Source organism: Callospermophilus lateralis, chromosome 12 (assembly GCF_048772815.1).
Source record: "Callospermophilus lateralis isolate mCalLat2 chromosome 12, mCalLat2.hap1, whole genome shotgun sequence".
Lineage (NCBI taxonomy): Eukaryota > Metazoa > Chordata > Mammalia > Rodentia > Sciuridae > Callospermophilus > Callospermophilus lateralis.
Genome location: NC_135316.1, coordinates 7,578,429 through 7,650,517, shown reverse-complemented (window position 1 = coordinate 7,650,517; position 72,089 = coordinate 7,578,429).

The following is a 72,089-nucleotide window of genomic DNA, read 5'->3' as shown; positions in this document are numbered from 1 at the left end:
CATCTAAAGATTCTCCAGTTGTACCTGGTAATGGGAATTTCAAAAATTACTTGGTATTTATGTAGCCATTTTACAAGAATGAAGTTGGAGGCACTGTGGGTTTCCATTCATTCAGGAACTATTAAATGGTGAGGAGGGACATTTCAATGAAAGCTGTGGAGAACTCACAGAGGCAAGTCTTTTCAAAGAGGGGCCAAAAGTCACAGAAAGCCATGCCGATTGAGGTCTACAATGTAAGGTCCATGTGTGTTTTGACTCTCAACTATGGCTGCCAAGTCTTTCAGAATAAAATCATGTGATACCCTGGCTGAGATTCCCAGGGCTCTGTGGAAAGGCACCCTGGGCCTTGGTATCAGTTTCCAAGTGCGACTCTCATGCATGGCCTCTAAAAATCCCAACACAATTCATGGAAATACTTCTCTGAGATCAGTTCCAGAAATCAGTCTCTAAGGGGAATCACACGAGAGTTCAGGCCCAGGTAGACACAGACATCTCTTCCAACCCCCACACAAATGACCACAATTAAATCCAAAACAGTCCCACATGGCCCTCATCTTCTTTGATATAGACAGTCATCATAACCTGTGGCTGGAGGTTTCCATGAGGGCGAAGCCCAAGACAGTGTCCAAAATAAGCACCCTTGTTACTCATTTGCCTAAAATCAGGGTCGGCTGGACATCCTTCCTGTGAACCAGTAGTGATCAAATAGTCCTTCCATTAATACTGCTCTGCTTCTGCATTTTGAGGCCTACTGACTGTCAGGTACAGATTCTTTATTTGATTTGGAGTAACGAGAAAACCCCAGCACATCTGCAGGGTTTTGAAGAACTCATTTGACCCAAAGGATCCCTATTCTCACTTGATGGAGGTCAGCAACCTAAGAGATGAAGGCAAAAAACTTCATTCACAATGCCTGATATTTCTGATATTTGGATTTGGAAGCACACATGAGATCTTTTTTAGATCCATCAGGTACTGAGAATCTAAGCTACAGCCTCACACAGGGCCAAGAGTCTGATTCAGACACATCACTTTCCAAAGAAATTAAGAAAAGAGCCACAGGTGATGCCCATTCATTCCCATTTTAAAACTGTTATCTTTAGGCTTCAAACAGGGGTGGCCAAAGGCAAAGACCTTCCTTACATTCAGGGTATCAGAACCATAGGTAAGCAAATTGCCCAAAGCAGTGTTTCTCCACTGAGACTTTAGTGTTCACACTGATATCTGAGTTTTCTGAGATGCTCGTATTCCCTTCAGCTATCAAGGACATGGCCATGTAACAGAGCTTGGAGGTGGTACATATCTTGGACACATAATGAAGAGCATATTCTGGAGAATGGCCACAATTCAGGAAGAAAATTGGAACTTAGGAAGGTAGTCAGTGTTGCCCATCAATAACTCAAGCCGCAGTCCTTTCATAAATTAGGCAGGATGAATGCTGGGAAGCTTTCTACAAGGCAGCACAATCCATTGATGCATTCTCTTTTCTAATGACTACAATCATGAACACAGTGGGATACACAGACACAGAAACACTCGCCTTGTCAAACGACTTACTAGAAACAGTCCAATCCAAACCAAACAAACCGCCTTTCCTACCTATTTTCAGAACATGAGACAAAACAACAAACCCACAACCCCACCCACAAAGGCACATCCTTCCTCCAAGTAGGTCTGTGACTATCTGGAGTGTCCTCTGACTGGTGGGCCATACTATATTCCCCCAAAATGGCCTGTGCTGTCTCAGATCTGGTCTCCTTTTCCAACTCTGTGAAGTTGTCAGGAGCCAGGGGTGAACCACTACGTACGTTCTCAGGAAAGTACACCCTTCAGAGGTCCCCTGGCATTTGGCCATCATTCCTTCAGTAGGTACCAAGAAATACTGACTCTGTCCTTGGTAAATCCAAAGAAATGTGAACACTGGGACTGAAAGTTGGACGGGCTCTGGGTACCTGGCATCCTGGATCCCAAGTTCAGAGAGTTCCATCACCAAGGTAGTAAGGAGAGGTCACTTCCTTCAGGAACTGAATGAGATCACTGCCTTGACAACAACTTTGTCCTAACAGTGTCTTCCAAGGGTCCTATGAGATGGAGGCTGCCGCTACTTCTTCTGACACTTTCACAAGTTAGAATGGTATATCAACCATAGATACCTGGGAACAGCTCTCAACACAGGTCTGGTTTTGTCCACCTTCTCTGCATTAGAAGAGGGAGCTTGACTCAAACACAAACCTTCCTCCTGACCAGGTTGTTGGCCATGCTAGACAACTTTTGCTCTCTCAGGTCCTTCATAGCTGCCTACATTCTTCTCCAGAGATCATTTCTGCATGGACCTTTGAGGTCTCAACAGGTGGAAGATCCCCTACATTCCTGTATTGTAAGACCAACTATGTCCCTGCTCTTCTGTAAAGTTAGATTGAGGGAACAATGTATGGTTTCACTTAATAACATGTTCGATTTGGCTTAGGAATTATTCTGCTGGCTGATAAATGGTATTGGGAACCTGCGATATTAATAAAAATATAGAGGAGAAATATAAGTATGAAAACAGAAATCTAGGTAAGATTTGAAGCCCAGAAGGGCACTGGGCCCTTCATGGAATACTTAGCATTGAATTCAGTTCTGCACAGATGTCAAAGATAAATCAATATACAATGGCTTAGGACCTTGTACCTTGGATGATTGAATGTGGAAGGAACAGCAAGTCAAATGTGATAGTCGGTAGGATTAGGAAGATAGCCGTTAGGGTTAGGAAGAAGAGTGAGTATAGGATTTGGACAAAAAGTTATTTTACAATAGGGTTTCGGGTAGAGAGTGAATGTATATGTCAGCACATGTGAAGAGTCAGTCACAATGATGAACTGGGGAAAATATGTTGGAATGCACGAATCAACCGAGACATTAGGAAATCAGGTAAAGTATAAAGTGAGTGATAGGATTAGACATTTTCAACAGGGTTGAGGTTGAATATATAATCTTAGGAAGAACCAAATATGTAGTCCCTAATAGGATTGATACTTGAGAGCATTAGGCAACCTGGACATGGATGTTTCTGGTAATCAATGTTCACTTTCCATTCAGTCTTTGGTACAATCATAAGTATGATCTTTGCATTTTGTGTCCAGAATATTACTGTGATTAAATGTATATGTAGATCAAGTCACATAAGTATTTCTTTCTCCATTTCTGGGAGCAATATTTTGAAGACGTATAAATTAGTATTGGGAGTAAAATTAGGTGTATGCTGTGTCTATGAATATTGAGAAAACGCATAAATAGACCATACTGTGAATAAATAATATAACTAGTTCCAACATTAAATAATGGATTGAATTGATAGCTGAAAATATACTGGATATCTTATATTGATATACATACATTCATTCCAACCATTTATACATCTAATGCTAATATTAGGATTATAGTTTATCATGAAGAGTGTGTGAGTTTTGCTTCCAAAATGATTATGGAAATCGAAAATAATATGTTTGGAAAGAAGTCTCATGAAAAGTCCAGTCAAGAAACCTGGAGGAATACATGTGCTCTCAAGAATGAAGTGATTGAAAGTGAAACAAATGCGTAAAAATTTGTGAACTTGTGGATGAAATATATATCCTATGATGTGCAAAAATGAAGAAATAGTATTGTACCAATGTTGAATGAATATGCAGGTCAAAATACACATCATGTCCCATAGGAATCTACGTGCATTGATGTTAAACTGGGTCAGTTACTGTAGAAATATTAGGATTCGTATGCACCATTCACTGAAGTTAGTTTTTAGTATTAGGAAACAAATATGTATTTCAGGTGGATGAATATTTCTGTGAATATTCTTGTGAAAAGTTGATTATATATTCACATACACGAACATGAATGAATTAAGGGAGTGTATATAAGACACATATATTTCATATTTTAAAAAATTTGGAGATTGTATATATATATACAAAAAAACACACACACGGACATTAAAAGTTAGCATTATATATGCAAATCGAAATTTATCTTGAAATATATATCATCCACAGATGCAAAAATATACATTTTACTGATTATGGATTTATGTATAATATTGTTCTACTAGAAAGCTCACACATAGGTTGTATTTTCAGTTCCAACAGTGTTTAGGAGGAGTGATCTTTTCTCACAATTTGTATCTTCCATCAGCCACCTCACAAAATGTAGATGTGATACCAGATAGGATTGTATATGTGCATATAAAAATACATGTGGTGAATAGGCTACAGAGAAAGGGATATAGGAGTTCACATATTTGATTACTTTAAAAACACATGGAGAACTATTTCAATTAAAAATTGACTAGATTTATAACACCAACCATTTATCATGCAAAAGGCAAGTCCAAATATAGAGCATGCCTCCACTGAACTTCTTATATTTCTATTTTGTTTGGGTTATTTTTCTCCATCATATTAGAATTAGTAGTCAGAGGCTAGTAGGTTATGTGTTCATGTCAGGGATTCAGTATTTCAAATGAAAAATAGGAAAATGAATCCAATGTGTATGCAAATATGTGCTACACAAAAATCTTCTCATTCGCATTCAGAACAATGCCTTAACATTTCCTACACCCCTAGTAACACACAATTAGAGGAGAAGAGTTAGAAATCTGTGAATACATATCTGGAATGGAAAATGTTGAGGAATTCACAAGCTTTGAGGTAGTAGATGAGTTTCCAAATGTAAGGGACAGGGTAAACACTCCACAAACATGGAGCTCTGCTGGCCTAAAGACTTCTTGAGAAACTGCCTCTGAGGTTGGGCACTTGAAATATATGTTGTTGTCAGGAGCTTTACCTTCCTTTGTAATGAGACCATCAAATCTGGGTCTGCATCTATGTGACCTGGAGGACATGGTTTCTTATTTTCCAATAAACATGATGCAGTAGTGCTGAATTCTCTCTTTGTAGATAAACTATGGCCACTGGGGGCTTAGTGTTTCCCTGTGTGAACTGTGAAGCCATTTGGTCATCCTCCATTTTCAGGGTGTTTCTTGCTGCTACACTGGGAGTTTGGTATTTGCTTCACATAATAAAAGGAGTTCAAATGGGTCACAGTGTTGGAGGCAATTCTGTCACGTGTGGTGTGTCAGGGTCTTCAGGAGAATGCTTCAACCGGGCTTCTATCCCACATAGCTTGCCCACTTGTCCATAGCAACCTGATTCTTAACATTGCCCAGAAACCTCTCCGTATAACAAGATGCCTTTTCATGTAAGGGTCTGTTGGCTACACCATGTCAGCCTCAGTCCATTTGGAAACCAATGGCAGAACCAAATGGCCACACCACAGATGTATTATCACACACCTACACACCACTGCTCCAGGCCCACTTCTCAGAAAGCACCAACTTACATGCATCTCTGTTCTCAACCATTTTCATGAAACCCAGTCAATCAAGGCACTGTCTAGTACACTCATGATCAGCAATAGGATATCCAAAGTTTCTCCAGTGCCACCTGGTCATGGGAATGTCCAAAATTTCATGGTTTTTATCTTGCCATTTTTCAAGTATAAAGTTGGAGGCACTGTGGATTTTCCATTCATCCAGGAACCATAAAATTTGAGGAAGATCATTTCAATGAAAGCTCTGGAGAACTCTCACAGGCAAGTCTTCCCAAAAGGGGCCAAAAGGTAAGATGAAGCCAAGCCCTTTGAGGTCTACAATGTGAGATCCATGTGTGTTTTGTCTCTTAACAATGGCTGCCAAGTCGTTCAGAATAAAATCCTGTGATATACTGGCTGAGATTCCCAGTGCTCTGTGGAAAGCCACCCTTGACCTAGATCTCAGTTTCCAAGGGTGAATATCATGCATGGCCTCCTAAAATCCCACGAGAATTCATGGCAATACTTCTCTGAGGTCAGATCTAGAACTCAGTCTCAAAGGGGAATCCCAACAGAGTACAAGCCCTGGTGGACCCAGTAATCTCTTCCAACCGCCACACAAATAACCACAAGTAAATCCAAAACACTCCCACATAGCTCTCATCTTCTTCCATATAGACACTCACCATAACCTCTGGCTGGAGGATTCCATGAGGGGCACAACCCAAGACAGTGTCCAAAATAAGCTCTCTTGCCCCTCATTTGCCTAAAGTTAGGGTGGCCTGGACACTCTTCCGGTGATCCAGGAGTGATCAAATAGGCCTGCCCTTAATTCTACTCAACTTCTGCAATTTGAGGCCTAATGACTGTCGGGTACAGATTCTTTATGTGAATTGGAGTCATGAGAAAACCCAAGCATGTATGGCCTAGCCTCTGCAGAGTTTGAAGATATCATTTGACCCAAAGGATCCCTATTCTCACTTGATGGAGGTCGGAAATCTAACAAAGGAAGGCAAGATAATTCATCCTCAATGACTGCTCTTTTTGCCCTTTTGGTTATTAATGCACACATGGGATCTATTTTAGATCCATCACGTGCTGAGAATCTAAGCCACAGGCTCACACAGGGCCAAGAGGCCGATTCAGACACATTCCACCGTGTCTGAAATAAGCTCCCTTGCCCTTTATTTGCCTAAAGTCAGGGTGGCCTGGACACTTTTCCTGTGAACTAGGAGTGATCAAATAGGTCTGTCGTTAATACTGGTCTGCATCTCCAAATTGACGACTACTGAACGTGGGGTTTAGATTCTTTTAGTGCATTGGAGTTATGAGAAAACACAAGCACCTATTTTCTAGCCTCTGCAGAGCGTTGAAGAACTCATTTGACCCAAGAATCTCTATTCTCACTTGATGGAGGTCAGGGACCTTACAGAGGAAGGCAAGAGTTTCTCCAGACTGACTGATCTATTTGCCATTTTGGTTTTGGATGCACACATTGGATCTTTGTTTAGGTCCATCTGGTGTTGAGAATCTAAGCCTCAAACTCACAGAGGGTCAAGTGTCTGATTCAGACACATCAGTTTCCAAAGCAATTAAGCAAAGAGCCACAGGTGATGCCCATTCATTTCCATTTGAAAACTGTTTTCTTCAGGCTTCACAAAGGGGTGTCATGAGGCAAAGACCTTCCTCACATTCAGGGCAACAGAACAACAGATAGACAAAAAGCCCAAAGCAGGGTTTCTCCACTGAGACTTTCCTGGTCACACTGATATCTGAGTTTTCTGAGATGCTTGCCATTCCTTTCAGCTATTCCGTATATGGCAATGTCAAAGAGCTTGGAGGTGGTACATATCTTGGACACATAACCATGAACCTATTCTGGATAGTGGCCAGAATTCAGGAAGAAAACAGAAACTTCAGAAGATTGTAGGTTTTGCCCATTGATAAGGCAAGCCACAGTGCATTCCTAAATTGGGCAGGTTGAATGATGGGAAGCTTTCTACTAGAAGGAAACATCCATTGATGCATTCTCTTCTAATGTCTGCAACCACAGACACAGTGGGATACACAGACTTAGAAAAACTCACCTTGTCAAATGACTTACTAGAAACAGTCCCCTCCAAAACAAACAAACTGCCTTTCCTACCTTTTCTCAGAAAATGAGACAAAATCACACACTCACACCCACCCCCACAAAGGCTCCCCCTTTCCCCAGTAGGTCTGTGACTATCTGGAGTGTCCTCTGACTGGTGGTCCATACTATATTCCCAAGGAATTGCCTGTCCTGTCTCAGATCTGGTCTTCTTGGCCAACTCTGTGAAGTTGTCAGGAGCCACCGGTGAAGCACTACCTTCTTTCTCAGGAAAGGCCCCTCTTCAGAGCTCTCCTGGCATTTGGCCATCCTCACATCAGTAGGTTCCAAGAAAGACTGACTCTCTCCTTGGTAAATCCAAACAAATGAGCCCACTGCGACTGGGACTTGGACTGGCTCTTGGTGCCTGGCTTCCTGGATCCCAAGTTCAGAGAGATCCATTAGCACGTAAGTGAGGTAGGTCAGTCTTTCATAAACTGAATGAGGCCACTGCCTTGGCAATCACTTTGTCCTAACAGTTGCTTCCAAGAGAGCCATGAGATGGAGGCTGCCCCTACTTCCTATGACAAATTCTCAAGTTACAATGGTATATCAACCATAGGCCCCCAGGAACAGCTCTCCACACAGGTGGTTTGGTCCATCTTCTCTACATTAAGCATTGAGAGGTTGATTAAGACTCATCCCTTCATCCTGACCAGGTTGTTTGTGAAGGAAGAAAACTTTTGCTCTCACAGGTCCTCCTCAGCAGCCTACATCTTCTCCAGGGTTTATTTCTGCATGGTTCTTTGAGGTTCTCAGCACGTGGAAAATCCCCTACATTCCTGAATTGTTAAGACCAACTCTGTCCCTGCTCTTCGGTAAAGTTAGATTGAGGTAACAGTGTATGGTTAGGGTTAATAACATGCGCTATTTTGTTTAGGAATCATTCTGATATATGAATCATGGTATTGGGAACCCGCGATATTTACAAGAATATGTAGGTGAGATATAATTATGAACACAGAAACCTAGGTAAGATTTGAAGCCCAGAAAAACATTGGGCCCTTGATTGGGATACTTAGGTATGAATTATATTCTGCAGTGTTGTCTCCGATAAATCGATATACAATGACATTGGACCTTGTACCTTGGATGATTGATTGTCAAAGAGAACATCCAATCAAAAAGCTATAGTTGGTAGGATTAAGAAAATAGTCAGTAGGTAAAAAAGAAGTGTGAGTGTAGGATTTGGACCAAAAGTTCTGTAGCAATAGACTTTCGTTTAGAGAGTGAAGGTCAATGTCATCACATGTGAAGGGTCATCCTCAATGATTAACTGGGGAAAATATGTAGGAAAGCAGATATCAATAGAGACATTAGGAAATCAGGCAAAATGTAAAGTTTGTGACAGGATTAGACATTTTCAACAGGGCTGAGGTTGAATATATAATATTAGGAAGAAAGAAATATGTAGTCACCAATAGGTTTGACATATGAGAAAATTAGGCAAACTGGACATGGATGTTTTAGTAATCCATGTTCACATTCCATTTAGGCTTTGGTACAATCAGAAGTGTGAACTTTGCATTTTGTGTCCAGAATACTACTGTGATAAAAAGTATATGTAGATTAGGTGACATGAGTATTTCTTCCAGCATTTCTCGGAGCAATATTTTGAAGACGTATAAATTAGTATTGGGGGTACAAAAAGGTGTACCTGTGTCTATTAATTTACAGATATTGCATGAATAGAACATACTGTGAATAAATAATATAACTGGCTCCACTTTAAATAATCGATTGAATTGATATCTGAAAATATAAAAAAAAAATCTTATATTGATGTACAATCATTCATTCCAACCAGTTATACATCTAATGATAATATTATAGTTATGGTTGATCATGACGAGTCTGTGAGTTTTGCCTCAAAAGTGATTATTGAAATTGAAAATAATGTGTTTGGAAGCAGTCTCACAGAAAAAACAGTAAAGAAACATGGAGGAATACATTAGTTCTGAAGCAGGAAGTGATTGAAAATGAAAAAAAGTCTATAAATTTGTGAACTTGTGGATAAAACATATATCCTATGATGTGCAAAACCTGAAGATATAGTAATGTACCAGTGTTGAAAGAAAATCAACGTCAGAATACACATCATGTCCCATAGAAATCTGGTTGCATTGATGTTAAACTGGTCAGCTGTGCAGAAATATTAGGATTTGTAAGCACCTAGTACTGAAGTTAGTTTCATGTACTAGGAAACAATTATGTATTTCAGGTGGATGAATGTTTCTGAGAATAATCCTGTGAAAAGTTGATTATAAATCCACATACATGAACATGAATGAAATTAGGGAGTGTATATAAGACACATATATTTCATATTTTGAAAAATCTGGAGAGTTTATATATATATATATATATATATATAAACAGACACACAGAGAGACATTAAAAATAGCAATATATGCCAATCGAAATAAACCATGAAATAAATATCATCCACAGATCCAAAAATATTCATTTTACTGAACATGGATTTTATAATATTGTTCAACTAGGAAGCTCACCCATAGTTTGAATTTTCAGTTCCAACAGCGTTTAGGAGGAGTGATGTCTTCTCACAATTTGTACCTGCCAAGTCAGCCACCTCTCAAGAATATACGTGTAGTACCAGGTAGGATTCTCTATGTGCATATAAAAATATATGTGCTGAGTAGGCTACAGAGAAAGGGAGAAAGGAATTCACATATTTGTTATCTTTAAAATCATATGGAGAACTATTTCAACAAAAAAATTGTCTAGATTTATAACTCCTACCCTATATAATGCATAAGGCAAGTCCAACTATACACCATGCCTTCTCTGAACTGCTTGTATTTCTATTCTGTTTGGGTTATTTTTCTGCATCATATTAGAATTAGTAGTCAGAGTCTAGTAGGTTATGGTTAAGTGTCAGGGATTCAGTATTTCAAATGGAAAATTGGAAAATGAATCCAATGTGTATGCAAATATGTCATACACAAATGTATTCCCACTCTCATCCAGAACAATTCTTTGACTTTACCTTCGCCCCATGTAGGACACAATTAGAAGAGGAGAGTTAGAAAATCTGTGAATACATATCTGGAATGGAAAATGCTCAGGAGTTTACAACCTAGGAGGTGGTAGAGGAGTTTCCAAAAGTAAGTGACTGGGAGAACACTCCACAAACATGGAACTCTGCTGGCCTAAAGACTTCCTGAGAAACTTCCTCTGAGGTTGGACACTTGGAACATATTTTGTTGTCTGGAGCTTTAGCTTCATTTCTAGTGAGACCTTCAAAGCTGGGTCTGCAACTATGTGATCTGGAGGACATCGTTTCTTATTTTCCATTGAACATGAGGCAGCAGTGGTGATTTCTCTCTTTGTAGGTAAACTGTTGCCACTGGGGGCTAAGTGTCTCCCCGAGTGGACTGTGAAGCCATTTGGTCATCCTCGAATTTTCATGGTGTTTCATGCTGCTGCACTGGAAGTTTGGTATTTGCTTCAGGAAATACATGGAGTTCAACTGGGATATAGTGCTGGAGGGAGTTCTGTCACGTGTGTTGGGTCAGGGACTGCAGGAGAATGTAGCAACCAGGTTTCTATCACACATAGCTTGCCCCCTTGACCATAGCAACCTGATTCTAAAAATTACCCTGAAACATCTCCATATAACAAGATGCCTTTACATATAAGGGTCTGCTGACTGCACCATGTCAGCCACAAGACATTTGGAAGTCAATGGGAGATCCACATTGCCCCACCACAGATGTTTTATCACACACCTGCACACCACAGCTCTAGGCCCACTACTCAGCAGGCTCCTACTTACTGGCATCTCGTTATACAACATTTTCATGAAATCCAGTCAATTATGGCACTGTCTGGTACACTCATGATCAGAAGCAGGACATCCAAAGGTTCTCCAGTGCCACCTGGTCATGGGAATTTCAAAAATTCCATACTATTTATCTAGCCATTTTTGAAGAATGAAGTTGGACTCCCTGTGGGTTTCAATTCATTCAGGAACCATTTAATGGTGAGGAAGCTTATTACAATGAAAGTTCTGGAGAACTCTCACAGGCAAAGCTTCCCAAAGGGTGGCCAAAGTGTCAGATGAACCCAGGCACACTGAGATCTACAATGTGAGGTCCATGTGTGTTTTGACTCTTAACTATGGCTGCCAAGTCTTTCAGAAAAAAATCATGTGATATTCTGGCGGAGATTCCCAGGGCTCTGTGAAATGTCACCATGGGCGAATCTCATGCGTGGCCTCCTAAAATTTCAACACAATTCATAGCAATACTTCTCTGAAGTTAGTTCCAGAACTCAGTCTCTAAGGGGAATCACACCTGAATTCCATCACAGGTGGACCCAGTTATCTCTTCCAAAAGCCACACAAATTACCACAATAAAAACCAAAACACTCCCACATGGCCCTCATCTTCTTCCATATACACACACATTATAACCACTGGCTGGTGGTTTCCCTGAGTGGAGCAGCCCAAGAAAGTGTCCAAAATAAGCTCCCTTGCCCCTCATTAGCCTACAGTCGGGGTGTCCTGGACACCCTTCCTGTGAATCATGAGTGATAAAATAGGCCTGCTGTTAATACTGCTCTGCTTCTCCTATTTGAGGCATACTGACTGTCAGGTATAGATTATTTATGTGATTTGGAGTCAGGAGAAAACCCAAGCTCCTCTTCTGTGGTTTGAAGAACTCATTTGACACAAGGATCCCTATTCTCACTTGATAAAGTTCAGGAACCTTACAAAGGAAGGCGAGAGTTCATCCACAATCACTGATCTTTTTGCCATTTTGGTTTTGGATGCACACATGGCATCTTTTTTGTATCCATCAGGTACTGAGAATGTAAACCACAGCCTCACACATGGCCAAGAGTCTGATGAAGACACATACCTTTCCAAAGCAATTAAGCAAGGAGTCACAGGTGATGCCCATTCATTTTCCATTTGAAAACTGATTTCTTCAGGCTTCACAAAGGTGTGGCCTGAGGCAAAGACTGTCCTGACATTCAGCGCAACAGAACAATAGGTAAGCAAAAGGCCCAAAGCAGGGTTACTCCACTGAGACTTTCCTGGTCACACTGATATCTGAGTTTTCTGACATGCTCGCCATTCCTTTCAGCTATCCAGTACATGGCCATGTCACAGAGCTTGGAGGTGTTCATATCTTGGACACATAAACATGTGCCTATTCTAGAGATTGGCCAGAATTCAGGAAGAAAACAGGAACTTCAGAAGATCGTAGGTGTTGCCCATCCTTAAGGCAAGCCACAGTACATTCATAAATTATGCAGGTTGAATGCTGGGAAGCTTTCTACTAGACAGGACACATCCATTGATTCATTCTCTTTTCTAATGTCAACAACCACAGACAGAGTGGGATACACAGACATAGAAACATTCTCCTTTTCAAACGACTTACTAGAAACAGTCCACTCCAAAACAAACAAACTGCCTTTCCTACCTATTCTCAGAACATGAGACAAAACAAGAAACTCACACCCACACCAATAAAGGCACCTCCTTCCCCCATTTAGGTCTGTGACAATCCAGAGTGTCCTCTGACTGGTGGGCCATACTATTTTACCCCAAAATAGACTGTCCTGCCTCAGAAATGGTCTTCTTGGACAACTCTTTGAAGTTGTCAGGAGCCAGCAGTGAGTCACTCACTGCTATCTCAGGAAAGAACCCTCTTCAGAGCTATCCTGGCATTTGGCCATCCTCCCATCAGTAGGTACCAAGAAAGACTGACTCTGTCCTTAGTAAACACGAACAAGTGAGCCCACTGGGACTGGGACTGGGACTGGCTCTCGGTGCCTGGCTTCTTGGATCCCAAGTTCAGAGAGTTCCATCACCAAGGAAGTTAGGTAGGTCACTTCCTTCATGAACTGAATGAAGTCACTGCCTTGGCAACCACTTTGTCCTAACAGTTGCTTACAAGGGTCCCAGGAGGTTGAGGCTGCCCCTACTTCCTGTGACACTTTCACAAGTTCGAATGGTATATCAACAATTGGCACCCAGGAACAGCTCTCCACACAGTCCTGGTTTCGTCCATCTTCTCTACATTAAGAAGAGAGAGGCTGATTCCGACACATCCCTTCATCATGACCAGGTTGTTTGCCATGGAAGATGACTTTTGTTCTCTCGGGCCCTTCATAGCTGCCTACATCTTCTCCATGGATCATTTCTGCATGGACCTTTGATGTTCTCAGCAGGTGGAAGATTCCCTACCATCCTGCATTTTAAGACCAAATCTGTGCCTGCTCTTCTGTAAAGTTAGATTGAGGGAACAGTGTATTTTTAGGTTTAATAGCATATTCAATTTGGGTTAGGAATGATTCTGCTGGATGAATAATTATATTGGGAACCTGTGATATTTTAAGAATATAGACGTGAAATATAAGTATGAAAACAGAAATCTAGGAAAGATTTGAATCCCAGAACGGCATTGGGCCCTTGTTTGGGATAATTAGCTTGAATTATGTTCTGCACCAAGGTCTCAGATAAATCAATATACAATGGCATAGGACCCTGTACCTCAGATGATTGAATGTAGAAGAGAACATCCAGTCAAAAAAGGTTAGTCCATTGGATTAGGAAGATAGTCATTAGGTTTAGGAAGAATAGTGAGTCTATGAGTTGGAGAAAAAGTTCTTTAGCAATAGGGTTTCAGATAGAGAGTGAATGTAAATGTCAGCATATGTGAAGAGTCAGTCACAATGATGAACTGGCAAAAATATGTCGGAAAGAAGATATCAATAGAGACATTAGGAAATCAGGCAAAGTATAAATTGAGTGATAGTATTAGACACTTTCAACAGGGTTGAGGTTGAATATATAATACTAGGAAGAAACAAATATGTAGTCACTAATAGGATTTCCATGGGAAGCATTAGGCAACCTGAACATGGATGTTTTTAGTAATCCTTGCTCACTTTCCATAAAGGCTTTGTTGCAATCATAAGTGTGACATTTGCATTTTGTGTCCATAATATTACTGTGATAAAATGTAGATGTAGATCAGGTGACATAAGTATTTCTTCCACCATTATGGGGAGAAATATTTTGAAAACTTATAAGTAAGTATTGGGCATACAAATAGTAGTACACTCTGTTGATGAATATAGAGATGATGCATGAATAGACCATAATGTGAATAAATTATATAACTATTTCCAACTTTAAATAATGGATTCAATTGATATCTGAAAATATACAGGAAATCTTATATTGATATACATACATTCATTCCAACCAGTTATATATCTAATGGTAATATTAGGGTTACGGTTTATCATGAAGAGTGTGTGAGTTTTGCTTCAACAATAATTATGGAATCAAAAATAATGTGTTTAGAAAGAAGTCTAGTGAAAAGACCATAAAGAAACATGGAGGAGTACATGTGTTCTTAAGGAGGAAGTGATTGAAAGTGAACCAAATAGCTATAAATTTGTGTACTTCTGAATGAAAAGATATATCATATGATGTCCATCAACTGAAGAAATAGTAATGTACCTGTGTTGAATGAAAATGAACTTCAAGATACACATCATGTCCCATAGGAATCTACTTGCATTGATGTTAAACTGGGTCAGTTACTGTAGAAATATTAGAATTTGTAAGCACCATTCACTGAAGTTAGTTTTCAGTACTAGAAAACAAATATGTATTTGAGGTGGATGAATATTTCTGAAAATAATCTTGTGAAAAGTTGATTATAAAACCTCATACATGAACATGAATGAATTTAAGAAGTGTATAATAAGACACATATATTTCATATTTTGAAAAATCTAGAGAGTGTAGATTTCTCACAAAACACATACAGAGATATTAAAACGTAGCAATATATATGCCAATCGAAATTCATCATGAAACACATATCATACACAGATCCAAAAATATTTATTTTACTGAACATGGATTTATGTATAATGTTGTTCAACTGGGAAGCTCACACATAGTTTAAATTTTCATTTCCAACAGCGTTTAGGAGGAATGATCTCTTCTCACAATTTGTATCTGCCAAGTCAGTCTCCTCACAGGAATGTACGTGTGGTACCAGGTAGGATTCTATATGTGCATATAAAAATACATCTGCTGAATAGGCAACAGAGAAAGGTAGACAGGAATTCACATATTTGTTGACTTTAAAAACACATGGAGAACTATTTCATTTAAAAATTGACTAGATTTATAACACCTATACTTTATCATGCATAAGGCAAGTCCAACTATACCATGCCTTCTCTGAACTACTTTTATTTCATTTCTGGTTGGTTGATTTTTTTCCATTATATTAGAATTAATACTAAGATCCTAGTAGGGGATAAGTTAGTGTCAGGAATTCAGTATTTCGAATGGAAAATTGGAAAATGAATCCAATGTGTATGCAAATATGTGCTACACAAAAATCTGCGCACTCTCATCCAGAACAATGCCTTGACATTACCTTCGCAACAAGTAACACATGTAGAGGAGATGAGGTAGAAAATATGTGAATACATACCTGGAATTGAATATGCTCAGGAGTTCACAACCTTGGAAGTGGAAGAGGAGTTTCCAAAAGTAAGGTAGAGGGTAAACACTCCAGAAACATGGAGCTCTGCTGGCCTAAAGACTTCTGGAGAAACTGCCTCTGAGGTTGGGCACTTGAAATATATGTTGTTGTCAGGAGCTTTAGCTTCATTGTAGTGAGACCATCAAAGCTGGGTCTGCATCTATGTGACCTGAAGGACATGGTTTCTTATTTACCAATGAACATGAGGCAGCAGTGCTGAATTCTCTCTTTGTGTGTCAACTTTGGCCACTGGGGGCAAAGTGTCTCCCCGTGTGGAATTTTCGTGATGTTTCTTGCTGCTGCACTGGGAGTTCGGTATTGGCTTAATGAAATACAAGGAGTTCAACTGGGACACAGTGATGGAGGGAGTTCTGTCAAGTGTGGTGGGACAGGGTCTGCAGGAGAATGCTCCAACCAGGCTTCTCTCCAACATAGCTTGCCCCCTTGACCATAGCAAACTGATTCTGAACATTGCCCTGAAACCTCTCCATGTAACAAGATGCCTTTACATATAAGGGTCTGCTGGATGCACCATGTCAGTCACAAGCCATTCGGAAGCCAATGGAAGATCCACATTAAACCACCACAGATGTTTTATCTCACACCTGCCCACCTTTGCTCTAGGCCCACTACTCAGCAGGTTCCAACTTAGTGACATCTCTGTTCTACACTATTTTCGTGAAACCCAGTAAATCAAGGCACTGTCTGGTACACTCATGATCACCAGCATGATATCCAAAGTTTCTCCAGTGCCACCTGGTCATGGGAATTTCAAAAATTTCATGGTATTTATCGATCCCATTTTTCAAGGATGAAGTTGGAAGCACTGTGGGTTTCAATTCATTTAGGAAGCAGTAAATGTTGAGGAAGCTCATTTCAATGAAATCTCTGGAGAACTCTCACAGGCATGTCTTCCCAAAGAGTGCACAAAAAGTCACATGAAGCCAGCCCCATTAAGGTCTACAATTTGAAGTCCATGTATCTATTGACTCTCAACCATGGCTGCCAAGTCTTTCAGAATAAAATCATGTGATACCCTGGCTGAGATTCCCAGTGCTCTGTGGAAAGCCACCTGGGACTAGATCACAGTTTTCATGGGCGACTCTCATGTATGGCCTCCTAATATCCCAACACAATTCATGGCAATACTTCTCTGAGGTCACTTCCAGAACTCAGTCTCTAAGGGGAATCACACCAGAGTTCAAGCCCAGGCGGACCCATTCATTTCTTCCTACCACCACAAAAATGACCACAATTAAAACCAAAACATTCCCACATCGCCCTCATTTTGTTATACATACATACACTCATCATAAACTCTGGCTGGAAGTTTCCATGAGAGGCACAGTCCAAGACAGTATCCAAAATAAGCTCCCATGCCCCACATTTGCCTAAAGTCAGAGTGGACTGCACAGGCTTCCGGTGAACCAGGAGTGATCAAATAGGCCTGCCATTAATAATGCTCTGCTTCTCCAATCTGAGGCCTACTGACTGTGCGTTTTAGATTCTTTATGTGAATTGGAGTCATGAGATACCCAAGCACTTTGGGATAGCCTCTGCAGGGTTTTAAAGAATTCACTTCACCCAAAGGATCCCTATTCTCACTTCATGGAGGCAAGGAACCTTACAGAGAAAGGAGAGAGACTCTATCCACAATGACTGCTCTTTTGGCCATTTTTGTTTAGGATGCACACATGAAATATTTCTTTAGTTAAATCATGTACTGCGAATCTAAGCCACAGCCTGACACAGGGCCAAGAGGCTTATTCAGACACATCCCTTTCCAAAGAAATTAAGCAAAGAGCCACAGGTGATGCCCCTTCATTTCCATTTGAAAACTATTTTTCTTAGGGTTCACAAAGGGGTGACCTGAGGCAAAGACCTTCCTGACATTAAGGGCAACAGAACAATAGGTAAGCAAAAGGCCCAAACAGAGTTTCACCACTGAGACATTCTTGGTTACACTGATATCTCAGTTTTCAGAGATGCTCCACATTCCCTTCAGCTATCAAGTACATGGCTTTGTCACAGATCTAGGAGGTGGTACATATCTTGGAAACAAAACCATGATCCTATTCTGGAGTGTAAGCAGAATTCAGGAAGAAAACAGGAAATTAGGAAGATAGCAGTTGTTGCCCATCCATAAGGCAAGCTGAAGTCCATTCATAAATTGGGCAGCATTAATCCTGGGAAGCTTTCTACTAGACAGGACTCATCCACTGATGCATTCATTTTTCTAATGTCTACAACAATGGATAGAGTGGGATACACACACTTAGAAACATTCGGGACATCGAACGACTTACTAGAAACAGTTCATTCCAAACCAAACAAACCACCTTTTCTACCAATCCTCAGCACATGAGACAAAACCACAAACCCACACTCAATCCCACAAAGGCACCTCCTTCCCCCAAGTAGGTCTGTGACTATCCAGAGTGTCCTCTGACTGGTGGGCCATACCATGTTTCCCTGATATCGCTTGTCCGGTCTCAGATCTGGTCACCTTGGCCAACTTTGTGAAGTTGTCAGGAGCCAGCGATGAGCCACTACCTGCTTTCTCAGGAAAGGCCCCTCTTCAGAGCTTTCACGGCATTTAGCCATCCTCACATCAGTTGGTACCAAGAAAGACTGACTCTGTCCTTGGTAAATCCAAACAAGTAAGACCACTGGGACTGGGACTGGGACTGGCTCTGGGTGCCTGGCTTTCTGGATTCCAAGGTCAGAGAGTTCCATCACCAAGGAAGTGATGTCAGGTCACCTTCACACCACTGCTCTAGCCCCACTACTCAAAATACATGGAGAACTATTTCAATTAAAAATTAACTCGTTTTATAACACCTACCCTTTATCATGAAAAAGGGAAGTCCAAGTATATAACATGCCTCCTCTGAACTGCTTGTATTTCAATTCTCTTTGGGTTATTTTTCTTCATAACATTAGGATTAGTAGTCCAAGTTTAGTAGGGTATGGGTTAGTTTCAGGGATTCAGTAATTCGAATGGAAAATAGGAAAATGAATCCATTGTATATGCAAATATGTGCTACACAAAAATCTTCCAACACTCATTCAGAACAATGCCTTGATATTACCTTCGCCACAAGTAAGATACAATTAGAGGAGAAGAGTTAGAAAATCTGTGAATGCATATCTGGAATGGAAATTGCTCAGGAGTTCACAATCTTGGGGGTTGTAGAGGAGTTATCAAAAGTAAGGGAAAGGATAAACTCCACAACCATGGAACTCTTCTGGCCTAAAGACTTTTTGAGAAAATGCCTCTGAGGTTGGGCACTTGAAATATATGTTGTTGTCAGGAGCTTTAGCTTCCTTTGTAGTGAGACCATCAAAGATGGGTCTGCATCTATGTGACCTGGAGGACATGATTTCTTATTTTCGAAAGAACATGAGGAAGCAGTGCTGAATCCTCTCTTTGTAGGTAAACTGTGGTCACTGGGGGCTAAGTGTCTCCCCGTGTGGACTGCGAAGCCATTTAGTCTTCCTCCACTTTTTGTGGTGTTTATGGCTGCTGCACTGGGAGTTTGGTATTTCGTTCATGAAATACAAGGAGTTCAACTGAGAAAGAGTGCTGGAGGGAGTTCTGTCACTTGTGGTGGTTCAGGGTCTCCAGGAGAATTCAACAACCAGGCTTCTATCCCACATTGCTTGCTCCATTGGCCATAGTAAACTGATTCTGAACATTGCCCTGAAACCTCTCCGTATAACAAGATTCTTTTACATACAAGGGTCAGCTGGCTGCACCATGTCAGTCACAAGCTATTTGGAAGCCAATGGCAGATCCACATGAAAAAAAAAAAAAAAAACAGTTGTTTTATCACACACCTGCACACCACTTTTCTAGGCCCACTACTCAGCTGGCTCCAACTTACTGGCATCTCTGTTCTACATCATTTTCATGAAACCCAGTCAGTCCAGGCACTGTCTGGTACACTCATGATCACCAACAGGACATCCAAAGGTGCCACCTGGTGATGGGAATTTCAAAAATTTCATGGTATTTATCTAGTCACTTTTCAAGGATGAAGTTGGAGGCACTGTGGGTTTCAATTCATTCAGGAACCATTAAATGTTGAGGAAGCTAATTTCAATGAAAGCTCTGGAAAACTCTCACAGGTAAGGTTTCCCAAAGAGTGGCCAAAATGTCACATGAAGCCAGGCCCATTGAGTTCGACAATGTGAGGTCCATGTATCTTTTGACTCTCAACCATGGATGCAAAGTCTTTCAGAATAAAATCATGTGATGCCCTGGCTGAGATTCCCAGTGCTCTGTGGAAAGCCACCTGGGACTAGATCACAGTTTCCATGGGCGACTCTCATGCATAGCCTTCTAATATCCCAAAACAATTCATGGCAATACTTACCTGAGGTCAGTTCCAGAACTCAGTCTCTAAGGGGAATCACACCAGAGTTCAAGCCCAGGTGAACCCATTCATCTCTTCCTACCACCACACAAATGACCACAATTAAAAACAAAACACTCCCAAATGGCCCATATCTTCTTATATATATACACTCATCATAACTTCTGGCTGGAGGTTTCCATGAGGGTTCAGCCCAAGACAGTGTCCAATATAAGCTCCCTTGGCCCTCACTTGCCAAAATCATGGTGGCCTGGACACCCTTCTTGTGAATCAGGAGTGATAAAATAGGCCTGCCGTTAATTCTGCACTTTTTCTCCAATATGAGGCATAGTGACTGTCAGGTATAGATTCTTTATGTGATTTGGAATCATGAGAAAACCCAAGCTCCTCTGCAATGGTTTGAAGAACTCATTTGACACAAAGGATCAATATTCTCACTTGATGGTGGTCAGGTACCTAAAAGAGAAAGGCAATTCACAATGACTGATCTTTTTCACATTTTGGTTGTGGATGCATACATGGGATCTTTCTTTAGATCTATCTGGTGCTGTGAATGTAAGCCACAACCTCACACATGGCCAAGAGGCTGATTCAGACACATCCCTTTCCAAAACAATTTAGCAATGATCCACAGGTAATGCCCATTCATTTCCATTAGAAAACTGTTTTCTTCAGGCTTCAAAAAGTTTGGCCTGAGGAAAAGACCTTCCTGACATTCAGGGCAACAGAATCATAGGTAAGAAAATGGCCCAAAGCAGGGTTTTTCCAATGAGAATTTCCAAGTCACACTGATATCTGAGTTTTCTGAGATGCTCTAATTCCCTTCAGCTATCCAGTACATGGTCATGTCACTGAGCTTGGGGGTGGTACATATATAGGACACAAAACCATGAGAGAATTCTGGAGAGTGGCCAGAATTCAGGAAGAAAACAAAAACTTAGAAAGATAGTAGGTGTTGCCCATATAAAAGGCAAGCAGCAGTTCATTCCTAAAATGGGTAGGATGAATTCTGGGAAGCTTTCTACTAGACAGGACAATCCACTGATGCATTCTCTTTTCTAATGTCTACAACAACGGACAGATTGTGATACACACACATAGAATCACTTGCCTTGTCAAAAGACTTACGAGAAACAGTACATTCCAAACCAAACAAACTGACTATCCTACTTATTCTCAAAACATGAGACAAAACCAAAAACTCACTCCGACACACACAAAGGCACCTCCTTCCCTCAAGTAGGTCTGTGACTATCCGGAGTGTCCTCTGACTGGTGGGTCATATTATGTTCCCCCAAAATGACCTGTCCTGCCTCAGATCTGGTCTCCTTGGCCAACCCTGTGAAGTTGTCAGTAGCCAGAGTTGAGGCACTACCTGCTTTCTCAGGAAAGGCCCCTCTTCAGAGCCCTCTTGGCCTTTGGCCATCCTCATATCAGTAGGTACCAAGAAAGACTGACTCTGTCCTTTGTAAATCCATTAAAGTGAGCCCACTGGGACTGGGACTGGGACTGGCTCGGTGTGCCTGGATTCCTGGATCCCAAGTTCAGAGAGTTTCATCACCAAGGAAGTGAGGTGAGATCACAGTATTCAGGAACTTAATGAGGTCACTGCCTTGGCAACCACATTGTCCTAACAGTTGCTTCCAAGAGTCCCATGAGATGGAAGTTGCCCCTAATTCCTGTGACAATTTCACAAGTTAAAATGGTATATCAAAAATAGGCATCAAGAAAAATCTCTAAAGACAGGCCAGGTTTGGTCCATCTTCTCTACATTAAGAAGATAGAGGCTCATTCAGACACATCACTTCATCATGACCAAGTTGTATGCCATGAAAGACTATTCCTCTCTCATATCCTTCATAGCTGCCTACATGTTTTCCAGGGATTATTTCTGCATGAAACTTTGAGGTTCTCAGCAGGTGGAAGATCCCCTACATTCCTGTATTGTAAGACCAACTCTGTCCCTGCTCTTCTGTCAAGTTAGATTTAGGAAACAGTGTATGATTAGGGATAATAACAGGTTCAATTTGGGTCAGGAATTATTCTGAGGGGTGAATAATGGTATTGGGAACCTGCAATATTTATAAGAATATATATGTGAATTATAAGTATGTAAAAATAAATCTAGGTAAGATTTGAAGCCCAGAATTGCATTGGGCCCTTGATTTGGATACTTAGCTTTGAATTATGTTCTGCACAGATGTCTCAGTTAAATCGATATACAATGGCATAGGACTTTATACCTTGGATGATTGAATGTCGAAGAGAGCATCCAGTCAAAAAGGGATAGTCAGTAGGATTCAGAAGATAGTCGGTAGGATTAGAAAGAAGAGTGAGTATAGGATTTGGACCAAAGTTCTATACCAATAGCGTTTCAGGTAGAGAATGAATGTAAATGTCAGAACATGTGAAGGGTCAGTCACAATGATGAACTGGGGAAAATAGGTTGGAAAGGAGATATCAATAGAAACATTAGGAAATCAGGAAAAGTGTAAAGTGAATGATAGGATAAGACATTTTCAACAGGCTTCAGGTTGAATATATAGTATCCAGAAAAAACAAATATGTAGTCACCAATAGGATTGACATATGAGAGCATTAGGCATCATGTACATGGATGTTTTAGTAATCAATGCTCACTTTCCATTTAGGCTTTGGTACAATCATAAGTGTGAACTTTGCTTTTTGTTTCCACAACATTACTGTGATAAAATATATATGTAGATCAGTTGACATGAGTATTTCTTCCACCATTTCTGGGAGCAATATATTGAAGACGTATAAATTAGTATTGGGGGTACAAATAGGTGTACCCTCGGTCTATGTGTATAGAGATAATGCATGAATACACCATATCGTGAACAAATTATATAACTGATTTCACGTATATAATGGATTGAATTGATATCTGAAAATATATAAGAAATCTTATATTGATATACAATCATTCATTCCAACCAGATATACATCTAATGTTAATATTAGAGTTATAGATTATCATGAAGGGTGTGTGAGTTTTGCTTCAAAAGTGATTATGGAAATTGAAAATAATGTGTTTGGAAAGAAGTATCATGAAAAGTCCAGTCAAGTAATATGGAGAAATACATGCGTTCTGAAGCAGGAAGTGACTGAAAGTGAAAGAAATGCCTATAAATTTGTGAACTTGTGGATGAAATATATATCCTATGATGGGCATAAACTAAAGAAGTAGTAATGTACCAGTGTTGAATAAAAATTATCGTCAAAATACATATCATGTCCCATGGGAATCTACTTGTATTGATGTTAAACTGGGTGAGTTACTGTAGAAATATTAGGATTTGTATGCACCCTTCACTGAACTTAGTTTACAGTACTGTAAACAAATATGTATTTCAGGTATTTGAATATTTTTGAGAATAACCTTTGGAAATTTGATTATCAATTAACATACATGAACATGAATGAATATATGGAGTGTATTCAGACACATGTATTTCATATTTTGAAAAATCTGGAGAGTATATATATATATATATATATATATATATATATATATATATATATTATACATAAAACACACACACAGACATTAAAAAGTAGCAATATATATGCTAGTCAAAATTCATCATGAAATATACATCATCCTCAGATGAAAAAATATTTTTTTAATGAACATGAATTTATGTGTAATGTTGTTTAACTAGGAAGCTCACCCATTGTTGTAATTTTCATTTTCAACAGTGTTTAGGAGGAGTGATCTCTTCTCACAATTTGTATCTGCCAAATCAGCCACCTAACAAAAATATATGTGTGATACAATGTAGGATTTTATATGTGCATATAAAAATACATGTGATTAATAGGCTACAGAGAAAAGGAGACTGGAATTCACATATTTGTTAACTTTAAAAACACATGGAGATCTATTTCATTTAAAAGTTGACTAGATTTATAACACCTATACTTTATCATGCATAAGGCAAGTCCAACTATACCATGCCTCCTCTTAACTACTTTTATTTCATTTCTGCTTGGTTGATTTTTTTCCAACATATTAGAATTTGTAGTAAGAGCCTAGAAGGGTATGGGTTAGTGTCAAGCATTCAGTATTTTGAATGGAAAATTGGATAATGAATCCAATGTGTATGCAAATATGTGCTATACAAAAATCTTACCACTCTCATTCAGAACAATGCCTTGACATTACCTTTCCCCCAAGTAAGACACAATGAGAGTAGAAAAGTTAGAAAATTTATGAACACATATCTGGAATGGAAAATGCTCAGGGGTTCACAATCTTGGAGGTGGTAGAGGCGTTTGCAAAAGAAAGAGACAGGGTAAACACTCCACAAACATGGAGCTCCTCTGGCCTAAATACTTCTGGAGAAACTGGCTCTGATGTTGGGCACTGAAGTATATGTTGTTGTCAGGAGCTTTAGCTTCCTTTCTAGTCATAAAATAAAAGCTTGGTCTGCATCAATGTGACCTGGAGGACATGGTTTCTTATTTTCCAATGAACATGAGGCAGCAGTTCTGAATTCTCTCTTTGTAGGTAAACTGTTGCAACTCGGGGTAATTGTCTCCCCATGTGGACAGTGAAGCCATTTGGTCACCCTGCACTTTTCATGGTGTTTCTTGCTGCTGCACTGGGAGTTTGCTCTTTGCTACAAGAAATACAAGGAGTTCAACTGAAACATACGGCTGGAGGGAGTTCTGTCATGTGTGGTGGGTCGGGTTCTGAGGGAGAATGCACCAACCAGGCTTCTATCCCACATAGATTGCCTCCTTGATCATAGCAACCTGATTCTGAACATTGCCCTGAAACCTATCCATATAACAAGATGCCTTTACATACAAGGGTCTGCTGGCTGCACCATGTGAGTCTCAAGCCATTTGGAAGCCATTAGCAGATCCACATAAACCCACAACAAATGGTTAATGACAAACCTTTCCACCACTGCTGTAGCCCCACTACTCACCATGCACCAACTTACTGGCATCTTTGTTCTACACCATCAAGGCATTGTCTAGTATACTCTTGATAAGCAACTGAACATCCAAAGGTTCCTCAGTGCCTCCTGGTCATGGGAATTTCAAAAATTTCATGGTGTTTATCTAGCCATTTTTCAAGGATGTAGTTGGAGGCACCTTGGTTTTCAATGCATTCAGGAACCATTAAATATTGAGGAAGCTCGTTTGAAAGAAAGCTCTGGAAAACTCTCACATGCAAGTCTTCCCAAAAAGAGACCAAAAGGTCAATTGAAGCCAGGCCCAGTTAGGTCTACAATGTGAGGTCCATGTGTGTTTTGACTCTAAACTACGGCTGCCAAGTCTTTCAGAATAAAATCATGGGATATCCTGGCTGAGATTCCCAGTGCTTTGTGGAAAGTCACCCTGGGCATAGATCTCAGGTTCCAAGGGCGAATGTCATGTGTGGCCTCCTAAAATCCCAACACAATTCATGACAATAGTTCTCTGAGGTCAGTTCCAGAACTCAGGCTCTAAGGGGAATCAAACCAGAGTTCAAGCCCAGGTGGACCCAGTAATCTCTTCCAACAGCCACACAAATGACCACGATTAAAACCAAAACAATCCCTCATGGCCCTCATCTTCTTCTATATAGACACTCATCATAACTTCTGGCTGGATGTTTCCATGAGGGGTGCAACCCAAGACAGTGTCCAAAATAAGCTCACATGCTCCTCATTTGAGTAAAGTTATGGTGCCCATGACACCCTTCCTGTGAACCAGGAGTGATGAAATAGGCCTGCAATTAATCCTGTTCTTCTTCTAAAATTTGAGGCCTACTGACTCTCAGTTATAGATTCTTTATGTGATTTGGCAATAAGAGAAAACCCAAGCACCTCTGCAGGGTTTGAAGAACTCATTTGACCCAAAGGATCCCTATTCACTTGATGAAGGTCAGAAACCTAAGAGAGGAAGGCAAGAGACTTCATTCACAATGACTTATGTTTTGGCCATTTTGGCTTTGGATGTACACATGGGATCTTTCTTTAGATCCATCAGATGATGATAATCTAATCCACAGCCTCACATGGGGCCAAGAAGCTGATTCAGACATATCCATATCCAAAGCAATTAAGGAAGGAGCCACAGGTGATGCCCATTCATTTCCATTTGAAAACTGTTTTCTTCAGGCATCACAAAGGTCTGGCATGAGGCAATGACTTTCCTGACATTCAGGGTAACAGAACAATAGGTAAGCAAAAGCACAAAGCATGGTTTCTTCACTGAGACTTTCCTGGTCACACTGATATCTGAGTTTTCAGACATGCTCGCCATTCCCTTCAGCTATCCAGTTCATGGCCATGTGACAGAGCTTGGAGGTGTTACATATCTTGGACACAAAACCGTGAGCCTATTCTTGAGAGTGTCCAGAATTCAGAAAGAAAACAGGAACATAGCAAGATAGCAGGTGTTGCCCATCGATAAGGCAAGCCAAAGTTGATTCATAAATTGGGCAGGATGAATGCTGGGAAGCTTTCTACTAGACAGGACATATCCATTGATGCATTCTCTTTTCTAATGTCTACATCTACGGACACAGTGGGTTAAACAGACTTGGAAACACTCGCCTTGTCAAAACACTTAATAGAAACAGTTCACTCCAAACCAAACAAACCGCCTTTCCTACCTATTCTCAGAACGTGAGACAAAACCAAAAACCCACACCCACAACCACAAAGGAACCTCCTTCCCGCAAGTAGGTCTGTGACTATCCAGAGTGTCCTCTGAATGGTAGGCCATACTTTGTTTCCCAGAAATGGCCTGTCCTGTCTCAGATCTGGTCTCCTTGGCCAACTCAGTGAAGTTGTCAGGAGCCAGCGGTGAACCACTACCTGCTTTCTCAGGAAAGGCCCCTCTTCAGAGCAATCCTGGCAATTGTCCATCCTCCCATAAGTAGGTACCAAGAAAGACTGACTCTGTCCTTGGTAAATCCAAACAAGTGAGACCACTGGGACTGGGACTGGACTGACTCTGGGTGCCTGGCTTCCTGGATCCCAAGTTCAGAGAGTTCCATCACCAAGGAAGTGAGGTGAGGTCACTTCCTTCAAAAACTGATTGAGTCACTGCCTTGGCAACCACTTTGTCCTAACACTTGCTTTCAAGGGTCCCATGAGATGGAGGCTGCCCCTTCTTTTTGTGACACTTTCACAAGTTAGAATGGTATGTCAACCATAGGCACCCGGGAACAGCTCTCCACACAGGCCTGGTTTGGTCTGTCTTCTCTACATTAGGAAGACAGAGGCTGATTCAGACACAACCCTTCATCCTGACCTGGTTGTTTGCCATAGAAGGTGGCTTTTGCTCTCTCATGTCTTTCATAAATGCCTACATATTCTCCATGGATCATATCTGCATGGACCTTTGAGTTTCTCATCAGGTGAAAGATCCACTTCAATCCTGTATTGTAAGAACAACTCTGTCGCTGCTCTACTGTAAAGTTAGATTTATGGAACAGTGTATGGTTAGAGTTAATAACATGTTTGATTTGGGTTAGGAATTATACTGCTGGATGCAAATGTTATTGGAAACCTGATGTATTTATAAGAATATATAAGTGAAATATATGTATGAAAACAAGAACCCAAGTAAGATTTGAAGCCCAGAAAAGCATTGGACCCTTTATTGTGATACTTAGCATTGAACTACATTCTGCACAGATGTCTCAGATAAATTGATATACAATGGCACAGGACATTGTACCTTGGATGTTTGAATGTACTTGAGAACATCCAGTGAAATAGTGATAGTCAGTAGGATTGAGAAGATAGTTGGTAGGTTTTGGAAGAAGAGTGAGTATAAGTTTTGGAACAAAAGTTCTTTAGCAATAGGGTTTCGGGTAGAGATTGAATGTAAATGTCAGCAAATGTGAAGAGTCAGTCACAATGATGAACTGGGGAAAATATGTAGGAAAGCAGATATCAATAGAGACATTATGAAATCAGGCAAAGTATAAAGCGAGTGATAGGATTAGACATTTTCAACAGGGTTGAGGTCAAATATATATTCTTAGGAAGAAACAACTATGTAGTCACCAATAGGATTGATATTTGAGAGCATTAGGAAAGCTGGACATGGATGTTTTTAGTAATTCGTGCTCACTTTCCATTTAGGCTTTGGTACAATCATAAGTGTGATCTTCACCTTTTGTGTCCAGAATATTACTGTGATAAAATGTATATGTAGTTCAGGTGACATGAGTATTTCTTTCATCATTTCTGGAGCAATATTTTGAAGATGTATTAATTAGTATTAAGGGTACAAAGACGTGTACACTGTGTCTATGAATAGAGAGATAATGCATGAATAGACCATACTGTGAATAAATAACATAATTGTTGCCACTAGAAATAAGGATTGAATTGATATCTGAAAAAATATAAGTAATCTTATATTGATGAAAAATCATTCATTCAATCCAGTTATATATCTAATGGTAATATTAGTGTTATGTTTTATCAAGAATAGTGTGTGAGTTTTCAAACAAAATTGATTGTGGAAATAAAAAATAATGTGTTTGGAAAGAAGTCTCATGAAAAGACCAGTCAAGAAACATGGAGAAATACACGTGTTCTGAAGCAGGAAGTGATTGAAAGTGAAACAAATGCCTATAAATTTGTGAACTTGTGGATTAAATATATATCCAATGATGTGCAAATCTTTAGAAATATTAATGTACCAATGTTGAATTAAAATGAACATCAAAATACACATCATGTCTCATACGAATCTACTTGCATTTATATTTCTCCCGCTCAGTTACTGTAGAAATATTAGGATCTCTAAGCACCATTCACTGAAGTTAGTTTTCAGTACTAGGAAACAGTTATGAATTTCAGATGTATGAATATTTCTGAGAATAATCTTGTGAAACATTAATTATAAATCCACTTACATGAACATGATTGAATTTAGGGAGTGTATATAAGACACATATATTTCATATTTTGAAAAATCTATAGAGTATATATATATATACACATATATACACATACAAACCACACACACAGACATTAAAATGTAGCAATATATTTGCCAATCGATATTCATCATGAAATATATATCATCCCCAGATGCAAAAATATTTATTTTACTGAACATGGATTTACGTATAATGTTGTTCTTTTACGAAGCTCACCCATCGGTTGAATTTTCAGTTCCAAAAGCATTTAGGAGGAGTGATCTCTTCTCACAATTTGTATCTGCCAAGTCAGCCACCTCACAAAAATATACGTGTGATAAATGTAGTATTCTATACGTGCATATACAAATACATGTGCTGAAAAGGATACCGAGAAAAGGAGACAAGAATTCACATATTTGTTAACTTTAAAAACATATGGAGGACTATTTCAATTAAAAATTGACTAGATTCATAACACCTGCTCTTTATCATGCAAAAGGCAAATCCAAATATATACCATGCCTCCTCTGAACGGTTTCTATTTCCATTCTGTTTGGGTTGTTTTTCTCCATCATATTAGGATTACTAGTCAGAGTCTAGTAGCATATGCATTAGTGTCAGGTTCAGTATTTCGAAGGCAAAACAGGAAAATGAATCCAATGTGAATGCAAACATATGCTACACAAAAATCATCCCACTCTCATCCAGAACAATGCCTTGACATTACCTTTGGCTTATGTAAGACACAATTAGAGGAGAAGAATTAGAAAATCTGTGAATACATATCTGGAATTGAAAATGCTCAGAAATTCACAATCTTGGAGGTGGTAGAGGAGTTTCAAAAAGTAAGGGAAAGCGTAAACACTCCACAAACATGGAGCTCTCTTGGACTAAAGACTTCTTGAGAAACTGCCTCTGAGGTTGGGCACTTGAAATATATGTTGTTGTCAGGAACTTTAGGTTAATTTCTAGTGAGACCATCAAAGATGGGTCTGCATCCCTGGGAACTGGAGGAGGTTGTTTCTTATTATCCAATGAACATGAGGCAACAGTGCTGAATTCTCTCTTTGTAGGTAAACTGTGGCCAATGGGGGCTAAGTGTCTCCCCGTATGGACTGTGAAGCCAGTTGGTCATCCTCCAGTCTATGGGGTGTTTCTTGTTGCTGCACTGGGAGTTTGGTATTTGCTTCATTAAATACAAGGAGTTCAACTGGGACACAGTGCTGCAGGGAGTTCTGACAAATGTGGTGGTTCAGTGTCTGCAGGATAATGCACCAACTAGGCTTCTATCCCACATGCTTGCCCACTTGACCACAGCAACCTGATTCTGAACATTGCCCTGAAAAATCTCCATATAACTAGATGCCTTTACATATAAGGGTCTTCAGGCTGCACCATGTGAGTAACAAGCCATTTGGAAGCCAATGGCAGATCCACATGGCCCAAACATAGATGTTTATCACACACCTGCAGACCACTGCTCTAGGCCCACTAATCAGGTGTGTCCAACTTACTGGCATCTCTGTTCTACACCATTCTCATGAAACCAAGTCAATCAAGGCACTGTCTGGTACACTCATGATCAACAACAGAAGATCCAAATTTACTCCAGTGCCATCTGGTCATGGTAATTTCAAAAATGTCATGGCATTTATCTAGCCATTTTTCAAGGATGAATTTGGAGGCACTGTGGGTTTCAATTCATTCAGGAACGATTAAATTTTAGGAAGATCATTTCGATGAAATTTCTGGACAACTCTCACAGGCAAGTCTTCACAAAGGGTGGCCAAAAGGTCACATGAAGCCAGGCGCATTGAGGTCTACAATGTGAGTTCCATGTGTGTTTTGACCCTCAACTATGGCTTCCAAGTCTTTCAGAATAAAATCATGTGATATCCTGGCTGAGATTCTCAGTGCTCTGTGGAAAGCCAACCTGGGCCTAGATCTCAGTTTCCATGGGCGACTCTCATGTGTGGCCTCCTAAAATCCCAACTAGATTCATGGCAATACTTCTCTGAGTGCAGTTCCAGAACTCAGTCTCTAAGGGGAATCACACCAGAGTTCAAGCCAAGGTGGACCCAGTCAATTCTTCCAACCGCCACACGAATGACCACAATTAAAACCAAAATACTCCAACATGGCCCTCATCTTTTTCCATGTAGACACTCATCATAACCTCTGGCTGGAGGGTTCCATGAGGGGCAGCCCAAGACAGTGTCCAAAATGAGCTCCCTTGCCATTTATTTGCCTAAAGTCATGGTGCTCTGGACACCCTTCCTTTGAATCAGGTGTGATGAAATAGGCCTCCTGTTTATACTGTTCTTCTTCTAAAATTTGAGGCCTACTGACTGTCACGTATAGATTCTTTATGTGACTTGGTGTCAATAGAAAACCCAAGCTCCTCTGCAGGGATTCGAAGAACTCATTTGAACAAAAGGATCCCTATTCTCACTTGATGGAAGTCAGGAACCTAAGAGAGAAAGGCAAGAGACTTCATTCACAATGATTTATATTTTGGCCATTTTGGTTTTGGATGTACACATGGGATTATTTTTTAGATCCATCAGATGCTGAGAATCTAAGCCACAGCCTCACATGTTGCCAAGAGGCTGATTCAGACATATCCATTTCCAAAGCAATTAAGCAAAGAGCCACAGGTGATGACCATTTTTTCCATTTGAAAACTGTTATCTTCAGGCTTCACAAAGGTCTGGCCTGAGGCAATGACCTTCCTGACATTCAGGGCAACAGAACAATAGGTAAGCAAAAGCACAAAGCATGGTTTCTTCACTGAGACTTTCCTGGTCACACTGATACCTGAGTTTTCTGAGATACTCGCCATTCCCTTCAGCTCTCCAGTACATGGCCATGTGACAGAGCTTGGAGGTGGTACATATCTTGGACACAAAACAATGAGCCTATTCTTGAGAGTGTCCAGAATTCAGGAAGAAAACAGGAACATAGCAAGATAGCAGGTGCTGCCCATCGATAAGGCAAGCCGAAGTTGATTCATAAATTAGGCAGGATGAATGCTGGGAAGCTTTCTACTAGGCAGGACACATCCGTTGATGCATTCTCTTTTCTAATGTCTACAACTAAGGACAAAATGGGTTACACAGACTTAGAAACACTCGAATTGTCAAAACACTTACTAAAAACAGTTCACTCCAAACCAAACAAACTGCCTTTCCTGCCTATTCTCAGAACTTGAGACAAAACCAAAAACCCACACCCACACCCACAAAGGCACCTCCTTCCTGCAAGTAGGTCTGTGACTATCCAGAGTGTCCTCTGAATGGTAGGCCATACTTTGTTCCCCAGAAATGGCCTGTCCTGTCTGAGATCTGGTCACCTTGGCCAACTCAGTGAAGTTGTCAAGAGCCAGCGGTGAACCACTACCTGCTTTCTCAGGAAAGGCCCCTCTTCAGAGCAATCCTGGCAATTGTCCATCCTCCCATAATTAGGTACCAAGAAAGATTGACTCTGTCCTTGGTAAATCCAAACAAGTGAGACCACTGGGACTGGGACTGGACTGACTCTGGGTGCCTGGCTTCCTGGATCCCAAGTTCAGAGAGTTCCATCACCAAGGAAGTGAGGTGAGGTCACTTCCTTCAAAACTGAATGAGTCACTGCCTTGACAACCACTTGTCCTAACACTTGCTTCCAAGGGTCCCATGAGATGGAGGCTGCCCCTACTTTCTGTGACACTTTCACAAGTTAGAATGGTATATCAACCATAGGCACCCGGGAACAGCTCTCCACACAGGCCTGGTTTGGTCTGTCTTCTCTACATTAACAAGAGAGAGGCTGATTCAGACACAACCCTTCATCCTGACCTGGTTGTTTGCCATAGAAGGTGGCTTTTGCTCTCTCAGGTCCTTCATAAATGCCTACATCTTTTCCATGGATCATATCTGCATGAACCTTTGAGGTTCTCAGCAGGTGGAAGATCCACTTCATTCCTCTATTGTAAGAACAACTCTGTCGCTTCTCTACTGTAAAGTTAGATTTATGGAACAGTGTATGGTTAGAGTTAATAACATGTTCGATTTGGGTTAGGAGTCATACTGCTGGATGCAAATATTATTGGAAACCTGAGATATTTATAAGAATATATAAGTGAAATATATGTATGAAACCAAGAACCCAAGTAAGATTGAAGCCCAGAAAAGCATTGGACCCTTTATTGAGATTCTTAGTGTTGAACTACATTCTGCACAGATGTCTCAGATAAATTGATATACAATGGCACAGGACCTTGTACCTTGGATGATTGAATGTAGATGAGAACATCCAGCCAATAAGTGATAGTCGGTAGGATCAAGAAGATAGTCGGTAGGTTTAGGAAGAAGAGTGAGTATAGATTTTGGAACAAAAGTTGTTTAGCAATAGGGTTTCGGGTACAGATTGAATGTAAATGTCAGCACATGTGAAGTGTCAGCCACAATGATGAACTGGGGAAAATATGTAGGAAAGCAGATCTCAATAGAGACATTACGAAATCAGGCAAAGTATAAAGTGAGTGATAGGATTAGACATTTTCAAAAGGGTCGAGGTTGAATATATAATCTTAGGAAGAAACAAATATGTAGTCACTAATTGGATTGGCATTTGAGAGCATTAGGCAACCTGGACATGGATGATTTTAGTAATCTATGCTCACTTTCCATTTAGGCTTTGGTACAATCATAAGTGTGATATTCGCATTCTGTGTCCAGAAAATTACTGTGATAAAATGTATATGTAGATCAGGTGACATGAGTATTTCTTTCACTATTTCTGGAGCAATATTTTGAAGACGTATAAATGAGTATTAAGTGTACAAGACGTGTACACTGTGTCTATGAATATAGAGATAATGCATGAATTGACCGTACTGTGAATAAATAATATAACTGGTGCCACTTTAAATCAAGATTGAATTGATATTTGAAAATATATAAAAAATCTTATATTGATATAATTCATTCATTCAATTCAGTTATACGTCTAATGGAAATATTAGTGTTATGGTTTATCATGAATAGTGTGTGAGTTTGGCAACATAATGATAATGGAAATCGAAAATAATGTGTTTGGAAGAAAGTCTCATGAAAAGACCAGTCAAGAAACATGGAGGAATACATCTGTTCTGAAGCAGTAAGTGATTGAAAGTGAAACAAATGCCTATAAATTTGTGAACTTGTGGATGAAATATATATCGAATGATGTGCAAAAACTTTAAAAATACTAATGTATTTCACCATTTCTAGGAGCAATATTTTGAAGATATACAAATTATTATTGGGGGTACACAGAGGTTTACCCTGTGTCTATCAATATAGAGGTAATGCATGAATAGACCATACTGTGAATAAATAATATAACTTGTTCCACTTTTAATTTTGGATAGAATTGATATCTGAATGTATACAAGAAATCTTATATTGATATACAATCATTCATTCCAACCTGTTTTACATCTAATGGTAATATTAGGGTTATGGTTTATCATGACTTGTGTGTGAGATTTGCTTCAAAAGTGATAATGAAAATCGAAAGTAATGTGTATGGAAAGAAGTCTCATGAAAAGAGTAATCAAGAAACATGGAGGAATACATGTGTTCTGAAGCAGGAAGTGATTAAAAGTAAAACAAATGCGTATAAGTTTGCTAAATTGTGGATGAAATATACATCCTATGATTTGCATAAACTGGAGAAATAGTAATGTACCAGTGTTGAATAAAAATGAACGTCAAAATACACATTATATCCCATAGGAATCTTCTTGCATTGATGTTAAACTGGGTCAGTTACTGTAGAAATATTAGAATTTTTTTGGTGTTATAATACAATTTATTTTAGCAGTAGCATGCCACAGAATGTAGAGGAAAGAGCAATGGATTTTTAGTTATAGCACTAACAATCTAACATTTAATGACTATTTTGTGGAGTCTAGAAATTACATAAGGCTATGTAACATAATTTTTTCTTATTCAACATTCATACAAACTTGAAATTTTGGTAATATTTTTCCTTTTTTATTTTTTTATTTTTTCAGTTGTTGATAGACCTTCATTTTATTTATTTGTTTGTTGTGCTGAGAATATAACCCAGTGCCTCACACATGCTAGACAAGCATGTTAACACTGAGCCACAAACCCAGCCCCTCCACTTTTATTTTATCATCAAACACTCCTCTCCCTCTTCTTTACTCACTTTCTTCCTCATTTCCCCCTTCTCTCTCTTCCTTTTTCATTTTCCCTCCATATGAATTTTTCTCATGTCATTTCAAATAGCAGTATGCTATGAAATTTACATTTAAGACTGTTTTTTATAGTCATTCTTTTTTCTTGAGAAAATTTAAAAATTATAATCACCTGATAGATATATTACAATACATTTATTATACATATGAATCTATATGCATGCATATGTATTACATATATTATATATATACATATATATTTAAAAGTACTTTGATTAGTCTGTTAGAAATAATATAGACCAAGTCTATCTTAATTCTCACGTCTTCCAGAATTAAAATCTTACAGTGAAAATCAAATAAACATATTTAAGTAAATAGGTATCATTCTTATTTATCAATATTGATAACTAAAGGTTTTATATCACGTTAAGCTGCAATATGGCATATTAACTCTTATGAATTAGAGATTTTTTTTTGAACAACCTATTATTTAAGGACCATGTGCACTGACATTTTAAATGGCTTTCTTGTGATTTCAATTTCTATCAATTTCGTATTTATTGCCAAATACTAATTTTAGTAATTTTCATATTAATAATTGATATAAAGTCAATTGTTTAATTATTCTTGTAAGTAGTTACTTATTACAGTAGGAACAGTACTAATAATTGTAAATCTTTATAAGAAAAATGGTACAAAGATATTTTCATGCAAAATAAACAATAATTGCATGCTCTAAATGTTTGATTGTTGATACATATAATAAAGAGCTTTTGATGAGTCTCTTCCCCAGTAAAACATGAAATGCAAAGATATTGTTGGATACGTATGTCCAAATAAAGATACAGAAAAATACACATTATCAGCTAGAAACTGGTACAATCCAACACATTGTACCAGCTTGTCAGATGAGGTAGTATTCTGGAAGATTAGCCTAAGACTAGACCTGGTCCATGACAAAATATTCACGAAAAAATTGAAATATGAAAAATATAGGAAATGCTATAATTTTTTTTCAAGAAGGTAGGTGGATTATTATTTAATCTCAATTAAGTGCATTTTCAAAAGCCAGATTTCTGGTAAAATAAATTTGTGATAGTTACAACTACACAAAAAAAGTTTCTGCTTAGCAAAATGAATACATCTCAACCCTTTTTTTAGCTGATTTCTTCACACTCAATTTTAAATCTTTATTTATTTTTATTGGTTGTTCAAAACATTACAAAGCTAATGATATATCATCTTTCATACATTTGACTCAATTGGGTTATGAACTCCCTATTTTCCTCTAATACGAGTTGCAGAATCACATCGGTTACACATTCACATTTTTACATAATGTCATATTAGTGACTGTTGTTTTCTGCTACATTTCCTATCCCCTACTATCCCCCTTCCCCTTCCCTCCCATCTTCCATCTCCACCTCATCTCCCTTGTCCCCCCCACCTTTCCCCTCACAACCTCTTATATGTAATTTTGTATAACATTGCGGGTCTCCTACTATTTCCATATGCTTTCCCTTCTCTCTCCCTTTCTCTCCCCCCAATCATCTTTGTTTAATGTTAATCTTTTCCTGTTGCTCTTCCTCCCTGTTCTATTCTTAGTTGCTCTCTTTATATCAAGGAAGACATTTGACATTTGTTTTTTTAAAGATTGGCTAGCTTCTCTTAGCATAATCTGCTCTAATGCCATCCATTTCCCTGCAAATTCTATGATTTTGTCATTTTTTAGTGATGCATAATACTCCATTGTGTATAGATGCCACATTTTTTTATCCATTCAACTATTGAAGGACATCTAGGTTGGTTCCACAGTCTACCTATTGTGAATTGTGCCACTATGATCATTGATGTGCCAGTATCCCTATAGTGCGCTCTTTTAAGATCCTCAGGGAATAGTCTGAGAAGGGCGATAGCTGGTTCAAATGGTGGATCCATTGCCAGCTTTCCCAGGAATCTCCATACTACTTTCCAAGTTGGCCTCACCAATTTGCAGTCCCACCAGCAGTGTACAAGTGTACCCTTTTCCCCACATCCTCGTCAACACTTGTTGTTGTTTGACTTCATCATACTCGTCAACACTTGTTGTTGTTTAACTTCATCATACTGGAGTGAGATGGTATCTCTGGGTGGTTTTGATTTGTATTTTTCTGACTGCTAGAGATGGTGAGCATTCTTTCATCTACTTGTTGATTGATTGTATATCCTCCTCTGTGAAGCGTCTGTTCAGGTCCTTGGCAAATTTGTTGATTACGTCATTTGTTATCTTATTGTTTAATTTTTTGAATTCTTTGTATATTCTGTATATTAGGGCTCTATCTAAAGTGTGAGGGGTAAAAATTTGTTCCCAGGATGTAGGCTCTCGATTTACCTCTCTTATTGTTTCTCTTACTGAGAAAAACCTTTTTAGTTTAAGTAAGTCCCATTTTTTTATTGTTGTTATTAACTCTTGGGCTATGGGCGTCCTATTAAGGAATAGTATACCCCACAGTATGTAGATCGTAGAAAACTTTTTCTTCTTTCAGACGCAGTGTCTCTCATTTTATATCTAGCTTCTTGATCCATTTTGAGTTAACATTTGTGCATGGCAAGAAAGACATTCAGTTTCATTTTGTTGCATATGGATTTCCAATTTTCCCAGCAAGATTTGTTGAAGAAGCTATCCTTCCTCCATTGCATGCTTTTAGCCACTTTATCAAATATAAGAAATTTGTAGTTTTGTGGACTGGTTTCTGTGTCCTCTATTCTGTACCATTGGTCCACCTGCCTGTTTTGGTACCAGTCCCACGCTATTTTTGTTACTATTGCTTTGTAGTACAGTTTGAACTCTGGTATCGCTATACCTCCAGATTCACACCTTCTGCTTAGCGTTGCCTTTGCTATTCTGGGTCTTTTGTTTTTCCATTTGAATTTCATGATTGCTTTATCTTTTTACAAGAAATGCTGTTGGGATTTTGATTGGCGTCGCATTAAACCTGTAGAGAAATTTGGGTAATATCGCCATTTTGATGATGTTAGTTCTGCCTATCCATGAACAGGGTACATTTTTCCATCTTCTAAGATCTTCTTCTATTTCTCTCTTTAGGGTTCTGTAGTTTTCTTTAAATAAATCTTTCACCAATTTTTTTAGGTTGATTCCCAAGTATCTTATTTTATTTAATGATATTGTGAATGAAGTGATTTTCCTCATTTCCATTTCAGAAGCTTTGTTGCTGATATATAGGAATGTCTTTGATTTATGCGTGTTGATTTTATATCCTGCCACATTGGTGAATTCATTTATTAACTCTTGCCATTTCTTTGTAGACCCTTTTGGGTCTGTAAAATATATTATCATGTCATCTGCAAATAGCGATAATTTAAATTCTTCATTTTCTATATTTATGCCTTTAATTTCTTTTGTCTGTCTAATTGCTCTGGCTAGTATTTCAAGAACTAAATTGAGTAGAATGATGATAGAGGGCATCCCTGTCTTGTTCCAGATTTTAGAGGGAATGCCTTCCGTTTTTCTCCATTTAGGATGATGCTAGCCTGAGGTTTAGCATACATAGCTTTTACAATGTTTAGGTAAGTTCCTGTTACCCCTAGTTTTTCTAGTGTTTTGAAAATAATGGAATGATGTACTGTGTCAAATGCTTTTACTGCATACATCGAGATGATCATATGGTTCTTGTCTTTAATTCTATTGATGTGGTGAATGGCATTTATTGATTTCCGTATATTGAACTAGCCTTGCATCCCAGGGATGAATCCTACTTGATCATGGTACATAATTTTTTTTTGATATGCTTTTGAATTTGATTCGCCAGGATTTTATTGAGAACTTTTGCATCCTAGTTCATTAGAGATATTGGTCTGTAGTTTTCTTTCTTTGAAGTGTCTTTGTCTGGTTTCGGGATCAGGGTGATGTTGGCCTGATAGAATGAATTTGGAAGAGCTCCTTCTTTTTATATTTCTTGAAATAGCTTGAAAAATATTGGTATTAATTCTTCTTTGAAGGTTTGTAGAACTGCTCTGTATACCCATCCGGTCCAGGGCTTTTTTTGGTTCGTAGTCTTTTGATGGCTTTTTGTATTTTCTCCTTTGTTATTGGTCTGTTTAAATTGTGTGTGTCTTCCTGACTCAATCTGGGCAGATCGTATGACTTAAGAAATTTAGCAATATCTTCACTATCTACTATTTTATTGGAATATAGTGTTTCAAAATACTTTCTAATTATCTTCTCTATTTCTGTAGTGTCTGTTGTGATATTGCCTTTTTCTTCCCGTATGTTAGTAATTTGAGTTCTTTCTCTTCTTCTCTTCATTAGCATGGCTAAGGGCCTGTCAATGTTATTTATTTTTTCAAAGAACCAACTTTTAGATTTATCAACTTTTTCAATGTTTTTTTTTTGTTTCAATTTTGTTGATTTCTGCTATAAATTTAATTATTTCTTGTCTTCTACTACATTTGCTGTTGTTTTGCTCTTCCTTTTCTAGGTTTTTGAGGTGTAGTGTGAGTTCATTTATTTGTTGGTTTTTTCTTTTTTTTGAGGAAAGAACTCCAAGAAATGAATTTTCTTCTTAAAACTGCTTTCATTGTGTCTCATAGATTCTGGTACATTGTGCCTGTATTGTCATTTGTCTCTAAGAATTTTTTATTCTCCTCCTTTATTTCTTCTGTAACCCATTGATCATTCAGTAGTATGTTGTTCATTTTTCGTTTGATGTAGGATTTTTCCTTTCTTCTTTCATCATTGATTTATAGTTTCATTCCATTATGATCAGATATGGTACACGGTATTATCTCCATGCCTTTATATTTACTAATAATTGCCCTATGACATAATATATGGTCTGCTTTTGAGTAGGAACCATGTTCTGCTGAGAAGAACGTGTATCCACTTGATGATGGTTGATATCTTCTATATGTGTCGGTTAAGTCTAGGATATTGATTGTTCTGTTGAGTTCTATATTTTCTTTATTCAGTTTTTGTCTAGAGGATCTGTCTAATGCCAAGAGTGCTGTGTTGAAGTCACCCATAATTATTGTGTTTTCGTGTATTTGGTTCTTGAACTTGAAGAGATTTTGTTTTATGAATATTGCAGCTCCATTGCTAGGTGAATACAAATTGATAATTGTTATGTCTTGTTGGTTGATGGTTCCTTTTAACAGAATATAGTGTCCTTCTTTATCCCTTTTGATTAACTTAGGTTCGAAGTTGATTTTATTCCATATGAGTATGGCCACTCCTTCTTGCTTCCGAGGGCAATGTGAGTGGTATGATTTTTCCCAACCTTTTACCTTCAGCCTGTGTATGTCTTTTCCTATCATATGAGTCTCCTGGAGGCAGCATATTGTTGGATTTGTTTTTTTGATCCAGGTTACTGGCCCATGTTTCTTGATTGGTGAGTTTATGCCATTAACATTTAAGTTTACAATTGAAATATGATTTGTACTTCCAGTCATGTTTATTTATTTATTATATTTTAGTTTGGCTTGTTTTTACTTTTTTGGTTTTTTTTCCTCCCTCTTTACTGAGATACCTCCTGCTGTTAGTTTTGGGCACTACTTTTCAATTCCTCTTCTTGTAGTATTTTGCTCAAAATTATTTGCAGTGCTGGTTTTCTGGCTGCGAATTCTATTAGCTTGTGTTTATCGTGAAAGACTTTAATTTCATTTTCAAATCTGAAGCTTAATTTTGCTGGATACAGTATTTTTGGTTGGAATCCATTATTTTTCAGCATTTGAAATACATTGTTCTTGGATCTTCTTGCTTTCAAAGTCTGTGATGAAAAATAAGTCGTTAACCTAATTGGTTTACCCCTGAATGTAATCTGCCTCCTTTCTCTTACAGCATTTAATGTTTTCTCCTTTATCTGTATGTTGGCTATCTTCATAATTATATGTCTTGGAGTTGGTATATTATGGTTTTGAATGTTTGGCATACTGTAGGCTTCCAGGATTTGGCAATCCAATCGATCTTTCATCTCTGGGAAGTCTTCTAGAATTATTTCATTTAATATGTACTCCATTCCGTTGGTTTGAATCTCTATGCCTTCTTATATCCTGATGACTCTCAAATTTGTTTTTTTTATGACATCCCATATCTTTTGAATAAATTGCTCGTGGGATTTAAGCATCTTTTCTGTGTTGACTATATTCTTTTCAAGTTGATTAACTTTGTCTTCATTATCTGATGTTCTGACTCTACTTGATCTAGTCTATTTGTAATATTCTCGTTTGAGTTTTTAATTTGGTTTATACTTTCCTGCATTTCTAGGATTACTGTTTGATTTTTTTAAAGATCTCTATCTCCTGGTAAAGCTCGTTGTTTGCCATTTGAATTTTTTTGTTTAATTCATTTTCAAAATGTACTTTAATTGCTTGGATTTGCTGCCTCATGTCTTCTCTAATATTCCATTCCATCTGAGATAGGAATGCCTTGAGTTCTTTCCCTATCCCTGTTTCTGATGCTTCTAGGTCCTCCTGTAGAATTAAGTTTTCCTGCATTGTTTGTACTCCTTTTTTTTCCTTGTTTTTTCATGATGTTTATGTTACTTTCCAGCTCTATTTGATTGCTGTGTTTCTGCTTTATTCTATAGATTTGTTTTGGTGTTGTATATCTCTGGTGTCTCTCCTTTGAGTTGGTAGACTATGCCTGCTAAAGTGGATTCCACTTGGAAAAAATTTCCAAGGCCAACCTCCAGTGACGTCATCTCTCTGCTCTGGTGGGCCCCAGGCTCCTTGCCGAGGTGTCCGAATAGGGGGGTGGGACTGGAAAGTCTGTGGTTGGTTTCAGCTCTTGGTCACTGGCGGGCAGGTGGTCTCCAACCGCCCAGTCATGCGGGCAGTAGGTGGGCTATCGCCGGCGGGTGGGTGTTCTCTAGCCATCCAGTGGCGTGGTCGGTCGCCGGCAGGCGGGTGTTCTTCAGGAGGGCGTTCTCCAGCCGCCCAGTCATGCGGGCAGCGGGTGGACTGTCACCTGCGGGCCTGCAGTCTACAGCCGCCCAGTCACAAAAGCATGGCCTCTAGTCCCCTGGTTTCCCCTGCTAGTCCTGGTTTCTCCTGCTAGACGAGATATCCCCTGAGTGATGCCTCTCAGCAGTTCAAACTGTACTCTGGGCCTGCCATTTGTTGGGTGTGGAGGGTGTCTATTGGGAACCCAGACAATCATTTGTTTTGATTTTTTCTGCTTGACCTCCCCCAGCGCTGGCTAGACACGTTTCCTTTTCGTCACTGATTGAGGGGGAGTTGAAAGTCAGGTGTCTCTAGTTTTACCCGTGTCTTTATGCAGGCTTGCTCTGATAATCCCTCCCCCCAGGAAGCCTAGGAGAGATTTTATGGAATTCCCCACTGTATGGGAGATGAGCTGAGTAACACACACCTGTTTCATTATTGCAATCTGTTGGAGAGTGGCGGTGGTTACTTCAGCTCTCCAAGATGGTGGCCGCTGGTTTCCTTGGTGGAGTTTCCTTTGTGGGGGATAGAACTTTACCGCTTCCTTCCCCGTCTGAAATCCCGAACTCAGCCCAGGGCTCAGTGGGGGCTTTACCGGCAGGATTCCAAAGAATCCACAGCAACATTTCTCCCTGCTTGAATGTCGCTTCTCGGTGGTGCCCAGCCATCTTTAACAGCGGGCCTGGCCGCATGATTCAATTATCCCAGATGTCTGGTCTCACAGTTGGCTATTGGGAACCCAGGCACTCTATTTTATGATTTTTTCACTTGCCCCTCCCCCAGGACTGCCTAGACAGGTTTCATTTTCGCCGCTGATGGGAGGTGGAGTTGAAGGTCAGGTGCCTTTAGTTTTCCCCCATTTTTATGCAGGCTTGCTCTGATAATCTCTCCCCCGGAAAGCCTAGGAGAGATTTTATGCAAATTCCCTGATGTATGGGAGATGAGCTCAGTAACACACACCTGTTTTATTGTTGCAATCTGTAGGAGAGTGGCTGTGGTTACTTCAGCTCTCCAAAATGGTGGCCGTTGGATTCCTTGGAGGAGTTTCCCTTGAGGGGGATAGAAATATACCACTTCCTTCCCCGTCTGAAATCCTGAACTCAGCCCAGGGCTCAGTGGGGGCTCTACTGGCAGGATTCCACAGAATGTGCATCAACATTTCTCCCTTCTCATTGGTCGCATCTTGGTGGTGCCCTGCCTTCTGTAGCCACTGGGTGGGCCACGAGGATCAGTCAGACCGGATCGCCAGTCGCAAAATTGGCTCATGTTTGAGACTCAATTACAGGTCCTCGGTTGTAGAAATCCTTCTTCTAGGTTTCAGTGCACCCCCATTTTCCTGTAGGTTCCTAGGAGATAGTTTTTTGTCATTCTAACTCGTTATTCACCTGTGCAGTGGCACGGTACACTGGGTGTGATGCACTCTATCCGTGGCCATCTTGCAATGATGAAATATTATGATTTGTATGCACCATTTACTGAAGTTAGTTTTCAGTATGAGGAAACAAATATGTATTTCAGGTGGATGAATATGTCTGAGAATAATCTTGTGAAAAGTTGATTAAAAATCCACATACATGAATAAGAATGATGTTAGGGAGTATATAATAAGACACAAGTATTTCATATTTTGAAAAATCTGGAGAGTATATATATATATATATATATATATATATATATATACACAAATACACACACAGAGAGACATTAAAAAGTAGCAATATATATGCCAATCGAAATTCAAAATAAAATATATATCATCAACATATCCAAAAAATACATTTTATTGAAAATGGATTTATGTATAATGTTGTTCAACTAGGAAGCTCACACATAGGTTGATTTTTCAGTCCCAACAGCGTTTAGGAGGAGTGATCTCTTCTCACAATTTGTATCTGCCAAGTCAGCCACCTCAGAAAAATGTACTTGTGATATCAGGTAGGATTCTATATGTGCATATAAAAATGCATGTGCTGAATAGGCTACAGAGAAAGGGATACAGTAATTCACATATTTGTTAACTTTAAAAACACATTGAAACTATTTCAATAAACACTGACTATATTAATAACTCATACGCTATATTAATGCAAAAGGGAAGTCCAACTATACACCACGCCTTCTCTGAACTGATTGTATTTCTATTCTGTTAGGGTTACTATATTCCATCATATTAGAATTAGTAGTCAGAGTCTTGTAGGGTATGGGTTAGTGTCAGAGATTCAGTATTTCAAATGGAAAATAAGAAAATAAACCCAATGTGTTTGCAAATATATGTTACACAAAAATCTTCCCACTCTCATCCAGAACAATGCCTTGATATTTCCCTCGCCTGAAGTAATGCACAATTAGAGGAGAAGAGTTAGAAAATCTGTGAGTACATATCTGGAATGAAACGTGCTCAGGAGTTCACAATCTTGTAGGTGGTAGAGGAGTTCCCAAATGTAAGGGAAAGTGTAAACACTCCACAAACATGGAGCTCTGCAGGCCAAAAGACTTCTTGAGAAACTAACTCTGAGTTTGGGCACTGGAAATATGTGTTACTGTCAGGAGCTTTAGCTTCCTATGTAGTGAGAGCACCAAAACTGGGACTGCATCTATGTGACCTGGAGGACATGGTGTCTTATTTTCCAATGAACATGAGACAGCAGTGCTGAATTCTCTCTTTGTAGGTAAACTGTGGCAACTGGGGTCTAATTTTCTCTCCATGTGGACTGTGAAGCCATTTCGTCATCCTCTACTTTTCCTGGTGTTTCTTGCTGCTGCAATGGGAGTTTGGTATTTCCTTCACGAAATACAAGGAGTTCAACTGTGACACAGTGCTGGGGGGAGTACTGTCACATGTGGTGGTCAGGGTCTGCAGGAAAATGCAGCAATCAGGCTTCTATCTCACATAGGTTGCCCCCTTGACCATAGCAACCTGATTCTGAACATTGCCCTGAAACCTCTCCATATAACAAGAAGCCATTACATATAAGGGTTTGCTGGCTGCACCATGTGTATAACAAGCCATTTGGAAGCCAATGGCAGATCCACATGGCCCCAACACAGATGTTTGATCACACACCTGCCCACCACTGCTCTAGGCACGCTAGTCAGCAGACTCCAACTTACTGGCATCTCTGTTCTACACCATTTTCATAAAACCCAGTCAATCAACGCACTGTCTGGTATACTTATGATAAGAAACTGGACATCAAAAGATTCTCCAGTGCCACCTGGTCATGAAAATTTCAAAAATTCCATGATATTTATCTAGCCATTTTTCAAGGATGAAGTTGGAAGCACTATGATTTTCAGTTCATTCAGGAACCATTAAATGTTGAGGAAGCTCATTTCAATGAAAGCTCTGGAGAACATTCACAGGCAAGTCTTCCCAAAGAGTGGCCAAAAGGTCACATGAAGCCAGGCCCATTGAGGTCTACAATGTGAGGTCCATGTGTGTTTTGACTCTCAACAGTGGGTGCCCTGTCTTTCAGAATAAAATCATGTGATTATCTGGCTGAGATTCCCAATGAACTATGAAAAGCCACCTTGGGCCTAGATCTCAGTTTCCAAGGGCGACGCTCATACATGGCCTCCTAAAATCCAAACACAACTCATGGCAATACTTCTCTGAGATCAGTTCCAGAACTCAGTCTTTAAGGGGAATCACACCAGAGTTCAAGCCCAGGTGAAGCCAGTCATCTTTTCCAACTGCCAAGCTAATAACCACAATTAAAACCAAAACACTTCCACATGGCCCTCATCTTCTTCCATATCGACACTCATTATAACCTCTAGCTGGAGATTTCCATGAGGGGCACAGCCCAAGACAGTGTCTAAAATAAGCTCCCTTGCCCCTCTTTTGCCTAAAGTCGGATGGCCTGAACACCTTCCTATGAACCAGGAGTGATAAAATAGGCCTGCCGTTAATACTGCTCTGCTTCTCCAATTTGAGGACTACTGACTGTGAGGTTTGATTCCTTATGTGAATTGGAATCATGAGAAAACCCAAGTACCTATGGGCTTGCCTCTGCAGGGTTTGAAGAACTCATTTGACCCAAAGAATTTCTATTCTCACTTGATGGAGGTTATAAACCTTACAGAGGAATGTGAGAGACTTCATCCACAATGACTGCTCTTTTGGCCATTTTGGTTTTGGATGAACACATGGGATCCATCAGGTGCTGAGAATCTAACAACAGCCTCACACAGGTCAAGAGGCTGATTCACAGATCCATTTCCAAAGTAATTAAGCAAATAGCCACAGGTGATGCATATTCATTTCCATTTGAAAACAGTTTTCTTCAGGCTTCACAAAGGAGTGGCCTGAGGTAAAGACCTTCCTGAAATTAAGGGCAACAAAACAATAGGTAAGCAAAAGGCCCAAAGCAGGGTTTTTCCACTGAGACTTTCCTGGTCATACTGATATCTAAACTTTCTGAGATGCTCGCCATTCTCTTTAGCTATCCAGTACATGGCCATATCACAGAGCTTTTAGGTGCTACATATCTGGGACACAAACAATGAGCCAATTCTGGAGAGTGTCCAGAATTCGGGAAGAAAACAGAAACTTAGGAAGATAGCAGGTGGTGCCCTTCGATAAGGCAAGCAGCAGTCCATTTATAAATTGGGCAGGATGAATGCTGGGAAGCTTTCTACTAGACAGGACACATCCATTCATGCATTCTCTTTTCTAATGTCTAGAATCACGGACAGAGTTGGATACACAGACATAGAAGCACTCGCCTTCTCAAACGACTTACTAGTCCATGCCAATCCAAACAAACAGCCTTTCCTACCTATTCTCAGAACATGAGACAAAACCACAAACACACACCCACACCCACACCCACAAGGCACCACCTTCGCCCAAGTAGGTCTGTGAGATCCGGAGGGTCCTCTGAATGGTGGGCCATAATATATTCCCCCCAAATTGCCTGTCCTGTCTCAAATCTGGCCTTTTTGGCCAACTCTATGAAGTTGTCAGGAGCCATGGGTGAGCCACTACCTGCTTTCCCAGGAAAGGCCCCTCTTCAGAGCTTTCCTGACATTTGGCAATCCTCACATCAGTAGGTACTAAGAAAGACTGACTCTGTCCTTGGTAAATTGAAACAAGTGAGACCATTGGGACTGGGACTGTGACTGGCTCTGGTTGCCTGTCTTCCTGGATCCAAAGTTCAGAGAGTTCCATCACCAATGAACTGAGGTGAGGTCACTTCTTTCAGGAACTGAATGACATTACTGCCTTGGCAACAACTTTATCCTAATAGTTACTTCTAAGCTTTTCATAAGATGGAGCCTGTCCCTACTTCCTGTCACACTTTCACAAGTTACAAAGGTATAACAACCATAGGCACCTGGGAACAGCTCTCCACACAGGCCTGGTTTGGTTCATCTTCGCTACATTAAGAAGATAGAGGTTGATTCAAACACATCCCTTCACCCTGACCAGGTTGTTTGCCATGGAAGATGACTTTTGCTCTCTCAGATCCTTCATAACTGCCTACATCTTCTCCAGGGATAATTTCTGCATGCACCTTTGAGGTTCTCAGCAGGTGGAAGGTCCCCTACATTCCTGTATTGTAAGACCAACTCTGTCCCTCCTCTTCTGTAAAGTTAGATTGAGGGAAAAGTGTATGTTTAAGGTTAATTACATGTTCGATTTGGGATAGGAATCTCTCTGCCGAATGAATAATGGTTTTGGGAACCTGTGATATTTACAAGAATATATAGGTGAAATATAAGTATGAAAACAGAAATCTAGATAAGATTTGAAACAAAGAAGTGCATTGGGCTCTTGAGTGGGATACTTAGGTTTGAATTATGTTCTCCACATTTGTCTAAGATAAATTGATATACCATGGCACAGGACCATATACCTTGGATGAACATCGAGTCAAAAAGGGATAGTCAGTAGGATTAGGAAGATAGTAGGTTTAGAAAGAAGAGTGAGTATAGGATTTGGACCAAAAGTTCTTTAGCAATAGGGTTTCGGGTAGAGAGTGAATGTAAATGTCAGCATATGTGAAGTGTCAGTCACAATGATGAATTGGGGAAAATATGTAGGAAAGCAGATATCAAAAGAGATATTAGAAAATCAGGCACTATCTGGTACACTCATGATCAGCAACAGGACATCCAAAGGGTCTTAAGTACCACCTGGTCATTTGAATTTCACAAATTTCATGGTATTTATCTAGCCAACTTTCAAAGATGAAGTTGGAGGTACTGTGGGTTTCAATTCATTTAGGAAGCTCATTTCAATGAAAGGTCTAGAGAACTCTCACATTCATGTCTTCCCAAAGAGTGGCCAAAATGTCACATGAAGCCAGCCCCATTGAGGTCTACAATGTGAGGTTCATGTATCTTTTGACTCTCAACTATGGCTGCTAAGTCTTTCAGAATAAAATCATGTGATACCCTGGCTGAGTTTCCCAGTGCTCTGTGGAAAGCCACCTGGAAGTAGATCACCAATACTAGCTTTCTCAGGAAAGGCCCCTCTTCAGAGCTCTTCTGGCATTTGGCAATCCTCATATCAGTAGGTACCAAGGAAGACTGACTCTGTCCTTGGCAAATCCAAACAAGTGAGCCCACTGGACTGGGCCTGGACTGGCTCTGTGTGCCTGGCTTCCTGGAACCCAAGTTCAGACATTTCCATCACCAAGGAAGTGAGGTGAGGTCACTTCCTTCAGGAACTGAAGGAGGACACTGCCTTGGCAATCACTTTGTCCTTACAGTTGCTTCCAAGGTTCCCATGAGATAAAGGCTGCCCCTACTTCCTGTGACACTTTCACAAGTTAGAATGGTATATCAACCATAGGCACCTGGGAACAGCTCTCCACACAGGCATGGCTTGATCAATCTTCTCTACATTAAGAAAGGAGAGGCAGGTTCAGACACATCCCTTCATCCTGACCAGGTTGTTTGCCATGGAAGATGACTTTTGCTCTCTTAGGTCCTTCATAGCTGCCTGCAACTTCTCCAGTGTATAATTTCTGCATGGACCTTTGATGTTCTCAGCAAGTGGAAGATAACCTACATTACTGTATTGTAAGACAAACTCTGTCCTGGCTCTTCTGTACAGTTAGTTTGAGGGAACAGTGTATGGTTAGGGTAATAACAGGTTCGATTTGGGTTAGGAATAATACTGAGAAATTAACAATGGTATTGGGAACTTGCAATATTTACAAGAATATATAGGTAAAATATCAGTATGAAAATAGAGATCTAGATAATATTTGAATCCAGGAAGGGCATTGGATTGTTGATTGCGATACTTAGATTTTAATTATGTTCTGCACAGATGTCTCAGATAAATTGATATACAATGGCATAGAACCTTGTACCTTGGATGATTGATTGTCAAAGAGATCATCCATTCAAAAAGGGATAGTCGGTAGGATTAGGAAGATAGTCGGTAGGTTTAGATAAAAGAGGCATTATAGAATGTGGACCAAAAGTTCTTTAGGAATAGGCATTCGGATCGAGAGTGAATGTAAATGTCAGCACATGTGAAGAGTCAGTCACAATGATGAACTCGGGAAAATATATAGGAAAGCAGATATCAATAGAGACATTAGGAAATCAGCCAAAGTATAAAGTGAGTGATAGGATTAATCATTTTCAACAGGGTTGAGGTTGAAAATATAATCTTAGGAGGAAACAAATATGTAGTCACCAATAGGATTGATTTTAGAGCATTAGGCAATCTGGACATGAATGTTTTAGTAATCCATGCTCACTTTCCTTTTAGGTTTTGGTGAAAGTATAATAAAATATGTAATTGTCACTTCCTGTTTTTCTGTATGCTTAACAAAACACTGTTGAAATCTTGAGGACCGTTTGCTAAACTTGTTACCAGAATGTGCCATCCCCAACTGCCAAACTGCAGAATGTACTCCCTCACCCCTTTGCACGCACACTGCCACTTGCTCTGACCCATCAATAAAATTCTCTCCCTGCCCTCTCCAAGGAAAGTATATAAGTTCTGCTTAAGCTGTTCTCAGGGCTCTCTGCTCTATTCAAGGGAGCTCTGAGCCCCAGCATGCTGGACCCCTATAAACCCTTGGCTGTTGCCTGAGACAGTCTCTGGTGGTCTCTTCCTCCGACGCTGGAATGACCTTTACATTGGTAAAATAATAAGTGTGATCTTTGCTTTTTGTGTCCAGAATATTACTGTGATAAAATGTATTTGTAGTTAAGGTGACTTGAGTATTTCTTCCACCATTTCTGGAAACAATATTTTGAAGATGTATAAATTAGTATTGGTGGTACAAATAGGGGTAACCTGTGACTATGGATATAAAGATAATGCATGAATAGACCATACTGTGAATAAATAATATAAGGGGTTTCAAATTTAAATAATTGATTCAATTGATGTCTGAAAATATACAGAAAATCTTATATTCCAACCAGTTATACATTCATTCCAACCAGTTATATATCTAATGGTAATATTTGGATTATGGTTTATCATGAAGAGTGTGCGAGTTTTGCTTCAAAAGTGATTATACAAATTGAAAATTATGTGTTTGGAAAGAAGTCTAATGAAAAGACAAGTCAAGAAAACTGGAGGAATCCATGTGTTCTGAAGCAGGAAGTGATTGAAAGTGAAACAAATGCCTATAAGTTTGCTAACTTGTGGATGAAATATATATCCTATGATGTGCATAAATTGAAGAAATAGTAATGTACCAGTGTTGAATAAAAATGAACGTCAAAATACACATCATGTCCCATAGGAATCTACTTGCATTGATGTTAAACTGGGTCAGTTACTGTAGAAATATTAGTATTTGTATGCAACATTAACTGAAGTAAGTTTTCAGTACTGGAAACAAATATGTATTTCAGGTGGTTGAATATTTCTGAGAATAATATTGTGAAAAGTTGATTATAAATGCACATACATGAATATGAATGTATTTAGGGAGTGTATAATAAGACACATATATTTCATATTTTGAAAAATCTATAGAGTATATATATATATATATATATATATATATATATATATATATATATACAAAACTCACACATACATTAAAAAGTAGCAATATATATGCCAATCGAAATTCATGGTGAAATATATATCATCCACAGATCCAAAAATATTAATTTTACTGAACATGGATTTATGAATAATGTTGATCAACTAGGAAGGTCACCCATAGGTTGAATTTTAAGATCCAACAGGGTTTAGGAGGAGTGATCTCTTCTCATAATTTATATCTGCCAAGTCAGCTCCCTCACAAGAATGTACATGTGATATCAGGTAGGATTCTATAGGTGCACATAAAAATAAATGTGCTGAATAGACTTCAGAGAAATGCAGACAGGAATTCATACATTTGTTAACTTTAAATACACATGCAGAAACATTTCAACAAAAAATTGACTGGATTTATATCACCGACCCTACATAATGCATAACGCAAGTCCAACTAAACACCATGCATCCTCTGAACGGCTTGTATTTCTATTCTGTTTGGGTTATTTTTCTCCATCATATTCGGATTAGTAGTCACAGTCTAGTAGGGTATGGGTTCGAGTCAGGGATTCAGTATTTTGAATGAAAAATTGGAAAACGAGTCCAATGTGTGTGCAAATATGTGCTACACAAAAATCATCCCACTCTCATCCACAACAATGCCTTGACATTACCTTCGCCCCAAGTAAGACACAAATAGAGAAGAAGAGTTAAAAAAACTGTGAATACATATCTGGAATGGAATATGATCAGGAGTTCACAACCTTGGAGGTGGTAGAGCACTTTCCAAAAGTAAAGGACATGGTAAACACTCTACAAACATTGAGCTCTGCTGGCCTAAACACTTCTTGAGAAACTGCCTCTGAGGTGGGGCACTTGAAATATATGTTGTTGTCAGGAGCTTTAGCTTCTTTTGTAGTGAGACCATCAAAGCTCGGTCTGCATCAATGTGACCTGAAGGATATGTTTTCTTATTTTCCAATGATCCTGAGGCAGCACTGCTAAATTCTCTCTTTTTAGGTAAACTGTGGACACTGGGGCTAAGTGTCACCCCATGTGGACTCTGAAGTCATTTGGTCCTCCTCCAATTTTCGCCTTGGTTCTTGCTGCTGCACTGGGACTTTGGTATTTGCATCATGAAATACAACAAGTTCAACTGGGAAACAGTGCTGGAGAGAGTGTGGTGAGTGAGGGTCTGCAGGAGAATGCACCAACCAGGCTTCTTTCCCACATAGCTTGCACCCTTGACCATATCAACCTGATTCCGAACATTGCCCTGAAACCTCTCCATATAACAAGATGCCTTTACAAATAACAGTCTGCTGGCTGCACCATGTCAGTCACAAGTCATTTGAAAACCAAACCACATGGACCCACCACAGATGTATTAACACACATCTTTCCACCACTGCTCTAGGCGCACTACTCACCAAGCTCCAACATACTGGCATCTCTGTTCTACATTATTTTAGAGAAACCCAGTCAATCAAGGCACTCTCTTGTATACTCATGGTCAGCAACAGGACATCCAAAGTTTTTCCAGTGCCACCTGGTCATGGGAATTTCAATAATTTCATGGTATTTATATAGCCATTTTTCAAGTATGAATTTGGAGGCACTGTGGATTTCAAGAACCATTAAATGTTGAGGAAACTAATTTCAATGAAACTCTGGAGAACTCTCATAGGCAAGGCTTCCCAAAGATTGGCAAAAATGTCACATGAAGCCAGGCTTATGGAGGTTTACAATGTGAGGTCCATGTGTGTTTTGACTCTCAACAATGGCTGCCAAGTCTTTAAGAATAAAATCATAGATATCTTGGCTGAGATTTCCAGTGCTTTGTGGAAAGCCACCCTGGGCCTTGATCTTTGTTTATAAGGGCAACTCTCATGCAAGGCCTCCAAAAATTACAACACAATTCATGGCAATACTTCTCTGAGGTCAGTTCCAGAACTCAGCCTCTAAGGGGATTCACACCAGAGTTCAAGCCCAGGTTGACCCAGTCATCTTTTCCAAACACACACAAATGACCACAATTAAAACCAAAACACTCCCACATGGCCCTCATCTTCTTCCATATAGACACTCATCATAACATCTAGCTGGAGGTTTCTATGAGGGGTGCAGGACAAGATAGTGTCCAAAATAAGCTCTTTTGCTCGTCATTTTCTAAAGTCAGGGTGGTCTTAACAGTGTTCCTGTGAACCAGGAGTGATCAAATAGGCCTACCCTTAATACTGCTCTGCTTCTCCAGTTTAAGGCCTACTGACTGTGGGGTTTAGATTCTTTATGTGAATTGGAGTCATAAGAAAACCCAAGCACCCATGGGCTAGCCTCTGCAGGGCTTTGAGGAAGTCATTTGACCCAAAGGATTCCTATTTTCACTTGATGGAGGTAAGGAACCTTACAGAGGAAGGCGAGAGACTTCATCCACAATGACTGCTCTTTGGTCATTTTGGTTTTGGATGCACACATTGCATCTTTCTTTAGATCCATCAGGTGCTGAGAATCTAAGCCACAGCCTCACACAGTGCCAACAGGCTGATTCAGACACATCTCTTTCGAAAGCAATTAGTCAAAGAATGACAGGTGATGCCCATTCATTTCCATTAGAAAACTGTTTCATTCAGGCTTCACAAAGGGGTGGCCTTAGGCAAAGACCTTCCTGACACTCAGTGCTACAGAACAATAGGGAAGCAAAAGGCCCAAAGCAGGGTTTCTTCACTGAGACTTTCCTGGTCACACTGATATCTGAGTTTTCTGAGAATCTCGCCATTCCCTTCAGCTATCCAGTACATGGCCATGTCACAGAGTTTGGAGGTGGTACATATCTTGGTCACAAATCCATGAGACTATTCTGAAGAGTGGCCAGAATACAGAAAGAAAACAGGAACTTAGGAAGATAGCAGATCTTGCCCATCAATAAGGCCAACCTCCTTCCTTTCATAAATTGGGCAGGATGAATGTTGGGAAGCTTTCTCCTAGACAGGACACATCCATTGATGCATTTTCTTTTGTAATGTCGACAACCACGGACACAGTGGGATACACAGACATAGAAACACTCGCCTTTTCAAATGACTTACTAGAACCAGTCCACTCCAAATCAAAGAAACCACCTTTCCTACCTATTCTCTGAACATGAGACAAAACCACAAACCCACACTTATTTCAACGAAGGCACCACCTTCCCCCATGTAGGTCTGTGACTATCCAGAGTATCCTCTGCCTGGTAGGCCATACTATGTTCCCCCAAAATGGCCTGTCTGTTCTCAAATCTGGACTCCTTGGCCCACTTTGTGAAGGTGTCAGAAGCCAGTGGTGAGCCACCATCTGCTTTCTCAGGAAAGACCCCTCTTCAGATCTTTCCTGGCATTTGGCCATCCTCACATCTGTAGGTACTAAGATAGAATGACTCTCTCCTTGATAAATCCAAACAAGTGAGAACTCTGTGACTGTAACTGGGCCTGGCTCTGGTTCCCTGGTTTCTGGGATCCCAAGTTCAGAGAGTTCCATCACCAAAGAAGTGAGGTAGGTCACTTCCTTCATGAACTGAATGAGCTCACAGCCTTGGAAACCACTTTGTCCTAACAGTTTCTTCCTAGGGTCCCATGAGATGGAGGCTGCACCTACTTCCTGTGACATTTTCACAGGTTAGAATGGTATATCAACCATTGGTACCGGGGGAAATATCTCCACACAGGCCTGATTTGGTCCATTTTCTCTACATTAAAAATAGAGAGGCTGATTCAGACACATCCCTTCATCCTGAGCAGGTTGTTTGCCATGGAAGATGACTTTTGCTCTCTCAGGTCTTTCATAGCAGTCTACATCTTATTCAGGGATCATTTCTGTATGGATCTTTGATATTCTCAGCAGGTGGAAGATCCCCTACATTCCTGTATTGTAAGGCCAACTCTGGCCCTGCACTGCTGTAAAGTTAGATTGAGGAAATAGTGTACGGTTAGGGTTAATAACATGTTCGATTTGGGTTAGGAATCATTCTCCTGGATGAATAATGGTATTGGGAACCTGCAATATTTACAAGAATATATAGGTGAAATATAAGTATGGAAACAGAAATCTAGGGAAGATTTGAAGCCTAGTAAGGCATTGGGCCCTTGAGTGGGATATTTAGCTTTGAACTATATTCTGCACAGGTGTCTCAGATAAATCAATATACAATGAAATAAGACCTTGTACCTTGGATGATTGAATTTCAAAAAGAACATCCATTCAAAAAGGGATAGTCTGTAGGATTAGCAAGATAGTCAGTAGGTTTAGAAAGAAGAGTGAGTATAGGATTTGTACCAAAAGTTCTTTACAATTAGGGTTTCGGGAAGAGAGTGAATGTAAATATCAGCACATGTGAAGAGTCAGTCACAATGATGAACTGGGGAAAATATGAAGGAAAGAAGATATAAATAGACCATTAGGAAATCAGCAAAAGTATTAAGTGTGTAATTGGTTTAGACATTTTCAACAGCGTTGAGTTTGAATATATAATCTTAGGAAGAAACAAATATGTAGTCATCAAGATTATTGACATTTGGGAGCATTAGGTAACCAGGACATGGATGTTTTTAGTAATCGATGCTCACTTTCCATTTAGGCTTTGGTAAGTTCATAAGTGTGACCTTTGCATTTTGTGTCCAGAATATTATTGTGATAAAATGTGTATGTAGATTAGGTGACATGAGTATTTCTTCCACCATTTCTGGAGCAATATTTTGTAGATGTATAAATTAGTATTGGGGGTACAAATAGGCGTACCCTGTGTCTATGAATATGCAGATAATGCATGAATAGACCATACTGTGTGTAAATAAAATTACTGGTTTCACATTAAATAATGGATTGAATTGATATTTGAAAATATAAAAGAAATCTCATATTGATATACAATCATTCATTACAGCCAATTATACATCTAATGGTAATATTATGGTTATGGTTTATCCTCAAAGGTGTGTGAGTTTTGCTTCAAAAGTGATTATGGAAATCAATAATAATGTGTTTGGAAAGAAGTCTCATGAAAAGAATAGTCAAGAAACCTGCAGGAATACATATGTTTTGAAAAAGGAAGTGATTGAACGTGAAACACATGCTTATAAATTTGCTAACTTTTCTATGAAATATATATAGTATGATGTGCATTAACTGCAGAAATAGTAATGTACCAGTGTTGAATAAAAATGAACATCAAAATACACATCAAGTCCCATAGGAATCTACTTGCATTGATGTTAATCTGGGTCAGTTACTGTAGAAATATTAGGATTTTTATGAACAATTCACTGAAGTTAGTTTTCAGTACTAGGAAACAAACATGTATTTCAGGTGGATGAATATTTCTGAGAATAATCTTGTGAAAAGTTGATTATAAATCCCCATAAATCACAAAACATTATGAACACAAAACACACACAGACATTAAAATGTAGTAATATATATGCCAATTGAAATTCATCTTGAAATATATATCATCCACTCATCCCAAACTATTTATTTAATGAACTTGGATTTATGTATAATGTTGTTCAACTAGGAAGCTCAACGAATAGATTGAATTTTCTGTTCCAACAGTGTTTAGTTGGAGTGATCTCCTAAATGTGTATGCAAATATGTGCTACACAAAAATTTTCCCACTCTCATCCAGAACAATGCCTTGATATTACCTTCACCCCAATTAAGACGCAATTGGAGGAGAAGAGTTAAAAAATCTTTTACATCTGGAATGTAAAATACTCAGGAGTTCACAAGCTTGGAAGTTGTAGAGGAGTTTCCAAAAGTTAGAGACTGGCTTGATAGACCCAACCTGATCTTTTATTAAAATTGGGAGCCATCTTGCCACAAAGCCGTGAAAAGATAATTTTGGATTTACTATAAATTACTGCAAATTCTGAACCTGCTTGGAATGTCTGCCCGTGCCTTGACCTCATCCATGTCTGGCTCTCTGACCACATAACAACGCTCTCTGAAATTTTAGTGACACCTCAAAAATATTGGTATTCCCTGGCCAGACAACGACCCTCTCTGAGGCTCTAATGGTCCTCATTACTTCTGATGTTGGGGCCACCAAAAAAAATGTAAACTACCATTAGTTTGATGCTTTCAAAGTTCTCTTATCTGTAACAAGCCTTTTGTGTAACTTTCTGGGCTATATAGCTGGGCTCTAGGAAAGGTGGGGTTTCTGTCTTGTTCCCGCCATTTTGGCAGGGAGAGGCAGCCCTGCACGTGGAAATAATAAGCTTGCCTTAATTTGATTTTAATTGGAGTCAGTGGTCTTTTCTTGCATTCTACTCCAACATTTTGGAGTTCCCCAGTGAGATGACCCTGCCCGACCATATCACAAGACCAGAGTGCTGAAAATTCTGAAGCTGGCCTTCCCTTCAAGGCACCGGGCTGGAGAGCCACTCCAGGGGGTGTGAAACTTGAGATGTTCCAAGGCCTTGGAGTGAGCCTTCGGTCTGGGGAGCAGTGCAGTGAACCACCGCACTAAAACTATTAGCAAGCACCTGGTGGAGGAGGCCTCCATAGGTAAGTGGTGCTTTTATAACATCTGATATCTGGTTAAGGGAGATCTTTTCTGATGACAGAGAGGTGGCCTGGGGAGTCTGACATACACTCCTGTACAGGAAAGTAATGAGAATCGTCCTGTCCTCTGTTCTGTTCTGTAGGGAATTGCTCTGGAAGTGTAGAGAGGTGCCGACGGGCACACACGTGCTCCTACCCCGGAGCTTTTGCAAGACCTTGCATTGCTCCTCTGTTTTTCTGTTTTGGCACCGAAATTCTGCTTTTTTGTGTGTTTTGTTCTGTGTTCTATATGTTTTTTGTTTGTTTGTTTTTGTGCGTTTTCTTGTGTGATTTCTGTGGTACAATCTTAAGGATATTGGACGTGAAGATGGGTAACAAAGCAAGTAAGCCTGACACCCCTGTGTTTTAAGTAACTGTGATGAACTTTACCCCCCTTTGTTATGCAGGGTGAGAGAAGCCCCTAGCTGGCTACCTGGCAGATGGCAATGCCTGCTGGTGAACGAAGATGGCAATGCCTCCTGGGGAACGAAGAACTGAGTATCTCCCACTGCAGATGGCAATGCCTGCTGGGGAACGAAGAACTGAGTATCTCCCAGGTTAACAAGTGAAACTCTTTTAAAACCCCTTGTCCCTTCAGATCAAGAGAGTCACAACTTTTGGGCAGAGTCCCGTTGTTTTTCCTTTGTTAGCAAAGCAATAAACCTCCCATTTTCTTTTTCTCAAAACCCTGTGCTCATAATTAAATTGGCTTTAATTGGCTTCAAGGTTAGGAACCGAACTTTAAGTTACAAATTTTGATACCCCGCCTCTCCGTCCCGGAACTTTTTGAATATGAGTACTGAAATGTTAGGAGATGGAGCATGTTTGGGGTGGAACTGAAACAGAAGAGCTAATCCTGTAAGTAAAGGAGGGACTGAGAAACTCCCAGCAGATGCCAAAGCCCTGTTGCTTCAGGGAATTCCCTCCTTCCTTCCCTGCCCTGTAAGGATTATGCCACCTCTGTCTTCTTTAAAAAGAGAAAAATAAAAAGGGGACACTAAATGCAGTAAAGTCACCATGGAGATCCTTGATTTTACATTTCAGGTTGCCCCTCTGTGAGAACATCTGGTCCCCTTGTGGGGACATCTGTGGTGACACTGGTGTAGGAGATTTTTCTCTTATCTGCTCTCTTGTTCCCACCATTTTGGGAGGGAGAGGCAGCCCAGCCGGTGGAAAAAATAAGCTTGCTTTAATTTGATTTTAATGCAGTCAGAGTTCTTTTCGTACATCCTGGTCTAACAGGTAAACACTCCACAAACAAAGAGCTCTGCTGGCCTAAAGACTTCTTATGAAACTGCCTCTGAGGTTTGGCACTTGAAATATTTATTGTTGTCAGAAGCGTTAGCTTCTTATTTAGTGATCCCATCAAAGCTGGGTCTGCATCTATGTGACTGGAGGGCATGGATTCTTATTTTCCAATGAACATGAGACAGCAGTGCTGAATTCTCTCTTTGTAGGTAAACTGTGGCCACTGGGGCCTAAATATCTCCCCGTGTGGACTGTGAAGCCATTTGGTCATCCTCCATTATTATGGTGTTTCTTGGTGCTGCACTGGGAGTTTGGTATTTGCATAACGAAATACAAGGAGTTCAACTGGGACACAGTGCTGGAGGGAGTTCTGTCCACGTGTGGAGTGTCAGGGTCTGCAGGAGAATGCACCAACCAGGCTTCTGTCCCACATAGCTTTCCCCTTGACCATAGCAACCTGTTTCTGAACTTTGCCCTGAAAATTCTCCATATAACAAGATACCTTTACATAGAAGGGTCTGCTGGCTGCACCATGTTAGCCACAAGCCATTTGGAATCCAATGGTAGATCCTAATGGCCATACCACTGATGTTTTATCACACACCTGCCCACCACTGCTCTAGGCACACTAATCAGCATTCTCCAACTTACTGGAATCTCTGTTCTACACCATTTTCAGAATACCCAATCAAGGAACTGTCTGGTATATTCATGATCACGAACAGGACATCCAAAGGTTCTCCAGTGCCACCTGGTCATGGGAATTTTAAAAATTTCATGGTATTTATCTACCATTTTTCAAGAATGAAGTTGGAGGCACTGTGGGTTTCAACTCATTCAGAACCATTAAATGGTGAGGAAGCTCATTTCAATGAAAGCTCTGGAGAACTCTCACAGTCAAGGCTTCCCAAGAGTGGCCAAAAAGTCACTTGAAGCCTGGCCCATTGAGGTCTACAATGTGAGGTCCATGTGTGTTTTGACACTCAACAGTGGCTGCCATGTCTTTCAGAATAAAATCACGTGATTATCTGGCTGAGATTCCCAATGAACTATGGAAAGCCACCCTGGACCTAGATCTCAGTTTCCAAGGGCGACTCTCATGCGTGGCCACCTAAAATCTTAATACAGTTCTTGGCAATACTTCTCTGAGGTCAGTTCTAGAACTGAGTCTCTAAGGGGAATCACACCAGAATTCAACCCAGGTGGAACCAGTCATCTCTCACAATTAAAACCTAAACATTCCCATATGGCCCTCATCTTCTTCCCTATAGACACTCATCATAACCTCTGGCTGGAGCCCAAGACAGTGTCCAAAATAAGCTGTCTTGCCCCTCATTTTCCTAAAGTCAGGTTGGCCTGGACACCCTTCCTCTGAACCAGGAGTGATAAAATAGGCCTGCCATTAATACTGCTCCACTTCTCCAATTTGAGGCCTACTGACTGGGGGGTTTAGACTCTTTTAGTTTATTGGAGGCATGAGAAAACCCAAGCACCATGGGCAAGCCCCTGCAGAGATTTGAAGAACCCATTTGACCCAAAGGATCCCTATTCTTACGTGATGGAGGACAGAACCCTAACACAGGAAGGCAAGAAACTTCACCCACAATGACTGCTCTTATGGCCATTTTGGTTTTGGATGCACACATGGGATCTTTCTTTAGATCCATCAGGTGCTTAGAATCTAAGCCACAGCCTCACACAGGGCCAAGAGCCTGATTCAGACACATCCCTTTCCAAAGCAATTAAGCAAAGAGCCACAGGAGATGAGCATTCATTTCCATTTGAAAACTCTTTTATTCAGGCTTCCAAAAGTTTTGGCCTGAGGCAAACACCTTCCTGACATTCAGGGCAACAGAACAATATGTAAGCACAAGGCCCAAAGCAGGGTTTCTCCACTGAGACTTTCCTGGTCACACTGCTCTCTTAGTTTTCTGAAATGCTTGCCATTCCCTTCAGCTATCCAGTACATGGTCATGTCACAGACCTTGGAGGTGGTACATATCTTGGACACAAAACCATTAGCCTATTCTGGAGTGTGGACAGAATTCAAAAAGAATACAGTCACTTATGAAGTTATTAGGTGTTGCCCATCGATAAGGCAAGCCACAGTCTATTCTTAAATTGGGCAGAATAAATGCTGGGAAGCTTTCTACTAGACAGGACACATCCATTGATGCATTCTCTTTTCTAATGTCTACAACCACTAACACAGTGGGATACACAGACATAGAATCAGTAGCATTGTCAAAGGACTTACTAGAATCAGTTCACTTCAAACCAAAAAAAAAAAAAACCCAAAAAAAAACGCCTTTCCTACCTATTCTCAGAACGTGAGACAAAACCACAAACCACACCCAAACCCACAAATTCAACTCCTTCCCCCAAGTAGGTCTGTGACTATCCGTAGTGTCCTCTGATTAGTGGGCCATACTGTGTTCCCCTGAAATGGCCTCTCCTGCCTCAGATCTGGTCACCTTGGCTAACTCTGTGAAGCTGTCAGGAGCCAGCATTGAGCCACTACCTGCTTTCTCAGGAAAGACCCCTTTTCATAGCACTTCTTGCATTTGGCCATCCTCACATAAGTAGGTACCAAGAAAGAATGACTCTGTTCTTGGTAAATCCAAACAAGTGAGACCACTGAAACTAGGACTCGGACTGACTGTGGGTGCCTGGCTTCCTAGATACCAAGTTCAGAGAGTTCCATCACCAAGGAAGTGAGGCCAGGTCACTTCTGTCAGAAACTGAATGAGGTCACTGCCTTGGCAACCCTTTGTTCTAACAGTTGCTTCCAAAGGTCCCATGAGATGTAGGCTGCCCCTACTTGCTGAGACACTTTCACACGTTAGAAGGGTATACCAACCATAGGCACCCAGGAACAGCTCTCCACACAGGCATGGTTTGGTCCATCTTCTCTACATTAAGTAGAGAGAGGCTGATTCAGGCACAACTCTTCATCCTGACCAGGTTGTTTGCCATGAAAGATGACTTTTCCTCTCTCAGGTCCTTCATAGCTGCCTACATCTTCTCCAGGGATCATTTCTGCATTGACCTATGAGGTTTTCAGCAGGTGGAAGATCCCCTACATTCCTGTATTGTAAGACCAAATCTGTCCCTGCTCTTCTGAATACTTAGATTGAGGGAACAGTGTATTGTTAGGGTTAATAACATGTTCAATTTAAACCAAAACACTCCCACATGGCCCTCATATTCTTCCAAAATATACTCATCATAAGCTCGGGCTCGAGGTTTCCATAAAGGGTGCAGGCCAAGATAGTGTCCAAAATAAGTTCCCATACCCCTAATTTGCCTAAAGTCAGGGTTTCCTGGACACCCTTCCTGTGAAACAGGATTGATCACATAGGCCTGCCATTAATACTGCTCTGTTTCTCCATTTTGAGGCCTACTGACTGTGAGGTATAGATTCTTTATGTGATTTGGAGTCATGTGAAAACCCAAGCACCTCTTCCTGTCTTTGAATAACTCTTTTGACCCAAAGCATCCCTATTCTTACTTGATGGAGGTCAGGAACCTAACAGAGGAAGCAAGAGACTTCATCCACAATGAATGATCTTTTTTCCATTTTGGTTTAGGATGCACACATGGGATCTTTGTTTAGACCTATCAGGTGCTGAGAATCTAAGCCCCAGCCTCACACAGAGCCAAGAGGATGATTAAGACACATCCCTTTCCAAAGTAATTAAGCAAATAACCACAGGTGATGCCCATTCATATCCATTTGAAAGAAGTTTTCTTCAGGCTTCACAAACTGTTGGCCAGAGACAAAAACCTTCCTGACATTCAGGTCAACAGAACAGTAGGTAAGCAAAAGGCACAAAGTAGGGTTTCTCTACTGAGACTTTACTGGTCACACTGATATCTGAGTTTTCTGAGATTCTCTCCATTCCCTTCAGCTATGCAGTACATGGCCATGTCACAGAGCTCGGAGGTGGTACATAACTTGGAGAAAAAAAAAAAAAACATGAGCCTATTCTGAAGAGTGGCCAGAAATCAGGAAGAAAACAGGAACTAAAGATATTAGTAGGTGTTGCCCATCCATAAGGTAAGCCACAGTCCATTCATAAATTTGGCAGGATGTGGGCTGGGATGCTTTCTACTAGTCAGGACGCATCCATTTATGCATTCACTTTTCTAATATCTACAAACACGAACAAAGTGGGATACAAAGACATGGAAACACTCGCCATGTCAAATGACTTATTAAAAACAGTCCACTCCATATCAAACAAACTGCCTTTCTTACCTATTCACAGAACATGAGACAAAACCACAAACTTACATCCACAATCACAAAGCCACCTCCTTTACCCAAGTAGGTCTGTGACTATCTGGAGTGTCCTCAGACTGATGGGCCATACAATGTTCCCACAAAATGGCCTGTCCTGTCTCAGATCTGGTCTCCTTTAACAACTCTGTAAAGTTGTCAGGAGCCATCAGTGAGTCACTACCTGCTTTCTCAGGAATGGCCCCTCTTCAGAGCCTTCCTGGCATTTTGCCTTGCACACATCAGTATGTACCAAGAAAGACTGACTCTGTCCTTGGTAAATCCAAACAGGAGAACCTACTGTGACTGGTTTGGCTCTGAGTGCCTGGCTTCCTGGATACCAAGTTCAGAGAGTTCCATTACCAAGGTATTGAGGTAGGTCACTTTCTTCAGGAACTGAATGAGGTCACTGACTTGGCAACCACTTTGTCCTAACAGTTGCTTCAATGAGTCCCATTAGATGGAAGCTGTCCCTACTTCCTGTGTCACATTCGCAAGTTAGAATGGTATATCAACCATAGGCACATATTAACAGCTCTCCACACAGGCCTGGTTTGGTCGATCTTCTCGACATTAAGAAGAGAGAGGCTGATTCAGACACATCCCTTCATCCTGACCAGGTATTTTGCCAAAGAAGATGACTTTTGCTCTCTCAGGTCCTTCATAGCTGTCTACATCTTCTCCAGGGTATTTTTCTGCATGTAACTTGAGGTTCTCAGCAGGTGGAAGATCCCCTACCTTCTTGTATTGTAAGACAAACTCTGTCCTTGCTCTTCTCTAAAGTTAGATTGAGAGAACAGTGCATGGTTAGGGTTAATAACATGTTCGATTTGGGTTAGGAATCATTCTGTGGGATGAATAATGGTATTGGGAACCTGCGATATTTACAAGAATATATAGGTGTAATATAAGTATGAAAACAGAAATCTGGGTAAGATTTGAAGCCCAGATGGACCCTGGGCCCTTGATTGGGATACTTAGCTTTGAATTATTCCTGCAAAGATTTCTCAGATAAATCGATAGACAATGGCATAGGACCTTGTACCTTCGATGACTGAATGAGGAAGAGAACATCCAGTCAAAAAGGGATAGGACCAAAAGTTCTTTAGATATAGGGTTTGGTTAGAGAATGAATGTAAATGTCAGCATATGTGGATAAACTATACTATCATGGAACTCTGCTGGCCTAAAGACTTCTTGAGAAACTGCCTCTGAGGTTGGGCACTTGAAATATATGTTGTTGTCAGGAGATTTAGCTTCCTTTTTAGTGAGACCATCAAAGCTGGGTCTGTATCTATGTGACCTGGAGTACATGGTTTTTGATTTTGCAATGAACATGAAGCAGCAGTGCTAAATTCTCTCTTTGTAGGTAAACTGTGGCCACTGGGGGCTAAGTGTCTCCGTGTGGAATGTAAAGACCTTTGGTTATCTTCCACTTTTCGTGGTATTTCTTGGTGCTGCACTGGGATTTTGGTATTTGCTTCACGAAATACAAGGAATTCAACTAGGACACGGTACTAGAGGGAGTTCTGTCAGGTGTGGTGGGTCAGGGTATGCAGGAGAATGCACCAACCAGGCTTCTATCCCACATAGCTTGCCCCCTTGACCATAGTAACCTGATTCTGATCATTGCCCAGAAACATTTTCCACATAAAAAGATGTGTTTACATATAAGTGTCTTCTAGCTGCACCATGTCAGTTACAAGCTATTTGGAAGGCAACGGCAGATTCACATGGCTCCACCACAGATATTTTATCACACACCTGCACAGCACTGCTCTTGGCCCACTACTCAGCAGGCTCGAACTTACTGGCATCTCTGTTCTACACCATTTTCTTGAAACCCAGTAAATCAAGGCACTGTCTGGTATACTCATGATCAGCAAAAGGACATACAAAGGTTCTGCAGTGCCACCTGGTCATGGGAATTTCAAAAAATTCATGGTATTTATCTAGCCATTTTTGAAGGATGAATTTGGAGACACTGTGGGTTTCAATTTATTCAGGACCCATTAAATTTTGAGGAAGCTCATTTCAATGAAAGCTCTGGAGAACACTCACAGGCAAGGCTTCCCAAAAAGTGGCCAAAATGTCACATGAAGCCAAGCCCATTGAGGTCTACAATGTGAGGTCCATGTGTGTTTTGACTCCCAAATATGGCTGCCAAGTCTCTCAGATTAAAATCATGTAATATCCTGGATGAGATTCTTAGTGCTCTTGGGAAAGCCACCCTGCGCCTAGATCTCAGTTTCCAAGGGTGACTCTCATGCGTGGCCTCCTATAATCCCAAAACAATTCATGGCAATACTTCTCTGAGGTCAGTTCCAGAACTCAGTCTGTAAAAGGAATCACAACAGAGTTCAAACCCAGGTGAACCTAGTCATGTCTTGCAACCGCCACACAAATGACCACAATTAAAACCAAAACACTACCATATGACCCTCATCTTCTTCCATACAGACACTCATCTTAACCTCTGACTAGAGGTTTCCATGACGGTCGCAGCCCATGACAGTCTCCAAAATATGCTCACTTGCCCCTCATTTGCCTAAATTCAGGGTGGCCTGGAAACCCTTCCTGTGAACCAGGAGTGATCAAATAGGCCTACCGTTAATACTGCTCTGCTTCTCCAATTTGGGGCCTAGTGAATGTGGGGTTTAGATTCTTTATGTGATTTGGAGTCATGAGAAAACACAAGCAACTATGGGTTAGCCTCTGCAGGGCTTTAAAAACTCATTTGACTCAAAGGATCCAGATTCTCACTTGATGGATATCAGGAACCTAACAGAGGAAGGCGAGAGACTTCATCCACAATGACTGCTCTTTCGGCCCTTTTGGCTTTGGATGCACACAAGGGATCTTTCTTTAGATGCATGAGGTGCTGAGAATCTAAGCCACGGCCTCACGCAGGGCCAAGAGGCGGATTCAGACCCATTCCTTTCCAAAGCAATTAAGCAAAGAGCCACAGGTGATGCCCACTCATTTCCATGTGAAAACTGTTATTTCAGGCTTCACAAAGGTTGGCCTGAGGCAAAGCCTTTCCTGACATTCAGGGCAACAGAACAATAGGTAAGCAAAAGGCCAAAAGCAGGGTTTATCCACTGACTGGTCACACTGATGTCTGAGTTTTCTGAGATGCTCGCCATTCCTTTCAGCTATCCATTACATGGCCACGTCACAGTGCATGGAGTTGATATATATCTTGGACACAAAACCATGAGCCTATTCTGGAGAGTGGCGAGAATTCAGGAAGAAAACAGAAACTTATGTAGATAGTAGGTGTAGTCCATCAATAAGGCAAGCAGGAGTCCATTCATAAATTTGGCAGGATGAATGCTGGGAAGCTTTCTACAAGACAGGACACATCCATTGATGTATTCTCTTTTCTAATGTCTACAACCATGGAAACAGTGGGATACACAGACATAGAAACACTCACAATGTCAAATGACTTATTAGAAACAGTGCATTCCAAACGAAACAAACCGTCTTTCCTACCTATTCTCATAACATGAGACAAAACCACAAACTCACACCCACACCCACAAAGGCACCTGCTTCCCCCAAGTAGGTCTGTGACTATCCTGAGTGTCGTCTGACTGGTGGGCCATACTATAATCCCCCAAAATGGCCTGTACTGTCTCAGATCAGGTCTCCATGGCCAACTCTGTGAAATTGTCAGGAGCCAGCAATGAGCGACTTCCTGCTTTCTCAGGAAAGGCCCCTCTTCAGAGCTCTCTTGATATTTGGCCATCCTCCCATCAGTAGGTACCAAGAAAGAGTGACTCTGTCCTTGGTAAATCCAAACAAGTGTGGCCACTGGGACTAGGACTGGGACTGGTTCTCGGTGCCTATCTCCTTGGATCTTAAGTTCAAAGTATTCCATCACCAAGTAAGTGAGGTGGGGTGACTTCCTTCAGGAACTGAATGTGGTAACTGCCTTGGCAATCACTTTGTCCTAACAGTTGCTTCCAAGGGTTCCATGAGATGGAGGCTGCCACTAATTCTGTTGACATCTTCACAAGTTAGAATGGTATATCAAGCATTTGAACACAGGAAAAGCTCTCCAGACAGGCCTGGTTTGGTCCATCTTCTCTACATTAAGCAGAGAGTGCCTGATTCAGACACATCCCTTCATCCTGACCAAGTTGTTTGTCATGAAACATGTCTTTTGCTCTCTCAGGTTCTTTATAGGTGCCTACATGTTCTCCAGGAATCAATTCTGCATGGACCTTTGTGGTTCTCAGCAGGTGGAAGATCCCTTACATTCCTGTATTGTAAGAAGAACACTGTCCGTGCTCTTATGTACAGTTAGATTGAGGGAACAGTGTATGATTAGGGTTAATAACATGTTCAATTTGGATTAGGAATCATTCTGATGGATGAATAAAGGTATTGGGAACCTGCGATATTTGTAAGAATATATCGGTGTAATACAAGTATGTAAACAGAAATCTAGGTAAGATTTGAAACCCAGAAGGTCATTGGGCCCTTGATTGGGATACTTAGCTTTGAATTATGTACTCCACACATGTCTCAGATAAATCGATATACAATGACACAGGACCATGTACCTTGGAATATTGAATGTAGAAGACAACATCCAGTCGGCAGCATTAGGAAGATAGTCGGTAGGTTTACAAGGAAGAGTGAGTGTATGATATGGACCAAAAGATCTTTAGCATTAGGGTTCCCGTTAGAGAATGAATGTAAATGTCAGCACATGTGAAGAGTCAGTCACAATGATGAACTGGGAAAAATATGTAGGAAAGCAGATATGTATAAAAAAATTAGGAAATCATGCAAATTATAAAGTGAGTTTTAGGATTAGATATTTTCAACAGGCTTGATGTTGAATATATAATCTTAGGAAGTAACAAATATGTAGTCACCAATAAGATTGACATTTGAGAGCATTAGGAAACCTGGACATGGATTTTTTTAGTAATCCATGCTCACTTTCCATTTAGGCTTGGTTCACTCATAATTGTGAACTTTGCATTTTGTGTCCAGAATATTACTGTGATAACATGTATATGTAGATCAGGTGATATGAGTATTTGTTCCATTGCTGGGAGCCATTAGCCAAGTAGGTATGACAATTTCCTTGCCAGTGTACCCCCATGCTGTTTAGTGGAAGGATTCCTGGAAAGTGACCTTGCTCAAGGACCAGGGCGGATCCGTGTTTAGGGTGTTCCTGGTTTAGGATTATCCGAGTTTAGGGCATTCACGGTTTAGGAAGATTAATCCTGCCGGGAATAGGGCTTACCCTGCTGCCTGAGTTCCTATTGAGTTCTTAGGGTCAGACAGTAAAATTGGGAAACAGAAGCCCAGTAGAGGTGTGGATTTGGTCAGAGAACGTGGATTTCCCCAGAACGTGTTTGTAGATGGCCGGTGTGAGATCAGGAATAAAGAATTACTGTTTGAATCTACAAAACTGTGAGTGGCTCGTGATTTGTGGTCAGCTGGAGACTGCGGCATCTGGTGGCTCGTATGCGGAACACCTGAAGCTTGGGGGTATGTGAAATTGCTCGCCCCTGAGGGAAGGCCAAAAAATGGGTGACCATTTCAAAAAACAATGTGTTTCTTTTTTGATTTATTTTATTTTTATTTCAAGTTGCCTGTTCCTAGAAATTTCTCAGGCAAACTGGGGAAAATGGTTGACTCAAAGTTTGAAGTTGTTCGCCTCCGAGGAAGAGAAATTGTTAGAGAAAGGAGGCACCCCAGTAAGACCAAGAACAGTTACGCCATGTGTTGATATAATACAAAAATGTAGCCCATGGCTTTTTAAAGATGAGTTGTTAAGTATATCAATGGGACCATCATGGTATCCTGTAGAAGAATTTTTCATCAACAAGAAAGAGATGGCTAGTTCTGTTTACTACATTTGTCTAAGATCTTGGTTTTTACAGACATCTAATTAATTTAAAAAGCTAAAGTGTTAAAATATCAACCACTAAATATAAAATCAAATACTCTTTACTTATTAAGTTCCATAAGGTAATATATTTAAATATTATGTGTGTTTTCATAAATTGGTGAATGGAAAAAAGTTTAATATTGCTTTGGTCTGTGTCTTTGCTGAAACAAGATTACTAAATGTTAAGATTCTATCAGCTGTAATTTATATACAAAGAGTATAACAAGTTACAGTTGTGTTTCAATTATAGTATTATAGTACCATAAAAAAAATGAAAGTATTTCATCCTATTAAAGTGGAGTAATTTGTCTAAATCAGAAATTTTATAAGAGTTGTTTCAGAATATAAATTTATAAAAGGGTTAATGAATAGAAAAGAGATATTAAAAGATTGAAGATGTGAAAATATATTTTAATATGGAAGGTTAAAAGAAAATAAATGTTTGTAGATGAGATAAGAATTTTAAACCCACAAAATAGGAAAAAATAATAGGAGGGAAAAAAGCAACTAAGGGTGTATGTACAAACCTTAAAAAAAAACTAGAAGATAGAAATAAGATAAAAAATGGTTGAAAATGTCAAGTAAGATATTTCAGATAGAAAATGCAAAAAGCTAAGAAAATGCAAAAGGCTAAGACAACTATTAGATACAGACGTACTTATTAAAACAAAAAGAGGGAATTGGAAAGGGGCATATATCCCCCAAAGATAAACTTTAAAATAACGCTTTATACTATAAACTTTTTAAATTTGGATTCATCAGAACTTAGTGCTACGGAAAGACATATGTATCCAAAGAATGTACATAAGCCTAAAGTACTTTTGAAAGATATTCTAACAGGACAATGGAAAGGTCCTGACCCAGTGATTGTCTGGAGTCGGGGCACTATGTGTTTCCACAGGGAGAACAGAAACTGATTTGGATTCCAGAAAGACTAACGAAAGCAATTTCTACAGATCAAAAAGAAGATAATTTGACTCATCCATAACAGCTGATATCCAGAACTCCAGTTTGGCCATTTTTAAATCTGTGACAGTGATTAACCAGAATGCTTCTTTCAATATCTATTTTATTATTGCATTTTTTCACATCATAAGGTTCTATTTTTATTTTTTGAGCTCATACAAACCTAGGTTAATGTTTTTCTGATAAGTTTCATTTTTTGACTGTGGAGTTTTTAAACATTGCAATGGAGATTTCACCTAGGTAAAGCTACAAGGCCTTTATTATTGTCTCTTGTGTTTTGTGTTGTATGTCTGTATGTGCGTATGTCCATATTTTATATATGAGGAGCGTTCATGAAAAAATGGATCCAAATTATTTATTTTTCTATTCACGTAAATTAAATGGCTTAATTTAAATTAGGTAAACAGCTGTTAAGGATTGTTTTTAAAGGAGGTTAACAGATCTGTTTGTTTACTTTCACCTTCCCTTTTCATTATATTTAATAATTCTTTTCAGGATAATGTCTCTTTAGCATCATTGCCAGAATTCCTCTCTTCATCCCAGTGCCAATAAAGACAAAGATAAAACCAAACTACAGCTTCTATGATAGCTATCACAGTAAGCTGTATAAACTGATGCATCAATGAATATAACTCAACAAATAATGCTCAATCAAGAAGTCACCTTACTTTGGGAGGAAACGATCTTTGGGAGGAGACAAACATTGATAAATTCCTCCACTTTGAACTGCTTGCAGAACTTGCCTGGACTATGTAACTATCGTTTGGTGCAGCGAATTGTGGTAATGCTCGCATATCTTTGCTGATGGTGTCACCATTGATGCAATTTTTATTTCCTTGCCAGCGCACCCCATGTTAATTGTGGTAGTGCTAGCATATCTTTGTTGATGGTGTCACCAGTGATGCAATTTTTCCAAAGGAGCTGTCAATTGGCTTGGTGTTGTGGCATTTCTGTATCCTCCTCCCTTCTGCTAGTGATGGTGTGAAATTTGGGGGCCAATGGCTATATGCTGGACCCGTAGTCAGTGACGAGTATGATCCAATTGCAGTGGTATCAACCTAAGAAAGGAGGCTGACGCCTAAAGGTCAGTTTTCTGATGACGAGTAAGAACCATATGTTGAATTGGACAACCTACCAGACACGGTCCTTAAGCCACATTAACCTCACTCCCCAACTGGCACCAAGGCCAAATTTGGGGGCCAACAGAGGTGAGGCAAAAAAACCTCACCCCCCTACTGGTGCATAGACCTATCCACAAGTATGGCTGCATGCTGGACTGGTAGTAAGTGACGGGTATGATCCAGTTACAGTGGTATCAACCTAAGACAGGAGGCTGACGCCCAAAGGTCAGTTTTCCGATGACGGGTAAGAACCATATGTTGAATTGGACAACCTACCAGGCACGGTTCTTAAGCCACATTACTTGTTGTTTAATTAATCAGAAGGGGGGAGATGCTGGGAGCCATTAGCCAAGTAGGTATGACAATTTCCTTACCAGCATACCCCCATGCTGTTTAGTGGAAGGATTTCTGGAAAATGACCTTGCACAAGGACCAGGGCAGATCCGTGCTTAGGGTGTTCCTGTTTTAGGATAATCCAAGTTTAGGGCGTTCACGGTTTAGGAAGATTATTCCTGCCGGGAATAGGGCGTTCCCTGCTGCCTGAGTTCCTCTTGAG